This window comes from Lampetra planeri, unplaced genomic scaffold (genome assembly GCF_965212315.1).
Source record: "Lampetra planeri unplaced genomic scaffold, kcLamPlan1.2.h2 scaffold_479, whole genome shotgun sequence".
Lineage (NCBI taxonomy): Eukaryota > Metazoa > Chordata > Hyperoartia > Petromyzontiformes > Petromyzontidae > Lampetra > Lampetra planeri.
The window spans coordinates 1-50,780 of record NW_027615302.1 but is presented as its reverse complement, the minus strand read 5'-3'; the positions used below and the strand labels follow the sequence as shown (position 1 = coordinate 50,780).

The window sequence follows — 50,780 nt, the reverse complement described above, 5'->3', positions numbered from 1 at the left end:
TCTGTATGCTACATGACTCTCACCAGCCTCTGTTTTCAGGGTTTCAGACAGACCACCTCCCTTTATCGCTCCCCACAATCAGCAATTGTTCACGGACTGTCTCTCAGTGATGCATCCATGCTGGGTATCTCTTCAGAGCATGGTTATGTGCTTTGCAAATACAATATACAAGGAGTGACTACGAGACAGAGAGCGAAGTGGAGGGAGCTCGAGGTATTTCAAGTGCCCACCCCCAACAGTACTATTCTACTTATAATATTTCTTAAAGCAGTTTAAAATTACATCCCACCACTATTTGATGTTTGCAGGTAGAGAGAAAATACAATTTCAAATGAAATGGACAGAACACTGAAATTGTGGATGTCAGGGTTACATGGTGAGAGTTTTCTATAAATGTCCCCTCTAACTCTAGTTCACCAAAATAGACTGCTAAGTCTATTACTAAGTGTTCAAATTTATGATTGCCTTGATGGTGAATCACAAGAGGTTTTAAATGCAAAACTCCAGACCCCTGCTTGCGATGAGTGATACATAAGCACAGTACCACATGCTTAATTGGTTGAATAGCACTTTCCACAGACAAGGGATTTTATCCTCAGGTGTAGATAAGAGAATTCTAAACGCTCCTTTTGTGGAGTGCAGAGATGAACAGGAGGACCTTGTCATTCCCACCAGTTTTCATGTGTAGCAGACCAGAAGAACGTCATTAGAGCATTAAGTTCCTGCTTGTAATGAGATGGTTCACACAAGTCATGAGACCTTATTTTTAGCTCAGAACTCACAGCAAACATCCCTTTGTCTGACAGATCGGTTACGATTAGGAGGTAACTGTACAGTGGCTCAAGCTAAAATTCAAGATCCTCAGAGCACAGCTGTAAATATTTATAATACATACAGAATAGGTGCCAGTTTGTCAAAGGAAAAAGAAAATAACATTTAAATAGGGTGTATGGATTTTGCCTTCATCAAGTGCTTTCATCTGATTAGTAATTGCAAAGTAACAGATGATTAGTCACCTGTATAGACACTATGTCACTATGACCTATTATTAAATTAGCAGCATGCACAAAAACAACTATCATATTAATGATTCGGTTATTAATACAACACTGCTACAGATATCCGCTGATACCCATTAAATTGCATTAAGTGCATGCTTTTGATGGTGTTGAGGTGGTTCAAGGAGAGTTAGTGTGTGTATGATCCATAGTCATTGTTGTGGTGAGCCTGTTTGTTAGCTTTAGTGCTGATCTAGAGTGGATTAAAGTACTAATACTGAAATCATAAATCATACAAATCAACATTTCAAATTTAGTGTTGTATTTAATGACGTGTCTGTGAAGGTTATCAGTCATCCAGGTCATGGTATCTTGCTGGGTTAAATCGGAGGCAACTGGACTTCTAGTTTACTTAAAGACGTTTCGCCACTCATCCGAGACGCTTCTTCACTTCTGTATTTAATGACCAATAATCAGTCCTGCATAAAATGTTTTGGTTTTTTTTGTCTGAAAGTTACGTGGCTTTCTGTATTGTGTCATCCAGCGTACTGAATTGTATTTTTTGAGCTCAATGCACAAAGAATACAAACAGAAAACAAAGAAGCTTGTCAAATGATAGATCTGCTTTTCATCAGGTGATGTGTGGCGGAATTGGTTGCTCCACGAATAAGACTGATACAAAGTCTTCTGTCATATTTCATTTGATAATAATCATGGAGTGTTGGTTAAATGACCTTATTACTACTCATTTACATACCAGCAGGAATATTAATAACGTAGCACTAGTGTGCAATTGGCTGTAACTGCTCTGTGAGAAATGAGGTTTGAAGAATACCAATAATTTTCAATGGGACAGAACATCTGCTTCATGCTACATAATTAGCCCTGCCAAAATCCTGAAAAGGCTCAAAGATTGTTTGGAAGGAAATGACAAACAGCAATTCATTAAAATTAATGAAATGCTTGATTCTCGTAACTGAAAGGTTATCCTCAAACTGCATGCAGTGAAAAGGTCTTTTTTGGTGATGAGCCTACATAGTGCAGCAGTCCGCTGCCAGGCTGAGTGTAGCTGAATGTGCGATGCAGGTGAAATTAAGTTTCATCTCCACATTCCACACTCCACATATGCATAAAAAAACATTCTCAGAGTCTTTGTCATTTGTAATTTATTGGTTTTACTCACAGTCTGATTAGCAACCTTAGACACAAGAAAAGAATTGGAGCTCAAATTCAGCGTCTACATTGGAATGATTCCTCAAATTAGGTTTCACCTGCAGAAACATATTAGCAGACGTGTGGTGAGGTTTTACTTCAATGCAGTTTTACTTCAATTTATTCCAGTTGAAATAGGAAAAAAAATAATTTTCATCTAATAAAAAACCCTGTTTAATCAATATGAATCCATTGATAGGGGAAATCTATTACATGCATACATGGATGCATTACGCTGCATTACAGTTTAACATGATAATAAAGGGCTGTGCTTAGAACTAATGATATATTCAAATCAATTATTCAGATTTGATTATTCAGTATTAAGTATTACCATATATGTTATTAATTCTATCTGATCAAATTAGAGCATCTGTTCAGTATTATGAGTGTCTTTTGAAGACACAGGAAAAGGTTTCTAATGTCATGCTCAATGTTTCTCTCAACCTCTGCAGGAACATGCTCTGAACAGGTCGCTGTGGCTCGTCTTCTCACTACCCACCACATTCTCTCTGCTGATAACTGCTGATTGTCTTCGTCCACAATTCAACCCATTGAATTCTTATCCGTATTGTTCAGAGAAACTTCTTAATTACAATAATCTTATTTGATGTAAAGGCTATCACTACAGTGTACATTATAAATATACTTTGACCCAAAAGAAACCTGTTGCTTTTTATTTTCCACAATATCCACAATCTCAGTCAGATGGGATTACAGTGGATCCCTGGTGTATGGTACCTAATGTACATATACATGCCAGTAGAGTAATTCACACACTCAAGTTAGATTAAAAAAAATATTAGAATATTAGGAAGCCATTGTTGACTGGTGCCGGTCCCAAGACGGATAAATGGGGAGGGTTGCGTCAGGAATGGCATCCGGTTGTAAAACTTTTGCCAAATCAAATATGCGAGTGATCAAAATGATTTCCAAACCGGATCGGTCGAGGCCGGGTCAACAACGACCCCGCCAAACAGTGAAGAGTGGCAAGGCAGTTGGTCCAGATGACATACCAGTGGAGGTATGGAAGTGCTTACGGGAAGTGTCGGTAGATTTTCTGACTAGGTTATTTAACAAAATATTACACAGTAACAAGATGTCTGATGAGTGGAGGAAGAGTGTTCTGGTACTAATTCATAAGAAGGGTGATGTACAGAGTTGTGGTAACTACAGAGGGATTAAGTTGATGAGCCATACCATGAAGGTTTGGGAAAGAGTAGTTGAAGCCAGGTTGAGACAGGAAGTGGAGATTGTGAACAGCAGTATGGTTTCATGCCTAGAAAGAGCGCCACAGGTGCAATATTTGCACTGAGGATGCTGATGGAGAAGTACAGAGAAGGTAGAAATGAGCTGCATTGTGTCTTTGTAGATTTAAAAGAAGGGCATATGACAGGTGCCAAGAGAGGAATTGTGGTTTTGTATGAGGAAGTCAGGAGTGGCAGAGAAGTATGTTCGCTTGGTGCAGGACATGTATGAAGGTAGCAGAACAGTGGTGAGGGGTGTGCTGTTGGAAGGACAGAAGACTTAAAGTAGACAGAAGACTTCAAGCTAGAGGTAGGATCGGCCCTGAGCCCCTTCTTGTTTGCTTTGGTTATGGATAGGGTTGACAGATGAGGTCAGACAGGAGTCCCTCCCTGGACTATGATGTTTGCAGATGACATTGTGATCTGTAGTGAGAGTAGGCAGCAGTTGGAAGAGAACCTAGAAAGGTGGAGGGTTTGCTCTAGAGAGACAGAGGAATGAAGGTCAGTCAGAGCAAGACAGAGTATATGTGCATAAATGAAAGGGAGACCAGTGGAAAAGTGAGGTTACAGGGAGCAGAGGTGGTGAAGGTGCAGAGTTTAAGTACCTTAGGGATCAACAGTGCAGAGTAGTGGAGACTGTGTAAGAGAAGTGAAGAATAGGGTGCAGGCAGGGTGGAGCAGCTGGAGAAAAGTGTCAGGAGTGATTGTGATAGAAGAGTTTCAGCTAAGGTGAAGGGAAAGGTTTACAGGACTGTGGTTAGACCAGCTATGATGTATGGTTTAGAGACACTAGCGATAGGCAGAAGACAGGAGGCAGAGCTGGAGGGTGGCAGAGTTGAAGATGCTTAGATTCTCTTTAGGAGTGGACCAGGATGGACAGGATTAGGAATGAGGTCATCAGAGGGACAACACAGACAGGAAGTTAGGAGAAAAAGCTAGAGAGGCTAGATTGAGATGGTTTGGACATGTGCAGAGGAGGGACAGTGGATACATTGGTAGGAGAATGTTAGAGATGGAGTTACCAGTAGGAGACAGAGAGGAAGGCCCAAAGAGGAGGTTTATAGATGCAGTGAGGGGAGGACATGGAGGTAGTTGGGAGTCAGAGTAGAGGATACAGAGAACAGGGAAAGATGGAAATTGATGATTCGCTGTGGCAACCCCTGGAAGAGGGACAAAGCCGAAAGGAGAAGAAGAAGAAGAAGAAGTCACAGCTATCCCCTCAACACATGTCCTGTTGTTGTCACAAGCCCGTAGTAAAGAAACTCTCCCACCCAAAACATAAAAAAAAAATCCAAATGATCAGACTCCATGTGCCACAAAGTTAATCACTCTTAGGAATAGCAAAAACATGCAATGAAGTGAGTCCTTTTGATTTGTGTCTGTTGACACAAACCTGTGTGCCTTCCATTGAATTAAACAGATTTAAATTCCTAATAAACATCTCTGCGTTGTGGGGCAGGGATCGGCGAGAACACGGCCACAGTTGGCAGTCAACTGCTCATCAATCTCAACTCAGCGCACCTGTGGCCACTTACCGAGGAAGTCAACAAGAGGAAGCCGGGATCTTCAGTCGGTACTCCTGACGTTCATTCCCATCGTGGTAACTTTTCTGAAGAGCCCTTCTACTAGAGTTAGACCTGAGTCCCCAATGACTTTATGAACACACTCAATGCATCATTAACGACAGGCTACGTACCACCATTAACGACAGGCTACGTACCACAATCATTAAAATTAGCCGTTATTAAACCCCTCCTTAAGAAATCAACACTTGACCCTAGTATCTTAGCTAATTACAGACCACTATCAAACCTTCCCTTTCTTTCAAAAATTTTAGAAAAAATAGTAGACAAACAGCAGCGTGACTTTTTAAATATGAACAGCTTATTTGAAAATCATCAGTCAGGATTTAGGGCACACCACAGCACAGAGACAGCCCTGGTAAAAGTCACCAATGACCTTCTGACAGCGTCAGATATTGTCTCTGTTCTTGTTCTTTTAGATCTCAGTGCTGCCTTTGACACCATTCTATTACACAGATTGGAACACTTAATTGGAATTAGCGGATAAGCACTTGACTGGTTCAGGTCATATTTATCAGGTCATATTTATCAGACCGTGTCAATTTGTGACAATTAATCATGAAAGCTCCATGCACACCAAAGTTTGCCATGGAGTACCTCAGGGGTCTGTGCTAGGATCATTATTATTTACTCTGTATACACTCCCCTTAGGCGACATGATTAGGAAACACTCAATAAATTTCCACTTTTATGCATATGACACACAAGTATACTTGTCAATCAAACCAAATGAAACTAATCAATTAGCTAAACTTTAGGCCTGTCTCAAAGATATAAAGACCTGGATGACAACTAACTTCCTGCTGTTGAACTCAGACAAAACCGAGGTAATTGTAGTTGGCCCCAAACACCTGAGATCCTCACTCACAGACCATATCATTTCCCTAGATGGTTTTGCCTTCGCCTCCACCACCACAGTAAAAAACCTAGATGTTATATTCGATCAGGACCTGTCCTTTAACTCTTACATTAAACATACCACAAAAACAGCATTCTTCCATCAGCGGAATATCTCTAAAATCAGACACTTCCTGTCGCGTAACGATGCTGACAAGCTGATCCGCGCTTTTGTAACTTCTAGGTTAGACGACTGCAATTCCTTACTGTCAGGTTCCCCTAACAACTCACTGAAGCCCCTGCAGCTGGTACAAAACGCCACTGCTCGTGTCCTGACAGGAACCAGAAAAAGGGACCACATATCTCCTGTACTAGCCTCTTTACATTGGCTCCAGTTAAATACAGAATTGATTTCAAAATTCTTCTCCCTACCTTTAAAGCCCTGAATGGTCAGACCATTACGCTCCCAAAATCTAGACCTGCTTGTTGTACCCAGAATTTCCAAAACCCCAGTGGGTGGCAGAGCATTCAGCTTTCAGGCTCCCATCCTTTGGAACCACCTTCCACTTTGGGTTCGGGGGGCTGACACACTTTCTTTATTTAGGGTCAACTTAAACCAGCCCTTGAACCAGCCCTTAGTTATGCTGCCATAGGTCAAGACTGCTGGGGGAACTCACAGTCCTAACAGTGGCACTGAGCACTCCTTTCTTCCTCTCTCCCCCGTTTCCCCTTCACCACCCCCTCTACCTTTCCTCCCCAGTAGAATAACATCTGTCCTGCTTGTGCATGTGCTAAATAAATAAATAAATATTTCTCAAATATTTGTTCTATAAAAATCTGCAGCATGTACCTAACCCCTTCTCTCTGCCTGAGTTCTGGTGCCATCCAACCTGGAGAACTGCTTGACCTGCTGACGTTACATGACACACCCACCCCCAGTGCCATAATCTACTGAACTGCCTCCTCATCTTCTCCATCTCCAAACTTTCTCCAGCTGCCATCTACCCCCGGGCAGACATGGACTAAAAACACTGTTGGACTCTGAACTGCCTGAAATGCATTCTTTGACCTTTTAGACTTCAGAAGCTGACTCACTGTTTGTTTGTTTATATGTTCATTATCTGTGCATGCAACACCTATTGCAGGTCTGTCCGTCCCAGGGAAGGGGATCCCTCTTTCTGTGGTCCTCCCTGAGGTTTCTGCCTCTTTTTCCCCTGTTGTAAGGGTTTTTGGGCAGTTTTTCCTCACCCTGATTGAGGGTTTAGGGCAAAGGGTGTAGCAATGTGCGGACTGTAAAGTCCATCGAGACAATTGTAAATTGTGATGTTGGGCTATACAAATAAATTGAATTGAATAGATTTGCTATCGCATTTAGTTGATCTTTGCTCCAGTGTTTTTTGCTACCACTCTGCTGATCCTTTCGTGTAATCCTGGGTTTGTCAGCATCCTTCCTCCCAGGTTTTCCTTCTCAACTCTCCCAGCATCCTGCTGCCTCCACCTGCTAACCACCGGGCGTCATGACAACAAAGTCCAGCTTTTCCCCTTGCTGCATTATACATTACACCCGTCACTGATCACGCATTCACCCTCCTGGCTCCACACTGCATAACCACACTCAAACCCCCCACAGGTTCTCTTCGCCCCTCCTGGGTAGTTGCCCCCCAGTGAAATTTCGTGATTTTATGGATTTATTTTTATTTCTCCAATAAACTGCAGTGTGCCAAAGTCATTCATCCACTCTGAAGTTATATGCTACAAGGTTTCAGTTCTGTCAGGATGGAGCACTATCTATCATCTCAGTAATGGTTTTACATTTTTTTCCATTGCTGCTTTGTTTTTTATTGGCACCATGCAGTACACAAATTGGATGACTGGACTACAGTTTGCCCATGAATGTAGACGGATTGGTGCGGAGGAACCATTTATTGCTCATTCTTCAGAACAGTGTCCATCCATCTGAAAAGGAATTAGTTATCACAAGCCTACTGTGAGCCATCATAGAGTATTGTTTCAGTGAATAGCTTACCCCAAGCTTCTTTGTGTAAGCAAGATGAAAAACATCAGAAGCCAACAGAAAAGAGTGAGAAAAGGAATGAGCAGCAATTGGGTTGTAACTAATAAGAAATCAGGTACTTTAAAGACAAAGACAAACACCACGGCAAAATCCAAGAACGGGCAGGACGCTGATTGAACAAAGGACAATGAGACACATCACATTAGACTGGGAAAACAAAGACAAAAGTTAAAAGTTGAAAATGGCATGAGGATAAACACAATTTAATATGACATTTCCATTCCCTCATGTATCATCTATACATGTCTTTGGCAGATGGATGATTTACTGGTCTACTCAAACTGCCTCACCTAGCAGTGGAGTCTCTAGCAGCAAAAACATGTCTTGAAAATGTTCTGATGCCAAGAACATGCCAAAAACGACAGCTAAAGAGTATTCTCAAAATATTCTCATTGCATTGTTATGAAGGTGAGATAAAGCAGCAGTGTTGAATAATGTGGTTTAACTGCCAAATCTACACACATGAACCCATTTTTACTGCATTTTCAGAGCAGAAATATGGTAAATTTGACAGGTTTGGCATGAACTTGTCTAGTCAGCTTTTTATTCCCTACATTCTACCTATCCACTTAGGACATATTTGAAGTTCAGTTATAGGGTTCACTCTAATTCCAGTCCTGAAACAAAACTTGTCAGAAAACTGTTGGGGTTTGTTGCAGTCTGTACTGTGTCCCATAGTGATATAGCAATCTACAATCCCCCCCGATTCACAGAGTCTACATCACAAAATTCATTTGCTTCTTTTGGAAAATCCAGCAGTGAGTTTTGCGTTTTTGAGCGAGAAAAGACCATCTCATTTGCTTTAACACCTCTCGCAACAACCTGAGCACAAACAGAAAAATAAACACACCATATTATAATAAAACATCCCCATCACCAACCATGAGCCTCTTCTGAGGCCCTATGAACCATCACACTCTATTCAGCACCATGGATAGCGCCTCAAGCTGAACCTGACCTGAACATTTATAGAAGACTGTAGTAGTACCTCCACGAGAAATTGAAACAAATATGCATTCCTCTTAAAACTATGGAAAACCTCAAGTTAAATTCTGCACAAGCTAGGAATGAACAGACCATTGTCTGGAGTGTTGTTCATCTTAGTTCATTTCAGTACCTCCACTGCAGATGTTCTGCTCAGCATACAAAGTCCTGCAGAGCCTCCTCTCTTGTGCTCATATTCTGGTACTTGTCATCAGTAATAATGATCAATGACTGTTGATCCCAGCATAATTCTGACAGAGGGCTTTAGTTGAACAGTATGACCAACTTATATCATAAAGTGATTATTCTATAAGGCCTTGAACAGTACAATTCACACTGAGGCACCAAGCTGAGACCAGTTACTGTGTCCTTCTTGACCTCCGTCCAAAAGTTATCCATGTCTGGAAGTATGGTTGTATACGTCACCCAGCCAGACACTCCCAACGTGGAGGTGTGCCCAGGTGTACAGGACCACTGCAAACCACTGCAGCTTTTTTCTAAACCCTTTCAGCAACACCTGGCATCTTGTGTATGGACTGGCCTGTGTGCTCCTGACATGACATCATTATCATTATTTATTATTATTATTATTTATCATTAGACTGAGTTGAACAGTGCTTCTCCTGTGTTGCTTGGGAGGAACTTTACCCAACACTCCTCTATACAGCCCTCTATTGATATACCACAGGATAAAAGTCAGATTTGTGTGTGAGACCTGGTATGGAGTCAAGTTTCACTATGCTGATTATTTCCTCCAGCACCTTCTGAACCATCAGCTGTATGAATTCCTCACACACGTTTGGAGGAGGTAGGGTGGAGTTCGTCTGCCAATATTTCCATATGAGCCTTTTTAAAAAAACATTCATGCTGCCCCAATAATTGCTACTGTTGGTGTCTCCAAACTTGTTGCTATTCCACATATTTTTTCAGTGGTCACTCACACACTCTAAAACTATACACATTCTGAAGGTGAGTCCACGGGCCTTACGCCAGAGCCCCATGTGGGTGACAAATCAAATGATAGGAAACCGGACAGGTTTACAAAACAATGTAACTTTTTCAGCTCATTGTGACCAGTGGGATGTGATAAGCCCCCTGAACTCGGCGGGCCAGTGTATTAAAGCAGCCTTGCCCATGTCTAATTTGAACTCCAGTAATTTAAATGATTGTCTTTAGGACTTTTTCCTGGTGTTTTTTACAGGCTCACTCACTTTCAAGAAACTTTTTCCACAGTCAATACTTGGTCCATTTACATCTGCTCAGACTTCCTCAGCTTCATCACTCACCATGCAAATCATGTAAATATTTGCATATTATATTATATATAATATGCAATATATTATATTATCATGATTATTGTTTATTTTGAGAATAAGTAACAGTAGATTCATACAGGTTACTTGGGCTGTCTTTTATATGAGATAGATATACTTTATTTAATCTCAAAAGACACATTCACAATCTAATTTTTATTTTAGTTTATTTTTATTTGTTCAATTTTCATTTGCAATATTTATTTGACACACACATGCACACACGAGTGTCATTCAAATATTTTCATAATAATAATGATATTTCATAATAATAGTTATAATAGTCAATATAGTTCTGTGCATTGCAAGAGTAACTGTTCTCTTTTTTATGATTTGTATTTCAGGGATTCTGAACATTTATAATTTTGTCAAGTTATTTTACAATAACATGACATGAATTACTCATGTTAAAAACTACTGTTCATACCTTGACTCTCTAATGATGCAGATACAGATGAAACTCAAAGAGGTTAGAAACAATACGATATATATTTATTATGATATAGATTATTTATAACGTAGATAAATTGAACATTTAAAAAAATGTTAAATTCAAATTGAAGTGTGCTATTGTGAATGTGTGTGTTTGGGTAGGTTCTGCCAGCCAGGAAGTGTTCTGTAGGCGCATGCGCAGTGGATATACACCTTAGCGTGCTAAGCTATCGGCTAGACAGCTGAAAGCTAGCACTGATATAAATTAGACAAAGAAAGCCTGTATAGAGAGTGAGTAACAAAGACGTTTAAAGTTACAGCGGGTGGAAGGAGCGACTTTGACACAAAGCTATATGCATTAGTCCGATACAAATGGAAGTATGAAATATAAAGGTACGCCACCAGTCTTATATTTTTTAACTTTTTCCGAGGTAGTCATTGCACAGATTAGCTTTTGCTAACTGATAGTCGACGTTGTTTTGCCAGCAGCATATTGGACGAAACGTGATTGGTTACATTAGCTTGGTTAGTTAGCATCTTCTCAGAGACCTGGAAAGGCCTTTGTTAAGACACTGGCAATGCTGTGTCTAAAGAGCACATTACCAACTTAACATCTGCTAACCTTTGCTAGTTTTACGGTGCATGAAAAGAACCTGAAGTCGCTGATATAAGTCGTCATTTGTATATGTGGACGGATGCGTAGTTAACGTCTTTTGTCTGAAGCTAGCTGGTGAGTGTTAGCTGGATTTGCTATCTAAAGCTATAGAACTTTTATGCTAGCTTGGGTTGGTTACAATCGCTGGCGGATATGCTTGGATAATGTCGTGTAGACATCAACATTAATATCACCGCTTTTGGAAAAGATTATTGTAGTGTGCAAAGCACGGTAGGGTTCAGCCCGATTAATTCAATTCGGTATGTCATTTGGAAATATTGACACTTGATTGTAAGCAGAGCTGTGCTGATGTTAACGTTGGTAACCATATGTTTTTTATACGGGTATCTGTTTTAGTATTCAGTGTGCAGCAAATGTGACAATGTAAATATCTGTATATATGAAGTCCAGCAAACACCGTTTTGCACCCAACCAAGCTAACTAGCTAGCAGGTAGCTGTACCAGTAGCAGCCTTGCTGCTGTTTGAATGGCGTGAGAGCAAGGCATCCGCTTCTTGGTTAGCTAAAGAAAGTTGCAGCTTGATCCTCAGTTTGCCCATGTAATTGGCTGAGTCCTTGGGTGAGCGTAATGTTACAGTCCTGTCTAACATTATAAGAGAACACACTGAAAGGTCTGCCAGTTGATGGGTGCATGGAGCCTACTGTGCCGTCTGACGTGTTAACGGATGGTTTTGACTACTTTGCGAGCTATAATAATAAACAGATGTCTTGACATTTAAACGTTACAGAAGAAGGAAGTTACTGTATTTACTGTCACTTTGTTACAAGTACATCACACACAGATCAGATACATTTCCATATCTGTCTTTTTTATAGTCTGGAACATGACAGTTGGGCCATGAAGTTTCCTCTGACAAATTAAACGTCAGGTAATTTAATTTTAGTACTTGTTGTGGTGACTGTTTTTGATATTGGTTCTATTCTAAATATTAAGTAAAACTGTGTAGAATAGTACTCAAACCTGTTACATTCAGCCGATTCATCTTCCAGCCAGATCTGACTCTGACTCTCTCTCTCTCTCTCACTCTCTCTCTCTCCTTTCACTGTGCAATAGAGTAGTGTGATTTGAATGTCAGAAGTGGGTTAAAATTTGAAACAAATTAGCCTAGTTGGTTTGATGTGGGATGGTCAAAGGATGAATATGTATGATACTCCTTGAGTCCAATTTGTGATACTAGACTGGATAAATAAACTCACAGGCTGTAGGTTAAGATGTTTTGGCCAACTTCAGGTTCCATTCAAGGGACCTGAAGTTTTTTTTTTTTTAGTTTTGTGTGTATGATAACACAGACTGATAATGTTGTTGGACATGGTCAGCTGTCAGCTTGTTAACCATGGGTGTTTGCAACCTCCGTTACCAGTCGGTGATTGAGTGTACATGCTGTTACACTCAAACATACAGACAATTGTGTGAGAGAGAGTTAGCCAGCACCCACCTATATGGTAGCAGGTTGGATTTGTAGTCTATTTGTAGTCTATACAACTGGTGCCTCACAAGGACGCAATGGCCCACAGTCCGGAGCAGAGTTAAGAATGACGGGGAGGGAGAGAGGAGGTCATGGGACCGTTTCTTTACCAAGGGTTTGTAAGAACAGGAAATGAATTGATACGTTTGTTTGGCACCACTGTGAGACTAATAAAGGTTTATCTTATCTTAAAATACATGCTAATACAGAGTAATTAACACACTCCACTTGGAACCTGATGCCAAGGACCTACTGTAACCCCATCAGACTGAGCTGTCTTAAAGAGTAAAGTGTGGAAATAAATGAAGAAAATGTGGTATTAAAGCAAACTGAGCAGCAAGTTTCACCATCTCCTCCATGTCCTGAATTGAATACTGTTTGTGTTTGTGTCACATGTCACACGGTGTTACTACAGTTTCACTCAGTTGTTGCTGTGATGTCAGCACTCACCTCAAGGAGGAACTGAATTGTAATGGAGAAGGACTAGACTGGAACCAAACAAAGTAGAGTCGAGGTGAGCCATGTTGGAATGGTATAGTGGAAAAGCTCCATATGTGTCAGACCACCTTTTGATGCTTATACTCCTCCAGTCATCCAGTCTTGTCCAATTTAACTGGTGCTGAATTACACGTGAATACATGTGAAGGACATTAATAACTAAAATCATTTTACTTTTTTTTAAACCCCTTAGTATTTTAGTAACAGGAGTGCTATGTCACGGGTTCCCACCCCTCCTCCTCCCGGGGAGATGTCAAGTGGTCCTGTGGCAGAGAGCTGGTGTTACACGCAGGTTTGGGCAATGCTGAACAATTCAATTTAATCTTGTTCTGTATGGGAAAATGCTAGAACGCTGTATTTTTGTACTTTGTTCAATTAATTTCAATTATTTTAACATACAAAATTAGAGAACGTGCACTAGTAATTATTAACTTAATGACTGCATCACTACTTTGGTTATGTTAAGACTGCTTTTGTTAAGTCATTTATGTATGTTTGTATTTTGATTTATGTTTCTCTTTATTGGTTCAGGTCAAGGTTGTGAAGTTTTCTTACATGTGGACCATAAACAATTTTAGCTTTTGCAGAGAAGAAATGGGAGAAGTGTTAAAAAGCTCAACCTTCTCATCTGGCCCCAACGACAAGATGAAGTGGTTAGTCATTATTTCCACATTCACTTGTTTTAGACATCTTGAGATAGCTAGATAGACGCTTTATTTTATCTCATGAGAGAAATTCACACAGAATACCAACATATACTGTCTGTCTCCCTAAACACATGCATAATAATTCTACTCAAAGTCCCTCTCATAGGGACCGATGAACCAATGAAGGCTGGACACAGTGTTGTGATGAATCAGATAATGTGACTAGTTAAGTTCCTTACAGTATTTTGCTGACTTGCTCTGTTTGCTTTACAGGTGTTTGCGAGTCAACCCAAAGGGACTTGATGACGAAAGCAAAGATTACCTGTCTTTGTATTTACTTCTTGTTAGTTGTCCAAAAAGTGAAGTCAGAGCAAAATTCAAGTTTTCTTTGCTCAATGCTAAAAGAGAAGAGACAAAAGCGATGGGTGAGTGCAAGCAACACCATAAGTAATAGAAGCATATGTGATGATGTTGCATTGTGTTGCTTTTAAGCACGTATTTATTTACATAATTTTACTTGGACACAAGAAAAGGTAAAGCATTATCTTTTAACTTATTACAGAAAGCCAAAGAGCATACAGATTTGTCCAGGGCAAAGACTGGGGCTTCAAAAAATTTATTCGGAGAGATTTCCTCCTCGATGAAGCCAATGGACTGCTTCCAGATGACAAGCTCACCCTCTTCTGTGAGGTAATCATTGGGTCTTCCCCTCTCTTACAAATAGATATGAATGTTGAATTATAAAATCACACATAACTGCGAAGCAGCACATTTTTCAAATCCTGTGTATTTACAGTATATTGAAATACAGTGAATGGAATAACAAAGTGAATTAAACCATATGCCACTGTCACTTTATTTCCCCACTGATTCAAACTCCTCCACCGTCTATACACCTAAGACCATATATGGATAATCCTGATGATGGGCTGTGGGTTGAAGTAGCATCAGCTGATACACAAAAAAACCTTGGAGAAAAAAGGGCCAGCCATTTAAATACAGCCAGCATGATGCAGTACTTCTGCTGTAGAGAAGGAATTTCTGTGTGTTTCACTTTTGAATACTTCTCAGTTTTTTCACATTAGTTGACATAAGTATTGGAAGTGATCATTATGATTTAATTTCTTGTACATTACATGCTTACAAATGACTGAGCTGCTTTTGTAGGCTTTGCCACGGTTCGCATTAAAAGAAACATTTACATTTACTTTTTGACTAAACTAAGTGTTCATGTGGGAGCATTTTATTTATATATATATATATATATATATATTATCATAATAACTTGGCTGAAAATACCGTTTTTAGGGAGACAAATCTGGTGTCTTTTAATCCATGTCATCACCAATTTGCACTCAACTGTGAATGTACATGCTTTATATTTCTAGCAGGTGGTCCAAATGAAATTAAAGTCTTTTGTGGTGAAATGCTTACTCCATTTTACCTTGTTTTCAATGATGCCTGTTCACAACATAATTAAATTCAACGTGTCAAGAAGAATGAATGTCTCCCTAAAATGTATTTTCAGGGGACAAATTAAATGAGCTGAATTTCAATGTGGATGCATTTGGCCAAATAGTGCCAGAACTAGACTGTGTGCCATACAGCGAGCAGCTCCAGAAAGTACTTGAGGAAATTGCCAATCACATTAACAAATTGCTGTCAAATTACAGAAGAAGTATTTGTCAATCAATTAATTGTTCAAGCAACAGAAATTCATGGTTTCAAGTACTGGTGTTTTTCAAGCAACTGGACAGTCACTCTTGTGAGTCCTCAGCATATACCCTTTAGAAAAACTGCCCCATGGTTGGTCTGGATGTTTTTCTTTTTATGATACTGATACTATTGTTCTTGGTATGTGTGATATGTGCAGGTAAGCGTTGTCCAGGACTCTGTCAACATTTCCGGCCAATCCAATATGAACATGCTGAAGGTACCAGAGTGCCAGCTGTCTGATGACCTAGGGAACTTGTGGGAGTGTTCACGCTTCACAGACTGCAGCCTCTATGTAGGAGGGCAGGAGTTCAAAGCCCACAAATCCATTCTTGCAGGTAAGCACCTCAGTGCCTTGCAGGAACTCAAGCTGCGAACAGGGCTGCATTAAAACAGTGAAGTAGAGTATGATGTGCTGTTATTTCAGCTCAGTTCAATGCTGAGGGAGTTGTCTTTTATCATGTGGTAGTAATCAACCAAAAGAAAAGTGGGCCTGGCAAGACATGTCATGCCTCTTCTTAAAAGACTCTTGTGAAGAGCTATAAGTGCCTTGAAAAGGTTCCCGAGTGTCTGTTTCACGTGGTTGATTTATAGCGGCCTAGTTCTGGAGTGGGTGTTAATCTGCCTGTCTACCACTGCTTGGCCCCGCTTGATCCAGGAGAATGAAAGCCTGTCTCCTTTAGACATGGTGGTGGCAGCTCCACTGGTCAGACAGAAACGCTAACCAAGTGGCAAGCTACAGGTTGTTTCACTAAGGATTTTTCAGCTTCATCTTCTTCCATGGTTTTCTGACTGATGTACGACTTAAACGTATTATGTCGTTTCATTTTAGGTTGTTAATTAATTACCAAATTGGCATGTAGTTTTAGAATATTTGAGTTATGCAGTACATGATGATACAGAAGCTCTGGGATGTTAGCGCTCAAGGTGTTTATCACCGTAGTGCTGCCATGAAATGAGAGTTGAGCTTCAGAGTTTGCATTTACCGTGTTTCAAAGCAGGCTAAAGGCTGATAAGAATTTCCGTAATTCTGGATTTTGTTTTTCTCATTTTGTCTCTCATAGTTGAAGCGTACCTATGATGAAAATTACAGGCCTCTCTCATCTTTTTAAGTGGGAGAACTTGCACAAATTGGTGGCTGACTAAATACTTTTTTGCCCCAACTGTACATGCAATAGATTAAATTGTATATCGACCACTTTTTATCATTTCTTGTGGAGGCACATGTCACAAATTTGATAACAGACATATCAACATATGAACATCTGCAGTACCGCAAATTTTAGACATGGAAAGATTAATTTCCAAACTGACTTAAGAAGGTTTCCTGTCCCTCATATCCCCAAACACTATGTGCCCTCTTCGTGCGGATCCCTCCTGTTTCCCCTTTTTTCTTCGTGTTCCTTTCTACGGTATTTCTGTCTTTGATTTGATTGTGGTGTGTGTGTGCTAACCTCTCACTTGCCCTTATTAAAGAAATGTTGGTTTAATTATGTTTGTTATATTTAAAAATGTTCAAATGATTTCTTTGACAGCACGGTCCCCGGTCTTTAATGCTATGTTTGAACATGAAATGGAAGAGAGTAAAAAGGGTAACTGTTTACATTTACTTCCACACTTTTTTGCGCATGTTCTCAAATCTCAGTCACAAATGAATCTTTCAATTACAGAATCGGGTAGATATAAGTGATGTGGACCCAGATGTCTTTAAGGAAATGATGGGCTTCATCTACACAGGAAAGGCCCCAAACCTGGAAAAGATGGCAGATAACTTGCTTGCAGCTGCAGACAAAGTAAGTGCCAAAAGGAATGCTTCATCGCAAAACTATTTCCTCAAATTGGATTTGGCAAACCTGTTCACTCCCCCGTTCTTAACATTGCTTTGGGTTATTGTTTGTAATATAACCATGTTGGGATTCTGGAAAGAAAAAAACTTGCGTTTTGGATTCACAATAGACTAATTCATCTTGCCCATTCATTTTGAATAACATTGTTTGAAAAACACTCTATATACATGGCCTCCGCACAATACATGCTATATTGTCTCATGCTGCCAATATAACCTGTATATAAGGAGTGAGCGGAATAGAGGGAGAGGGAGAGAAAGAGTACATTTGTATGGTTACCTCTCTTTAGTCATCTGTTATATGGACAAAAATGCTAAATCAGTCATGCATATCACTTGCCTATAGTAATCAAAACCCCACTTATAGTGATCATGTTGAATCCTGTACATAAAACAAGGTTATTTTTTACTTTTTTAAAATTTTCCAGCACCTGAATTTACCATTGGCTGCATCAAGGCAGGCATTGCCGTGGTAACTAGTTTGACCACATGTCCACTTGCTCAATTTGTTGCACACAACTGTAACGCAGCAGTGCACTGCATAAGCAACAAAAAATAGGGGAAAAGAAGCAAGGATGGTGAGGGTGACTAGAAAAAACCCATGGTGGATGTTTTATGGTAGGACCTAGTCTACAGGATTTTGCATATTTGGCCATTGTAATCGGCATACATACGCAGAGCCAATGCGAACAAGACAGAGCTGGGTTTGTATGTATTTAATTAAAGATGTGTATCTTTTGCTTGAGTGGGACAGTAGGTGAATAATATTCACAAAAGGGAGAGGTTGTATAAGTTTGGTCATTTGTCTGCCTCCTTGTGTAAGGGTGCAATGTTATAGGCGGGCGATGTGGTACTATAAGGTCTTTAAGGTATGGTTGGTGGGTCAGGGCTTCAAATGGAAGGAAAGCAATATTAAATTTTATTTGATATTTTACAGGGAGCCATGTTAAGAAGCTACTACTTGAGAAATGTCATGTCTTCCTAGTCCCTGTCACTACTTCTGGCGCAGCATTGTGGACTACTTGAAAGATTTTCCGAGAATTATTGGGATGACCTGATAAGGATTTGCAGTAATCCAGCCTGGAAGTCAAATGTGTGTACTAGTTTGTCAGCGTCCTTGTGGGTGGGAAATGTTTGATTTTTGCAGTTTTCAAAAGTTCCAAAAGCTCTATCCTTGAATTGTCTAATCTGGGAGTTAAAATTGAATAAATAATCTCCTACACTTTGAAGATAAGATCAGCCTTTATTGTCCTATAGACAAGTCTTGATCATTATGACTCTTAGGTTTGTTTATTTGGTGCAGGGGGCCAAGGCAAAACCATCTAAAGACATTATGTCATCAGTTATTGAGGACCTCAGGTGTTTTGAAGCCTGCTACAATTACTTCAGTCTTATCTGAATGTAATAACAGAAAACTAACTGTCATCCAGGTCTTTGTGTCTTTGTGAGGCAGGCATGAAGTTAAGCCAACTGATTGGTCTCATTATGTTTAATTAATAGAGACGCTTGTGTCATCTGCATAGCAGTAGCATTTCTAGTGTGTTTCCTGAATAATAGTGGTCTGAGCATAGACCCTTGCGGTACCTTATGGCTAAAGCTGGTGCTATTTGTCACAAACTGAAACAGACCTATTAAATATACTGTGTTCCCAAATTATTATGCATATACTATTTGTTTATTTTTTGACTGAAGTAGTTCATATTGGCAAGCAATTAATATAATTATATAATAATCTGAATATTATCAATCAAAATCTCAGTGTTGACAATAGAATTTTTTTTTGCAATACAAATTCAAAATGCATCCCAAATCCAAATTATTATGCATGTAAATTTCAATAAATGCCTATCTTAGGAATTAGTTTTTCTCAAATCAAACCTATTTCAATCAAAAACAAAACAACTGAAGTCAGGGGATGATAGTGGCAGCGCCATGTGTATTTTCCACTTTTTTTGGAGTGTGCGTTGTCTTGCATGAAAATGACTTTATTCCTGAAGGAATGATGTTCTTGTTCTACTTGTTATTATCTTGTTATAATATATATATTCCTGAGATCATTCTGACACCTACAGGCAACTTTTTATTTTACTAATTGAGTATTCTATAGATTATTTCAATAATTAATCAATTTATTTTTTGAATGGTAATCATGAAACAGGGAAGTGATGTTATGCAGTCCCTTGTGCCAGTGGATAGCATTCACACATGGTTTACCTTGATGTTTCATAGTTTCATGGGATCTGCAAAACTGACATCGGGAAATGTGCTTCAATTCGCTGAAAGGATTAGATATTGCATTCCCTATCAGTACGTACCTGAAGCGCCAATGTGGATGCTCAGCTGAGTCAACCCACTAGTTGTTGCAGTCCATTTCAGCAGAATTGAACCAACTAGTGAGATGCTTTGTGAGTTGTTTGGCTTCATTTTCATCTGGGCCCACTTGATATTCTCTAGCAGTTTTCCAAGTGGCAGCCTGGTGTATGCTGCAGTAGCGGTCAGAGTGGTCATGTCATCCATGTATGCTCAGTGGAAGGCGGATCCCGTTCTTAGTTCACTCAGCCCTCCCAGCACCTATCATGAGGCCCTGATGATGACCTTATGGCCATTGTGAAAATTTAGGCCCAGTCATCTCTGAACTTCCTTTTAAGGTCATGCCACAGCATCGCCATAGGATTCAGATCAGGACTTAAACTAGGCCTTTTGTTTTTCTTAAGCTATTCAGAGGTGGACTTGTTAGTGTGTGTTGGATCATTTTCCTGCTGCAGAACCCAAATTTGCTTCAGCTTGAAGTCACGCAAGAGGGCTGGACATTCTCCTCCAGTTTTTGTTGGTAGACAGCAGAGTTCATGGTTCCATTTATCACAGCTAAGTCTTCCAGATAATGAAGCAGCAAAACTGCCCTAGACCATCACACTACCAGACCATATGTTACTGTTGACATAATGTTCTTTTTCTGAAACACGGTGCTACTTTTGCATAGTCAATTTACAATTAGGAGCTACGCATGTATTTACCATCACATTTGAGTTTTCTGCGGCGTTCATAAGTCTAGAGGTTTGTAGTGTACTCAGCTTTTTTTTTCCCTGTTGAGAGAGGGTTTCTCTAATTTAACAAAAATTGCCTCTTTTCAACAGGGGAGGGGGGCCTAAGACACAATTTATCTAACACTTACAATGCAGTCTTAGGATCTCTCCCCAAGAGGATCAAAAACCATTCAGATACCTGCAGCTCCAACCACTCAGAGACGCAACGACTTACAGGTGACTGACAATGGAGGGGGACCCGAAACTCATACCCCTTTCTGGTAAGCTAACGACTTAACGATCCCCAGACGACTGACAGCCAGGGAGGGTGACCTGATACCAGCACTCCTTTGTGTGAGGTAACGACCCAACTCAGTATTAGTAGCAGGACTCCCCACTAGTCTGTTCAGAACTGAAGAAGCTTCTCGGATAAGTGGAGAAACGTCTTCAAGTAAACCAGAAGTCCAGTTGCCTACGATTTAATCCAGCAAGTTACCATGACCTGTATGACTGAGAACCTTCAGACACCATTACCAATAGTTTACCATTATACTGGTAATCCTATCATCGCTATATACCATGTACGTCATCCCTAAGCACAATATGCACCGTCTCCCTCTTTCTGTTCCACTGTTGAAACAGATGGTCAAAAGCCTCACAGATCATTGCAGCTGCATGTGAACCGGTGGCCTCCTTCGAGTGCAACACAGCCCTGTATAGTTTGAAGTTTGAGCCACTGTTCCGTCAGACCTAGCATGCTAACAGGGCTAACAGCACAGGACCAAATGTCAGTGATGAAGCTTATATCATGCATGTCGTTGTCTGAGTATGAATAGTTGTGGCGATAATGTCACTCTTGCCTAGTAAACATTGCTTAGTTTGCAGCCTTGTTGGGACACGGTGACTGTCCACCAACCATCCAGAACTACAGCCATCTGGTCCATCCAGTGGAACACGACAATCATCAGAAATCTGTAAAATCTAATTCTCAGACAGTTTTATTTACTGAGTCCATTGCAGTAGTAGTATGGACATGATGCAGCTCCCAGTAGTTTCTGTCTCTACTTTGGTTTCTACACCATTCCTGTGGTTTGTGCTTGTGAGCCGTATACCTTCTCAGGTGTGTTTTAAGCTTGTTGCCTGCCATTGGCCACTGTTAGAACACTGTATTACAGCAGCTTCTATGAACTCCCCAGGTCTGTTGTATTTCTAAAAAATGTCCTGGAGGCTTGACAGACTCTTTTCCCAGTCTTCTATTGTCTTTTTTCCGGTGTGCTTGTGCCGACTGTCATCTCAGTTTCCTGTTGTTTTTTTTTTTTTAGATGACCGGCACCCAGTGTAGCCCATCTTCTTGAAGGTTGTGCGTGTGTTGTGCGTTCAGAGATGGTATTCTGAAATCCATGGTGGTAACAAGTGGTTGAGTTCTTTGAGTCTTTTTATCATCTCAAACCAGTCTGCCCATTCTCCTGACCTCTCCCATCAACAAGTTGATGGTTTTCGTCCACAGAGTGCCGCTCTCTGGATAGTCTCCTCTTTTTTGGACCAACGACAATACCACCTTCAAAGTCACTTACATCCCCTTCTCCATTCTGGTGTTCAGCACGTCTACATACATTCAGCTGCTGCAGTGTGATTGGTTGATTAGTTGTTTTATTTATTCGTTTTGCTTGCTAACACGTGTGTGTGTGTCTCTGTGTGTGTTTGTTCAGTCTGCAAAGTAAATAGAAAAATAATAAATCTTTCCAAACATGCATATATTTTTTTATTAAAATAAAACAAATGTTAAACATTTCTGTCCGTTTTCGGACTGGTATTCTAGGGTTCGCGATATCACACTGATTATTTTATTTGTAAATTAACATGAATGCTGAACCAGAGCAACAATTGCACGTTTGACTTGGAAGTGTGTTTGAAATCACCCATTGTTCAGTTAATTCAGTCAACATCCCAGGGCCCTGCTGCAGATTGAAATGATAGTAGCTCATTAAAGCTGATTTTCAGAGAATGAGAAAGCTGTTGTTGTGAATTGCTGTTACATCACTTTGCATCAAGAGTGTAACTGCTGCTTTTTTTTCTCCACCCAAGTACGCTCTGGAGCGTTTAAAAGTCATGTGTGAAGAGGCTTTATGCAACAGCCTTTCAGTGGAGAACGTGGCCGACACACTCATCCTGGCAGACTTGCACAGTGCCGAGCAGCTCAAAGCACAAGCCATAGATTTTATCAACAGGCAAGTATCACAGAAAAAAAAACAGCGGTGATGAATTCCTGCTGCCATCTCTGTTTACCAGCCCTGAATGTTTACCTTTTTATCTCTTTACCATAGGTGCAGTGTCCTGAGACAGCTGGGCTGTAAAGATGGAAAGAACTGGAATAGCAAGTATGTAATTAGCTGATATATGTGACACAAGATTAATAACTCCTGCTTATCTCAGTCCCCCACCAGATGCATTAGAATTCATTGTTTTACCCATGGAAGATGGAGTGCTATTTGCTTTTTCCTTTTGAAGCTTCCTATCTTTGTATCCAAGTTATTAATAGACTCATACCTGAATAAACCCTTTGGAATGGAATATTGGTAGAATTTTTATACGGAAGTTTCTTTCATGGAATGTGGTGTGTTATAGGACACCTTGAACCTGTTTTTGTCTTTGTTTTATGCATTGTTGTCATCCTTCACTGTGTGCCTATGCTTGAAGCTCTGATCTCCTCTTAAAATGACCCTTATTTGCTTTATCATTACTATCTCATTTCTGTTTATTGTTTTTTTTCATGTGCTCATGCTTTGTCTGTGCTTACAGTCATGCTACAGATATAATGGAGACTGCCGGCTGGAAGTCAATGATCCAGTCCCACCCACACCTCGTAGCCGAGGCCTTTCGAGCCTTGGCTTCAGCACAGTGCCCACCCTTTGGTCCCCCCCAGGAAGCGTCTAAAACAGTCCTGACTGTCTGCCCGTCTCCCAGGACTTAACTGCTGGTAAAGCATGGGTTTACAAAGAAAGGACTAGTGATGCCACTCTTTGTTTTCACCAAAACTGAAGACACTTGAACAAAGAAGAGTGGATTTTGTTGACCAGTGATGTGGGGAGGCTGGCACATGGCATCAGTTGATCGGGAAGAAATGGTTTCAGTCGGTGTTGCCTGTTCACTTTGCTGCCCGAACTGAATTGTGTTCAGGCTGGTTGGTAAGTCAACCTGTCTGCTGTTTTTTTTTTCCCTGTAATTTAAAAAAAATGGCCTTAATATATCTGCCATTGCTCTGGAGCTGCTCTGGAGTACTTAGTCTCTTTTACTCTGTGCCTACCTTGTCACAAAGACCAGGCCTCCTCCAGGTTGCACTAGTTTCCCATGAAGTCATTTTGATATGGAGTTCAATAGGAACGTAAACAAAGGTTTAACTAAATGGGAAATATTATATATTTGTAATGTTTTGTGACTAGACATTCAAAAGCATGAACACTTTCAGTGCAAGGTCATTTCTTTACACTTTTTAAAAGATGTGTATGCCCCATATTGATGGCACCATTTCTATGTAAATCACTGTTGATCCATCTTCAGAAGACCAGTGTACAAGAAAATCTGAAAGACTGTTGCATCATAAACAAGACCCAGTGTCAGTTCTTCACTACATGGAAACCATAAAAACTTTGGCCGAGCATATGAAACCAGTCTTGGGGTTGAATGACAGACTCCGGATCTGTGACCGCAACACATTCAATTTTGACCATCTCTTTTAGTAGTAAATATTCAAAAATTTCAAATATATAGTCTCATTATATTGTGGTTAACAAAAAATGGAAAGACTAATGCATGGTCATCAGAAAGTGTCCAAGAACATTTTTTAAAGTTTCTTTTCTGCAATGATCTGACATTTGTGCAGAAAAATGTTTTGCAGAGTATGTGCAAAGACTTTCTCTAACATGCTTGGATATTTGTAGGATGCTGAGCATCTCTTCTATCGGCGCTGGTGTTCTATGTCTGAATGAGGGAGTTGTCATGTCAGTTCGCCTGTCTCGTATGTAGTGTGCTGTGACACACAGGATTTTGTAAAATAAAAGGTAACATCATTCTACGATATTACTTGTCATTCAGCATCAGGTCAAGATGTTGAAGCTTCTGTTGGGAAATAACAATGGAAGTTGTCTGCAAGAATGTCTGCATAAACACATTAAAACATTCTCCAGCAATAAGTATTTTGTTTTTTTTTCCCACTGGTATTGAATAAAACAAATGTAATGTCAGATTTGACATGAAGACATGGAGGATATATGGTCCTTCACCTACACCATTCCTCTGAATTATTAATGCACTTGGATGGTCTGCTGATCTGCTGCATGTCTATAGACACACAAGTTCTGCAGGGGACGGTGAAGTCAAGGCCCTGCTCCTCCTGCTGGAGCCAATGTCAGATCCCTGTCCACCCCTCAGCAGCCGTCTTGTTCCGTCTACTCTTTGAGACACCTCTAACCTTTTATCCATCTCTCCCTCTTTCTGAGGCACGAAAGAGCAGATTGCTGCTGCGGCATCATTAGAATGAGGGTGTGTTCGGTTCGTTTGCATTGTGGGAAATGAGATTATTAAAGAAGCAATGGGCAGGCTGGCAGACTTCAAACACTTCCATGGAAATGTGGCTTCACTCTGAGATTGTTATTGAAGTAGATAATGTAAAAGGTTTATTTGAAACTACTAAGGCAGCATTCTGAGTTGACTAATGACATGTCACTGTTGGTATCAGACTGCAGAAGTAGTTCTTCAACTCCAGGCTCATTTCCTCTGAGGTGGTCTTTTGTAATTAACTTTTGTTTTGCAACTATGGTGCTTTCTTCAAACTGGCTTGTTGACCATTTGAAGTGATAGCTTATGAACTTTATTATATCAACCAGCCAGAAAGCAGCTTGACACAACATGTATGGTTGCTGTGTTCCAGTCAGATCTGTGGAATCATCCAGCATCTCTCAAGTGACAAAGTGGGATTCTTGTGTGTTGACTAACGAGTTCATCAACGAGCAGCAAAAGCTGACACTCACGGATGTTTTTTTTTTCTCCAGTGACTGGTGCCCTGAAAACAGTCACACACATTTAAACGCAGACATGATTTGTGATTTGTGTGACGTGTGAGATCAGCATGTGACATGGACAATTAGCCTCCTAATTGGAAAGGATTTGAGTGCCTTTAATAATCTAATAAAACCATGGAAAGTGAAATGTTTCTGACATGTGGAGTGGAGGAAACCTGGAAGGACTTAATGCGTCTGAAGTGGGAGCCTCACCCTGATCAGATAAGAGTAATGGAAGCGAATGAAAAGACCCCTGTCCCCTGATGGCTACAGCAAAATGGATGTGCTCCCTGAGGTGTACCTCTGGTATCACCAGCCCTGAGGATACAGATTTATTGGCTATTAAAAAGCCATGCTGAAATGTATCTCTTAAAGCCGTATGTTGATCACAGTTGTGAGGCCGTCGTGAGAACAAGACGGGACAAATGGACTCAGCCTGATGATGTTTAAATCAAGTTTTAATGCCATTTAACAAACGTATTTAACAAACAGAGCCTCCCGCCAAATCAGATATTCCTGTTACACTATACACACAACAGCAGTCTTATTCGGGGGAAGAAGAGAAGAATAACCAGGCAGGAAATCAAAAATATATACAATCTGCAAGGTATAGAAAAATGAAAATTCAAGCAATCTAACGACTATCAGTGGTAACTAGGATTTCTATCGACATCATATACAAACACCCAAAAAAAAGGAACAGTCTACTTGCTGATATATTTCTCTGGTCTAAATCTTTTAGCAAAATTGTAATAAACAGACATGGTTTACTGTGACGCCATAAGTGAACACATTAAGAGTTACACATTATTACACAGAGTTCGGAAAGGAGAAGAAAGAAATCTTTAACTTACGGTAATTCACCTCAGAGGTTCTCACCATAACATCTCTCCTCAAATCACACAAGCTCATTTTCAGCTGACAGGGGAAAGATGTGGACGAAAGAAAATGATAATTGTCTGCCATTGACACATGCCCCAACATAAAAAAAACAAATATACACGATGTCAAGTCCACTTTTAGCATTTACACGGGATGTTTTTAATAGACCATTGTAATTGTTGCTGCTGTTTTAAGTATGGGGACACACGTCTGACTTCTGAAATTTTGTTCTATGTTTCATTAAAATTGCAATCCTCCTTTTTCCCTATTGACTTTGTTTTTTGTTCACTTGCTGTGCAGTAAATGAACTTTCCCAGGCTAATTAAAGACAGGTAATGTCAGAGCTGGTGGCAGGACCATGACAAACCGTAGATAATTGTCTGCCAGACTCACTAAATGCACCTGTCCCTATAATTATCACTTTCCTCCACCCTCTCCTGACACATGACACCCCTGTGCAGTCTGCCTGGGGGGTACCTTCACACTGAGGCGTTAGATTTTAACTTGGTGATGGTCTCAGTTTTCAGTTTTCAGTTTAGCAAACAACAGGTGATGCGTGGATGACTGCTTACTCCATCTGTTTGTCGGTTTAATGATTACCTGTGTATTACTTGCGTTTGACAGTACTTGATTTGTTAGCTCAATTTATTTAGTCATGAGCACTTAATGTCATGTTTAGTCAGTCAGGTCACTTTATTTCAGCAATGAAAAGAGGTTGAAGTAGATTAGTTTTTTAGGGGTTTATCATTCAGAATTTCCTTTCAAATGTTCCCAATGATACTGATCAAACTCTCTCTGGAAATGGTTGTTGGTTTCATAATCTAATGGGGATATATGCTGTGTCTCAAATCACATACTTCCATTAGTATACTTCTTGCAATGCACATTACTTTCGAAGTTTGCAAATTTCAACAGGGTAGTACTGTCTCAAATCAAGACATGACATGAAAATGAAACTTACTGCCTGCTACTACTGATACGCTCAACCTCGGACGTCACATCTAACCTCAATCTACACTGAAGACGACATTTTATCATTTACACACAACGTACGCCCCAACGTTAATGTCTGAAAAAGTCCAGCGGTTTACTAGCTAGTAAGCTAATGTAAGCATTCGCCAGGATTCCATCGGTAGGTGATGTCCCCCGTGGTGACGCTGGTATATGTTGTCCACCACCGTCTCCAAAAGTGAAAGGTCGTAATTTCTGTCATTAAGATGGTGGCCGTTGAGAACTTTTCAGCCATTTGAGAGAACCACTTCAGTGTGCGTAGTACACATACTCATTCAGCGTGAACACGTACTTAATTAAAATGCTAAGTTGAATTGTAGACGTATGCGATTTGAGACACAGCCATAAAGATCCTTTGAGTAACCATTACAGTGTCTTGTGTCTTTAAGTATCAACATGGCTGAAGTTCTGTTATCATGTTCAAATGAGGTGGGGGAATACTACATCTGCACAACTCCCATTGGGAGGCCGCATGCTGACGGTCTAGCCTTAAACAAAACATCTGGACGATGTACTAATTACCAGACATTTGCTGCTGTGTTGGCAAGCAGTGACCGGGTTAGCTCCGAATCCCAACTCAACGCCTGATACCATGTCCTGGGACACCTAACTACTCCAATATCTCTATATTGCTGAATATAGACATGTTGTGCGATAATGTGTCAAATTCCCGCAACATGATTGTGGTGTTTGGGTGTTTTGGGAACAGGAGTCTAGAGGTTGACATCTGTATTAATTCAAGAAAAATGAAAGGATGGAAGCACACTAACGTCAGCTATAAGGTCATCCTGTGGAGGAGTATGGTGTGTCACTGTGGTAGTTATAGTCAGGGCAGACCTTCTGCACCAGTTTGTAGTCGACACTGTAAAAGGCTATATAGATGCAAATGACTTTAAAGGGTTTGGAGCACAGCCAGGACACGTGGCTCTGTGTCTGCTCCTGATAACAAACCTTGGATGGGTCAAAGCTGCACAGGGCAGTCTTCTTGTTGCGGTCCGTCTTCTCATACTCGATTCGACAGTTGAAGGATTTGGTGTCTTTGGTCTCCAGTGTGGACTGCTGAGCAATCTCAAACTCCACCACCTTGGAGGGTGGCACCAGGCTGACTGACACATTCCCCAAACCTGTGGAGTTGTGTCGAAAATAAACACTAAACGTGCCGTTGCCGTGGTCCACAATCTTCCCTGTGATCAATAGGTTGAGTTTAACAGTCTTGATGTTGGAGTGAAAGTCCCCCCACCCGAACATCTTTTTGAACTTGCCAGTCTTGACGATGGGCCGGCGTTTAGTTCTGGCCTGTGCACCCTGAACATCTGTCTGGTTAGATAACCAGTCCCAGAAGTCCTCAATGTTCTGTAAATATGCCATTTCCCTCATGGTGCTCTTGAGCCCTGGGGAGCCCTTGGCAAATAAACGCAGAGGGTTGAGGATCCGTGGACTCACGCCTGTGGGAGAAGTCTTTTCTTCATTAATGCCGTCCCCCCCACTCGATGAGCTCTGTGGCTCCACCGTGCACTTTTCTGCAATCGACCTTCAGAGAAAACAGAGCAAATGTAGACAAAGAATGGATGAGCTTGTAAAGTGCAGTGATGCAATGATATTTTATCGTTACAATTACATGTTTCACTTTACACTTATTTGAGGTGTTTGTAAATATATCAAGATATCACTTCACTTTCTTCACACAGAAAAAATCCATAATTTCTACAGAAAATTTCTACCAAAATTGTCAAATGTGTGATATAAGTGTCAGTTCCTGAGGGGGATCAGTGGGAGAGATGCTTTGCTTATGTAGGAGAGCGGGAGTGTCAACCATCTCATTTTCACTACAAAGTATTTCTGACTGAACAAGCAGATTTTAGCTTTAAACATGTCATTTATGACATTATGACCTCAAAATCTTGATGTACTTGTTCCGTTTCAGTATAAGTAGGTGTGAAATTACATTTACTTCAAGGAAACTGTGACTCACAGCACTGAAAAGCGCAACAAAATCCAGAAACTTGTCATTTAAGTTCAGGCACTAAAACTATTCTATGCTGATTACCAGCACAAAATATGGTAAAAACAAGAAATTTGCCCTCAGATTTGCATGAATCCTCTGATACTTTTGGACAACCTGTCAGATTACGTGACAATTAAAACCTTCTGGACTTCACATATGGTCTGAAATCAGCAGCTAAATATATTCTGGTCATAAAAACTCTGACGTGTAATGGTTCCCAACAATTGAAATGGGCTTATCAAACTGGAAAGTATGTGCGAAGTACTAATCCAGACACAGCAGTGAACTGTGATCCCTGCTTGTGCCTCAAAGCCTTTTAGCCTGAGCAGCGATTCCTGGTCCACTTCAGATAAAGCTTTCATAATTCACGGCAATGAGCTTAGATAGTTTTAGTAGTCATTAGTAGTGCTAGCTTTCCCCAGGCCCGGTTGTAGGGATCACTGAGAGAAGCAGATGTTGGGCGCACTGAGCAGTAGCTGTTTGAATACTCGCTGCACAGTCTAATTATAATTTTGCTGTAAGCCTGGCACACATGTACAACATTAACGGGGTAGGAGTAGCAGATAGGTGTCTTATGTCCCCGAGATTAGTACCATCAGGAAGCAAACAGCACGGAGATGTGACCCTGATGGATGGTCACACCCACACTCATTCACACTCACTCACACACAACCTAACCCTCTGGCTTCACCATGGACATTTTTGTCCATTTGAGCAAAGTTTTACTGTTCATTTGCCTGTCATTTTGGCTGTGTAAGTGCTATTAGCACATTTTTTGTAACATGGTTTCTAGACAAAGTTTGAAATTCAACATTGAATTTTTCAGATTGATCAGTGGAACACTCTTGAGTCAACAGAGCATACACATACACACTCAGGGCAGAAGTTGCTTAAGAGATTTATGCAAACGGAAAAAAAAAGAATCTGTCTTCATAGTGTTTTTGGAACTGGACATTTTTGTCCAAATTTCCTCTTACTATCATGTCAGGAGACGAAGCCTGAGGGTTAATAATGATAATAATAATAATAATGCATACATTTTATGTTTTTACATCGAATCCATTGGAGCTTGTGTCCCAGCAGCCTGAGCTTGCGCAGTTTTATCTGCTGCTCATCGTCTGTCCTCCTGCAATGTCTGAGGTAAAACGTTGTCATTTCATTTCATATTTCAGGTGAGCTTTTGTATAAAATGATTCTAATGCAAATGAGAGGGAGTATCAACTGTACTTAAATGCTCTGAGAGGGAACCTGAAAGCTGGCATTGACACAGTCTTTTTCTCTCGCCATCTCCTTGCACTAATGCAATTTGAGCACACACACCAGCACACACTCAGTTCATTTAGACAGAAGTGGTGGATCTTAAACACAAACATAAAAAGAAGAAAAAAAGAAAATGGAGGCAAGGTCTTGTGAAGGAGAATCTACAAAAGCTTAATTGGGATTTCTTAATCTGAGCTGCTGTGCTGGAGGCATTTCAGGGCAGCTTGAAATAAGACATCATTATGATAATAAGTCTGGTGGAAGTAAAAACACTGGACCTCGTTTTAACAGACATACAGTACAGTAGAAGTGATCTGTGACCATCGCCATTGCCTGGTGCTCCTTCATCAGAACAACCTCACCCCTTCCCCTAACGGCAACAGCATCAACATTTTAGAGTGCTTTTTAGAGTTTTACACGTCAAAGTAATATGTACGTCATGGACACTGTTAATGCCATCATAATTATTACATATTTTATTCCTTTCTTATGGTGCGTTCTATTACATCAGAGACGTGAAGACAAATGCCATTATACAACAAGCTCATAAGATGACTTGTGAGAGTGACAAATGTTGCCCATCAGAGTCATTTTTTGTAAATTGTTAAATTCTCTTAAAGGTTACACAGACAAAAACACAGGACTAAAGAGTTTTCTTTTTTTTTTTTTTTTCAACCTCATGACGTATTTCATTTATCGTTTCAGAAAACACGTTTTCAGATGCTGTAAATGATGAAAGTGGACTTTAACCAACATCAAAAACTCACCTGTGTTATAAAAGTCTCAATTTATGTTGATAAATGTGTATGATGAGGTGTGGATCGACCTTCAGGAAGCATCTTCTTGTAAATGTGATTTGGATATGATTGATGTTGGTGATAATATGGAATTTTACATTTTTCAAACTAGTAATCTGTCAATTTCAAAGTCAAAAAGTGTTATTACTGTTGGGTGTTTGGATCATTAGTTCAAATGCCAACACCCGACTTATCGATCTAGTGACGACTAACTAAGACTAAGGTGTCAAAAACATCTGGGTTTTCAATATGCCTTCAGCTGAATATCTGTTCAAAAACAAACAAAGGTCAAAATACTTATACAATAAACAATACTAAATAATACTAAGTAGCAATATGAAACTCCTTTCAAGTGCAATCCTGCATTTCATGAACATCAACACTGCAAACTGTACGTGTGACTTTCTAACAAGTCAAGTGACTTTTGGTCCAGAAGAATCCGCCGTCACGCCGTCAACACTGGCTGCCGGCTCGCCTCGTGGGTAGATGTATCTTTTAGAGGCCTGACATAAAGGTAATTGCTACAGTGAGCAGAACTAGCCTCCAGAAAATTATTAAGAAGCCAGTGACATCTGGCTTCTGGAACATCTGAAGAGACACCGTTAAAATGCATTTGCAGTGAGCAGCTGGCGATGACGTGCCTGGCTGTGAGGGGGCTACAGAGTCGTTTTCATGTTGTCGGCAATAATGCCTGACACTCCTGAACTTAGATCTACTTATTTCTTCCTTTTAATCACAAGAGCGTCATCTTCATTACCGTGTCCTTTTTGTTGTTGTTTTTTTACAAGTGATGCTGTGATTTGAATCTGTTGTTTTTGAATATGCACCTGGGGAAAACAGGCTTCAGACACTTATCTCCCAATAACAATAATGGGCAATTAACCCGCTCATCAGTGCGAACTGATCCACTCCACTGTTCTTCATGGATTTGTCTGTGCAAATTGACCTCAGTGTGGTGGTGCAATATATTTCTGTGATAATTTTCTGTGTCTGAAGCTTCATTAACTTGATGTGTGTCTGTGGAGTAAAAATCTGGATTCCCTATGACTATTACACTTACTTTACTAGAACAGCCCCAGCACTGCTGAAGCCGAGATGTACCGCCCGGACGGCAGATTGTGATGGAGCTTGATTGACTGCAGCCTCTCACTTCCACCAGTCCAACATGACAAGCAGCCCCCCTCACATTAAAACCTCTGTCAGCCTGGAATCCCTTGCGCCACATCCTTTCCCCAGCCATCTTCCTCCTCATGTCACAGACCATATCATTTGGAATGATTCACACCCTGAGCCTCTTCTAGGGGAGAAGACCCTGGAGGTGCTTTGGCAGCCCAGTGTGTGCGTCTACGTGCGCCTGAAGAATAGGTTGGTGCTCTGGTCGTTTGACCAGACTCACACTCTAAAGCCATCACTTTTAATCAGAGGCTGAAACACATGGCAGGTGGATCACAACAGAAAATCCACAGCAGGAGAATCTGTCCAACCACAGCAGTCTACACTATGTCGTGTGTGTGTGTGTGTGTGTGTGTGTGTGTGTGTGTGTGTGTGTGTGTGTGTGTGTGTGTGTGTGTGTGTGTGTGATAGCTGACCCATTATCGCCTGACTAATGTCACTGACAGCGAACATTGAGACTCATTCTTCTCATCACTAACCTGCTACATTCAGATGCTTGATTATGTGCGGTGGTTTATGTTGAGTGTAAATTGTATTTAGGATCTATTTGCATGTAAAATCACACACGTGATTTAACTTGGAGTGACCAGTCAGGAAACAAAAACAGTCACAACAATCTAGCTCACTTGAAGAAATTATTGCAGAAGCAAAAAGAAGAAAGTTGAGCGTATGCTTAGAAGTGACAAAGACGGAGGTGTGTAATGTCTGCCACATTTAGACAGAGAAAATTTGAATATCATCAATACGTTGACGTGAAGAGATGTGTGGGGTTTCCGGCACTCTCCTATATCTCCTAAATATTACACATACAGTATATCCTGTAAATAAAACAACTTATTCTTGCTTACTTCCAAATGCTATGGAATCTCATCTTGTCTCAGCGCCTGTATGTTCACAACTGACCACTTTCTATCTGAATATTCTGTGAAAGAATAGAGAAGAAAAGAGAGACACTGAAATTAAAAGAAGTTGTCATGTTGCTGTCACGTCACCTTTTTAAATGTGGATAGATGTGCTGTAAAACCCTGCAGAGCATCAAATTATTGCCATGAAACATGTAACAAGGGAACAGCTGCTGTGTAAGTGTTCAGGTGATCTGGAGGAAATAGAAATAGAGACAATAGAGACAGTAATTACAGAGCAGTTATCGTCCTTAACACATTGAATTTTGAGCCTAAAAGGTTCTAAAAGTCCAGCCCTGAAGGTCTGTCCATGTTGTCAACGGCAGCAGAAGGAGGGAGCACATCCACTGTCAAAAATAGCCAGCAGTTCCTGTTTACACCCTCTCTGACAACGCATCAAAGCAGTATGTGTGTCTTTAATCAGCAATGGGGTAAGGATTAATGAGAAGTCCATGCAAAGTCCATTCCATCTTCACCAGAATTGTGTTTTTTAGAGACTGCTATCACCTGTTCACTGCCTCCTATACCAGACAAACCATGCTGGCATGTTTAAGTAATGTTTTGGGAATGCAGCCACAATATTACTTTCAGTTATGTGTATGCCAAAGTGAAGGATACTGAATTATTTTGAGGGTTTTCAAAGACTATGCTTTTATTAAAAATTACAAGGGAGGATTTAGAAAATATTATAAATATTAAATATTAGCTTATTTTGAGTTATTATATATTAAGATATTACGTATACTGTATAATATAAATTGTTTTTTTTACATTTTTTTAAGACATACATGACTGCCTGAAAACATAATCTGCAAATTGTATGTTTGACATAAATGCATAGAAATACAGTACATGTATGTATGTGTGTTTACTTATGGTCAAACTATCTTTTTTCCCGGTACGTGAGAAGGCTAGATGTGAAGAGTCAGATGTTTAGGAAGTGTGATCCCAATGGAGACGAAGACGAGCGATCATGGGCTCTCGGACAGGAAACCCCCTGTAATCTGGATACTTGTTATCTCAGCACCTGCCACATGTGACAGCTGCAAAGCTATGAACACTTCACATTTTAGACTGGCATTACCTTTCAGCGCATCATCAGTTTCATAATCCCTTTACATGGTCAAAGCGCCAACTCCTGTGTGAGCTTCTGACACCTGCAGCACCTTAGTGTCTGATAGGAGGACTCAGGAAGATAACACCATGTAACATAATTAGTTCCTGCCTGACCATCTTTAACACCCGCTACTTTGTGCTTCGACAGTAAACACTTTTTTAAAAGCTCGCATTTAAAACGGCCTTTTATTGTGAAATGAAGAATTCATTTTCTTTTACTGACCTCTTTTTGTTTCTGTGTGACAATCTACATTTGTATTTCCTTCTATTCAAATGATTTCATCATTTTACTCCAAATAATATTGTCCAATTATTCTCGCAGAATTTGATGGAGAGAATGTCTCTGTTCTCAGAGAAGAATGCGCCAGCCACGGCTGATTTCACAGAGGCAGCTCGCTTTGAAGAAGAAACAAGAGTCGGAAAAACATTGCTTCCCTTTTTCTCGGAGCGTCTCTGTAGACAGGTACTTCACAAGAAAATACAAAGACAGAAGAGAGCTGACAGTGCTTTGTTAGGGCTGGAAATGACAGGCTGAATAATAGAAAAGTGTCAAAGCCCAAAGGCAGTAGCTAGGCAAAAGACTGCAAAACACCTGCCTTTTGAACTAAAACACAGTTTTAATTAATTAATCTGCTTTCAACGCTTTTGACATTTTGTGTGACTGCCAGAGGTGTAATTAGTGCCTCTATATGTTTCAAGTTGTGCCAAGCTAAAGTCATGATTTGATGTGATTGTGCCGAGTAACCATGAATGGAGACATCAGGGCAGATACCTGATTTCTACTGCTCGATTGGTGGACAAGCAAGTAAAAAAGAGTGACACTCGTCAGCTCTTTGTGTAGAAAACACCTTGATAATGTTCTGATTTTGGTGGTTTTGTTTTGCAGTAGTAATATGGCTTTCATACATGAAAACAGCTGCTTCACAGTGAAGCTGTGCATCAGAGGGGGCTGGAGCATATCTGACCCTTGCAGAGCGGTAATGACAACACTAAGATAGCGGCCAGATCTAACGCTGCCTCAGGCTGCGCATTCCTAATAAAAATTCATAGCTGTGGACCGAGATCGGGCAACTTGACATCATATTAAACAAAATGTTTCCTGCAGCAGCGCCGGCAGAGTGGGTGTGACTCGTTCTGAGAGACTGAGGCTGAGTACACCAGCTTGAAAACGCTCACACCACAGAAGGAGCTTGGTGAAAGTAATCCCACTGCTCATTTTTTTTTTCATTTTATTGTCCAACCAGCCACCTGAGGAGGGTTATTGCCAATGTAAAGGGCACTTGTCTCGCACATATCTATCACTTTGAACGTCAGTCTCTTCATTTTAGTGTTATGAACCAACCAGTCCACACATAATAATGACTGATGATGGGAAAGGGAATAGATTGCGGGGCTCAATACAAGGTGTAGTGGCTGCGAGATACATTTGAGGGATTTAGCCTGCAGAAATGACAACCGTTCAAGACAACACATGGGCTAAGGACTGCAAATGCCATAGAGAGTATTGTTTATGAGGGATTATGTAGTCAAGCCTTCTGGCGAGAAAGATTGTGACCCCAATATGAGCAAAGATACACATCATGCCCGACGTAAGCTCCAAAATGATTCCTGGAAGGCACCACATGCACGCAAGGTCTCGTCAGTCCGACAATCCCTGTTTAATCACATCCACAGCAATGTTATTTGACATTTCCTCTAATGTCCCGTCCCTCCTCAACACCACCCAATTTCTCTGGTCGATTTTTGAAGAATTACTTTTTCCCTCCCTTTCTTACAAACCAAATCCTTTGAGAGGTTGATGTGAAAACCCAGCAGAGCAGGAATGCAAAGAATATAAACACATTCTTTTTTTATTGTCCAGAGGGAAAAGGGGGGAGCAGGGGTTGGGTGCTTGGGTCTGTAAAAGAGTCGAGGACCTTATCACAGCCCAGCAGCTCTGTAATTCGTCGGCATGATAAAATGGCGGTGCGTAAAACCTTACAAGGCTGCCACACTCCAAAGACGGATTAGGTTTTCTGACATAAGCTTCCTGAAAAACTAATCAATCAGTCCATGCAGTATTATCACAAGCGTGAGATTAAAGAGCTGCACTAATTCCCTCACTGTACATTTTACTGCACTTCCCAGTATTTAAATATACAATAAATAGAAAATCAGACCTAATTGTGGAATGAAGGGTTAAAGAGCCCTTAGAGAGAGACTTCATGTAGAATCTGATTTTGTTATGAAGACACTGTCCTTGTGACAGAAATGTCTGACTTTGGATGGAGCCTCACTGTCTCATTTCAGGAGAAGGGAAAAAACAAAGAATGATGTAGACAAATAAATTATCAGCAGTCTCAAAAAAAAATCCTGTTCTCACTGTTCAAATAAGGTCCCACATCAAAGATCAAGGGAAGTAAACCAAGAAATTAAAAAAAAATAACAATTATCTGAACATAGACGTTTTTTAAAAAAGTTCACATAAAAGTCTGTGCATGAAATCAAAAGGGGCCCTGTTCAGATTGTAAATTAAAGACTGAGTCTCTTTAATGCGTCACAGTCGTTGAGCCTGGTTCAGTCCAACACGAAGCAGGGTTCCACTAACAGAAGACGGGGCTAAACCTTTTAACACTGATCTTCTAGATATAGGTTTTGTCATGACCAAAAATGAAAAAAAAAAAAACATAGCAATACAAGGGGCTTAATGGCCAAGGTCTTTCACCATATTACCTGCTGCACTGAAAACCACATTTCCTTGCATGCAATCTGCAAAATAAATGCAGAGCAGGCAGAGAGCAGAGCGACTAAGTTTGAATTTCATCTTCTTCTACATTGTTCTGCTGTGGTTGAACAGAGGATAAACTGTGGCAGATGTCATGAGGAAGGCTGGATTCTCCCAGGATGGTTCTGACCCTCTTATTCCTCCCTGGGGTATGGCACAGATGCTGGGGTGCTGTTTCAGTCATGTTCTGAGTATCTCTGGAAATGTCTCTGACTAAATTAGTGGCTTTGGATGAAGTTATGCCACAGGAATTGAACTTCCTCTGAAGCATTTGTGATGTGTTTCATATTACAGGAAACCTTGTGTCCAACAACATCCTGTGTGCAATCTGACTTAATCACATGGCACAATTCCACAATCTCTCAATAACAAAGAAATACAAAGAACAATAAATGGCTGTTCAGAGCCACAGTCCAGGCTTTCAATTAGAAATGAACCGAATCGTTTCATAGCCGTTTTAACCATCGGAAGGTTGGTCTCATTGACAAGGGCCAGTCAGGGAATCCACTGAGGCATACACAAAACACCCTCTCTGGGTAAGCAGCCTGCCTCTTTTCCAGATGCTGCGCTGATTTTAATGACACTGAGCACATCACTTTATAGCACATTATATCTGGACAGTTCAAAACTAAGTTTTAAATGTGTGACACCACAAAGGAACACCTTCAATTGCATGGTATTTTCTGTTCAGCGCTTATGACTGTTGCCGCCCTTAATGATAGGATAATCATAATAAAATCCACATTGTTCAACTACCTATGCATGGCAGCTTCAGCCAAAAAAGGCCTTTATTTCTCCCTTTGGCTTTGTATATCTCTTTGGAGAGCTTATTCCCGCAATCAAAATGGACTTAAACAAGATTGTGTCCAGGTTTGAGAAAATAAATCTCTGGTGTGTATGTGTGTGTGTGTGTATTAGGTGGACAATTTGTGACTGTTTGCTCTCAGATGGTTTCCTCTTAAACTAGAAGCTAAAGACAAGGTCCAATTTTCGAAATATGGGCATGGTTACCGAACGCAAATCAAATTCAAATCAAAAATCAAGTTTCACAAAGCCACCACTGAGGAAATATATCCTGGTGAAAATCAATTAAATATAAACTGATTAATTACAGTAATGTTTAACTCAAAATTATCAATTTGGTTTATCTATCTAACTATCTATAAATTGTATGTATGCATTTTGCTTATAACTGTAATTTTTTTTTATTTTTAATGTTCAAGTAAATGGCAAACGGTCATTTCAAGTGAATATTGTGTGAAACATTTTGTTTTGTTCGATCCAATCAGCTTGAAATGTATGAGAAAAATGTCATTTTTCAAAATGTTCGAGCTACATAGAAAGAAAGAAAATTTTAGAGATGTACGTTTTGTGAACATTTCTGAATGTACGTGAAACAAATCGACTTCTGTCTCAATTTTTCTGCAGACATATAATAATAATAATGCTTTGGCTGCAACCACTGACACATGTAACGTATGTCCTGTCTCACCTGGTGCAGGAGAAACAGGAACAGGAGCGTTTGCAGAGCAGCTCTCATCTTCGACTTTGTTCTTTATTTATTCAGATGGGCAACGCTTGAAACCTCCGACAGGTTCGCAGAGGAGCAGTCTCGCTGGCAATTGAACCATCGCTGGGATCACCTGCAAGAAAAGCGCAAGTCTATGAGGAGCCCACATATGAATCCTGCAGAGAGCAAAAATAAGTTTTACTCACCGCTATGGAAATGCAAACTCTCACTTCGGAATCTCACCGAGCGGTCGCATTCCTCCTTCAATCACATTCAATCCACTTCTCAGCAACGTGTCCTAAAATCCTTGCAGTCGTCTGATTTCTCAACAGATTCATGAAACACAACCTCAAGAGTGAACTGATCCCAAGCTACTGTCTGAATCAAAGTGGCGGCAGATCCCACACAGATGAGCTGCAGGGAGCCGAACACTGCTGCGCTCCTGACTGACACAAATCCTCCGCTGCGCGTCTGAAGCCTCAGCGGCTGGCGCGTCCGTCGGAGCAAAGTGCTTCCTCAAAGTCTCCTCTGTAAAGTAAGAGGATTGCTGTCACTCTTGATGCTTTGTTCAGCGCCCTGTCCACGTTTTAACCCTTTAAACGTACAAGCTTATTATTTGAGTAAGACGCTTGCACAGTAGACACCGTAGCTCTGCTAAACAAAACTAAATATTTTGTGTCATAATGTGAGAACAGTCAGTCCCCCACCCCAAACACACGTACACTCACACGCGTGCGCGCACACGCGTATACCTGAGTACAAAAGGTCAAATGTGCTGACAATTTGCAATTTTATGGCCAGTATTTGAAAAACAGTGTGACTTTGGCACACCATGTGGTGAGTTACAGCCCTCACCCTCCACATTCCGCAGAAAGCTGCTGTCGTCATTAAATATATCACCTAAAATACTGGCGAAACTGGCACTCATAGTACAAAATATGATTTGATTGAATAGGTACCCTTTAGAAACATAATACAGATTTATTTCTTCATTTTTGTTTATATTTCTTTATTTATTTTTTAGTCATGGATTATTGTTTTTGTTTTGTTTTGTTTTTCATTTTAGGTGCATAGTTAGCTAAAAAGCTATAAAAAATGGAAAAAAAATAATAACTCAAAATAAGCTTCAGACATCACTGACTCAGAAGTGCTACTCGCCAGAAATGAGGAGAATGAAATGAGTCTTGTCTGTACATGCTCTCAGTCATCCAGATCATGGTGGGGTTACTTCTTGGCATTTGGGCATTTGTCTTCTTCTCCAATCTGGACATTCAGTGTGGCAGCCCATGGTGTCAGTCAGTCAGTGACTTTATGGAGAAGGAGCTGTCCTGACACTTGTCCTGTGCAGGCTCATCCAAGTTATGAATCTTTACTGTATTTTATTGCAGTAAACTAGGGTTTCGGGACACAAACAGGAAACAGAATAGGAAAAAAAGGAGGGGGGGGGCAAGTAAAGACAGGAGAACAGCAGCAAAGGGGGGGGGGGGGGGGGCGCATGGAGAGAAAAACAATACCATAAAGCATGTACAACAACAATAATAGTAATATTAATGTCAATAAGTGGTGGACTTAAGACAGGAACGGTTACCGAGAGGGGGAGACAGAGAAAGAAACAAAAGCAACAGCAATGACAAGTAAGTCTGGTTGTTGTGTCACTTCCTGTTGCCGTTACTGTTCTGCTGACATTGTCTCAGCCTGATCTCCCGGAATTTCTGAACATAACAAACGAGCAGCCACCATTTTAATTGTTTGCTCAAACACTTACACTGTCCTTCATCTTCGGCGATTGTTAGCTAAACTCTTTCTTTGCTCACCCGCTAGCTCACAGGTCAATAGTGGCTTCTCTCTTTATTTCTCCTGCTTGTTCCTACTCAGTCTGCGTCATGTTTAGATAATCCTCTGCCTCCTTAATGATATTGATACTTGTAATAAATGTCGCCTATTTGTCATGTTGGAGGCAGGGGCTCAGTGAATTAGAGTTCCAGTTTCTAGCTTAGCGGTGAGCATCTAGCGTCCCTTGGCGTCTCCAAATCAGCAGGCTGGGAAGACTGGGTGATTGTCTATAAGAACCATCGTCCCAAACCAAAGCTCACACTTAACCACCCGCCTGTCAACCAGATTCTCCCCACTCAATGTGCATTTACAAATTGCTTGCTGTGTGTGTGGAAACTGTCTCTCTCTCTCTCTCTCTCTCTCTCTCTCTCTCTCTCGACTCAAACAAAGGAAAACACATCAGAAAGGCCAAGATTCATAATAGTGTGACAATGTTCCCTTTCACTGTCAGCAGATATATAGCAGATATTTTGTTTGGATTATCAGGGTTTGTGCAATACTGCAAGATTGCAGAATGTTATCTTGCAGTTACAACAAACATTATTTTACAAAAATAAATGTTTTTCTGAACATTTATATGTGTTTAATTTCTTCACTTCAATACAATTTTGTTCAAAGTATTTATGACAATATAATATAGTATAATTTCATTTGAAGAAACCATTATTTATATTAACAAATGAATTTAGGTAGGCATACAATGTTTAAGTATATTTAGCTTAAGATAGTTATTTCAAATAATTTGGGGCTGAAAAGAAAATGAGTTAAGTGAACTAATGACTTTAAGTAAAGACTAATGGGTCAAAACAACTTAAACTGTTTGGCATGTGTAAAAACTAAAGTGGTTTAAGGGGTTTCCTCACCATTTTCTAGTAAACTCAACTAATCTGGGTTTACAGTGTATAGAGAAAGAGGTACAAAAGGTGACGGAACAACTTGAGCCTCAACATAAAAAAAAAACACAAAGAACTGATAATTGACTTCAAGAAGAAGCAGGACAAACACTCCACTACATCTCAAAGGGAGTGGAGAGAGTGTCCAGCATCAAATTCCTGGGAACACATATTGCAGAGAAATGAAACATATCATGGACAACATACACCACTGTAATACTTTCTCCGCACATTGTGTGAGAGAGTTGTTAGAGTCAATCTCTCGCATTCTTTTACTGTGGTTCCATTGAATGTGCTCATCCACGGCATCCTGATGTGGTATCTGCTGCAGACGTTACTGGTCCATCAGAACACACACAATATTCATGAACAGTTTTTATCCCATTTTATCTTTATTATATTAAATGGTTATCTGACAACAGGATGCATTCCGACACGGCTTGGCAGAGCGCATCCTCTGTATTTCTCTTGACGAACACCATCGGGAGCGGAAGCATGAGAGGGCACATCATTGTGAATTTCTCTCATGAAATATAGTATCTATTAATCTGCACGCTGCTGCTTAACCACCTCATAATCTTTGAGAACGGGCAGACCTCTCCAGAGTCCGCTCCAAGTATGTTTGGGGTCTTTACAAGCAAGGGTGCTTTTCAATACTTTTGGGGGAATATGATCTATATGATCTATAGCTCAGCAACCAGCTGGACAGGGAAACAGAGCTCCACAAGGGGAAGAAGAAGAAAAATAGGGAAATGTTAAAAACACTGACGGACTGCGTCATAAAGAAAGACTTCTTGATGGACCTAAAACGCACGGATAATCTGAACGAACATGTATTTTATGTACAAATAATCAGGATAATGAGGTATAAAATGCTGTTATTTTCCTAAATGTTGTAATTTTACGAGGTTATTGTTGATGCTTTTGAGGGGAACTTGTGAACACCGAGTTTGTTTCTTCATGTAGTCAGGCTGGCCTTGCGGCCTGAAAGGCAGGACGCTGACACGGTGCTGAGAGGTACCTCCAGTTTATTTCCCTTTTCAAGTCTGGATGAAAATAAAAAATACTCCAGATAGAGGAAAACCAGAAAGAAAAAAAAAGAAAACTCCAACAAATCAATTAACTGTTGAACCGCCAATTTCAATCAATTCCACAAATATTTTCAATCTTCGGTGAAGGTGCTCTCTGTAGCTCTCCTTAACCCCAACTGCGCTGCCATAATTTTTTTTCCTCTGGCTTTTTAAGCTACAGGACTGAACCAAATCCCCCTCAATCAATTACTTATTCCTCTGCATCAACAATAATAATACATACACCCTTCATCATAAATACAATAAATGCTCCAATTACCGACTGCACCACTAAACTAACCCATAAAACACCCAAAATTGCAAACCATATCATACGCCCCAAACACCCTTCTTCCCACACCAGTACACCCGTCCGTCTTTTTGCCGTTCGCATATTGACCCACGGTGGCTCCCTGCAGCGACTCCGGGTCTTGGTAGAGACATGTTCTGGCCCGTGTGGTACAAAAATAAAGGCTGAGTCTAAATCCTGGCATGGTGTCCGTGTGTCTCTTGGCAGTCCACGTCTGGTCCGCAGTAACAGGCTACCGCACTGTTACACTTCAGTAAAGGCATTTTCTTCATTTACTTTACATTCTGGCTACACGAGTTATCTATATGTGATGCAACAGCCCTTCATACTGCATTCTGCATAATGAGGATGGTTTTTATAGCCATAAAGTCATTATGAGAGGTGGCTTAAGCACTACTAGCATGACTGAAGGCCAGGTGTGAAATGCACTGTTAGAAATACCTATACTACTGAGTATAAGTTTTTATAAAGTTATACAGTTAAAGTTATAAAGTTTAATACATTTATGTGACAGATATCACAGATTCTGGCATCTGTGATATCAGGCATTTTAGAGTTGCTGAGCAGGACAAACTGTAGCCTAGAAAAAGAGTGGCGGAGCAGTGAGAAGGTGTATTCTTCAAACATAGGATGACAAGGGGCGCCATCCATCGCAAAGACAAAGTCATTCATGTACTGCTTCAGTGTTTCTGACAATGGATTACTGTGGTTGGAGCATGCTGTGCTAAGTCTGTCAAGGTCTGGGTCACATACAATACTGAAGTCCCCTCTTATCACCAGTGAAGCATTTGAGTAAGTGGGGAGATTGGTCAACATTTGGGCCATATAAGTTGGCAATGCAGAAATCTATATTATGTATTATGTACGGAATTTAATAAGATAATAAGAAAGATGAGAAATATTGGGGAATTTCATGGTTTGGTTTGTAGTTTGTTTCTGTTTTGTTTCTTGTCAATCTCTATCACTCCTCTACTAAGGGCAGCTCGGAGGGGTGGGGCCAGTTCATAGCCTTATTTGGGGGGTGTTTGACTATTTTAGAGTGCCTGGAATAGTGATGAATTTGGTTAAAATAAATTCCAAGATATAATTAGACTTAAGCTTTTGTAGCAGGATGGCCTTCTGACTGTCTGGGTTGCCGGTTGTCCTGCCTGCTACTCGCTCAGTGCCGGCTCTCAACAGCCAATCACGGCCAGAGGTCGGCTATAAGGGCGGGTGACAGGCAGACAATCGGCCTCTGACAGGGGATTGCGATCCACCCACTTCCCGGGTCTGTTGTGCGCACCGGCTGCAGGCAGTGTTGCCAATATAGCGACTTTGTCGCTATTTTTAGCGACTTTCTGGACCCCCCTAGCGAGAAAATTAGACAAAAGCGACTAGCGAAAAAATCTAGTGACTTTTTTTGGTGATCAGAGGCTCCAAGATCGTGGGAGGGGGAAAAAATAATTGCGCTGTTTTCTCTCTTCCCTGTTCAGGTAAGAGACAGAGAGGGGCAGTGGAAGAGAGACACAGGTAGAGAGGGGCGGGGGCGGAGTTGAGAACAGCGTGGACTGTTGCTTCCTTGCCCCCCGCCCCCACCCCGCTCTCACGTTTGGATTGGACCGCTCGCTCGTCTCGCGACTTTTAGCGACTTCTGGGCGGGGCCAATAGCGACTTCCGATGCTGGGGAGTTGGCAACACTGGCTGCAGGTAGGGTGGCCACATGAGTTTCACAAGACTTATTAGTTGCCTCGACTTCAGATCATTGTCACTTTTTAGACTGGTCCGGTGCGGGTCCCGTCACGGATTCCGCCACCTGTACTCTCCTCCCGTGCAACATACACCTCAAGGACGTTTGGTGGGTATGTGGACACTGTGGCGCAGCCCTGATAGTGTCCATTTATTCGGTTGGTTATAGCTCTGTTTCTTGCAGGAGCCGCTGTAGGAGGCTCGCTCGTGGCTACAGCGGTTGGCCGAGCCCATCAGAAACACTGCTGCTTTGCCTCCAGTGCTCTGCCGTGATTTGTTGTGTTTGTGTGCCGCCTCGCCGCCGTTGTGTCCACCCGTTTTTTTTACGTAAGCCAGCTACCGGGGGACGGTAGCACCGGATGAACTAACAAGGACAGTTCTCTTTTCTTCCAGGCGGTGTAGCTGAGGGGGGGTTTTCATTCTTTGCTGTTGGTTATCCTTGGTTACAGTTCCTATCATTAGATTTGGATGGTTTATTTATTTGTGGGTTGGTTAACTTTTGTCTTGCTTGTTTTTCCCATTTTGTGTTTGATTATTCGATTATGTTGTCATTTCATCTCAGTTCTTTTTAGTGTTGCCTTCAATTCAATTCAATTCAATTATTTGTATAGCCCAACATCACAATTTACAATTGTCTCGATGGACTTTACAGCCCGCACATTGCTTCACCCTGTGTCCTAAACCCTCAGTCAGGGTGAGGAAAAACTGCCCAAAAAACCCTTATAACAGGGGAAAAAGAGGCAGAAACCTCAGGGGAGGACCACAGAAAGAGGGATCCCCCTCCCTGGGACGGACAGACCTGCAATAGGTGTTGCATGCACAGACAATGAACATATAAACAATCACTGAGTCAGCTTGTGAAGTCTAGAAGGTCCAAGAATGCATGTGAGGCAGTTCAGAGTCCAACAGTGTTTTTAGTCCATGTTTTTAGTCCATGTCTGCCCGGGGGGAGATGTCAGCTGGAGAAACTTTGGAGATGGGGAAGATGAGGAGGCAGTTCAGTAGATTATGGCGCTGGGGGTGGGTGTGTCGTGTAGCATCAGCGAGTCAAGCAGTTCTTCAGGTTGGGTGGCGGGCAGTGCGGGTTGGATGGCACCAGAACTCAGACAGAGAGAAGGGGTTAGGTACATGCTGCAGATGTTTATAGAACAAATATTGAGGGGTGGGGGTGATGGTACCTACCCCTTCTCTCTGTCTGAGTTCTGGTGCCATCCAACCCGCATTGCCCGCCACCCAACCTGAAGAACTGCTTGACCCGCTGATGCTACACGACACATCCATCCCCAGCGCCATAATCTACTGAACTGCCTCCTCATCTTCCCCATTTCCAAAGTTTCCCCAGCTGACATCTACCCCCCGGGCAGACATGGACTAATGGACTAAAAACACTGTTGGACTCTGAACTGCCTCACTGCATTCTTGGACCTTCTAGACTTCACAAGCTGACTCACTGTTTGTTTATATATTCATTGTCTGTGCAAGGCAACACCTATTGCAGGTCTGTCCGTCCCAGGGAGGGGGATCCCTCTTTCTGTGGTCCTCCCTGAGGTTTCTGCCTCTTTTTCCCCTGTTATAAGGGTTTTTTTGGGCAGTTTTTCCTCACCCTGACTGAGGGTTTAGGACAGAGGGTGTAGCAATGTGCAGACTGTAAAGTCCATCGAGACAATTGTAAATTGTGATGTTGGGCTATAACAAATAAATTGAATTGAATTGAATTGAAACGGGGGAGAGAGAAAGAAAGGAGGTGGGAACCAGAAGAGACTTAGTGCCAATGCTCAGTGCCACTGTTACGACTATGAGTTCCCCCGGCAGTCTTGAGCTAAGGCAGCATAACTAAGGGCTGGTTCAAGGGCTGGTTTAAGTTGACCCTGAGCCCTGAGCCAGCCCTAACTATAAGCTTTGTCAAACAGGAAAGTCTTAAGTCTATTCTTAAGTAAAGAAAGTGTGTCAGCCCCCCGGACCCAAAGTGGAAGGTGGTTCCAAGGATGGGAGCCTGATAGCTGAATGCTCTGCCACCCACTGTGGTTTTGGGTACAACAAGCAGTTCTAGATTTTGGGAGCGTAATGGTCTATTTGGATGATAAGGTAATATGAGATTTTTGAGGTATGAGGGACCCCTCACCCATTCAGGGCTTTAAAGGTAAGGAGAAGAATTTTGAAATCTATTCTGTATTTAACTGGGAGCCAATGTAAAGAGGCTAGTACAGGGTATATGTGGTCCCTTTTCGGGTTCCTGTCAGGACACGAGCAGCGGCGTTTTGTACCAGCTGCAGGGGCTTCAGGGAGTTGTTAGGGGAACCTGACAGTAAGGAATTGCAGTAGTCTAACCTAGAAGTTACAAAAGCATGGATCAGCTTTTCAGCATCGTTACGGGACAGGAAGTGTCTGATTTTAGAGATATTCCGCAGATGGAAGAATGCTGTTTTTGTGGTATGTTTAATGTAAGAGTTAAAGGACAGGTCCTGATACAGGTCGGAATATAACACCTAGGTTTTTTACTGTGGTGGTGGAGGCCAAGGCAAAACCATCTAGGGAAATGATATGATCTGTAAGTGTGGGACCTCAGGTGTTTGGGGCCAACTACAATTACCTCGGTTTTGTCTGAGTTCAACAGCAGGAAGTTAGTTGTCATCCAGGTCTTTATGTCTTTGAAACAGGCCTGGAGTTTAGCTAATTGATTCGTTTCATTTGGTTTGATGGACAAGTAGACTTGTGTGTCATCTGCATAAAAGTGGAAATCTGTTGAGTGTTTCCTAATCACATCGCCTAAGGGGAGTGTATACAGAGTGAATAATAATGGTCCTAGCACAGACCCCTGAGGGTACTCCATGACAGACGTTGGTGTGCATGGAGCTTCGTGATTAATTGTCACAAATTGAAACCGGTCTGATAAATATGACCTGAACCCAGTCAAGTGCTGGTCCTCTAATTCCAATTAAGTGTTCCAATCTGTGTAGTAAAATGTGATGGTCAATGGTGTCAAAGGCAGCACTGAGATCTGAAAGAACAAGGACAGAGACAAAGCCTCTATCTGAAGCTGTCAGAAGGTCGTTGGTGACTTTTACCAGGGCTGTCTCTGTGCTGTGGTGTGCCCTGAATCCTGACTGATGATTTTCAAATAAGCTGTTCATATTTAAAAAGTCACGTAGCTGCTTGTCTACTATTTTTTTCTAAAATTTTTGAAAGAAAGGGAAGGTTTGATATTGGTCTGTAATTAGCTAAGATACTAGGGTCAAGTGTTGATTTCTTAAGGAGGGGTTTAATAACGGCTAATTTGAATGATTGTGGTACGTAGCCTGTTGTTAATGATGCATTGAGTATACCTAGTAGGAGGTTGCCAATTAATGGAAGACTGTCTTTGAGGAGCTTGGTGGGGATGGGATCTAGTATGTAGGTAGTTGGTTTTGAGGAGTAGATAATTGAAGATAGCTCAGGGAGATTTATAGGGGAGAAAGTATTTAAGAACACGTCGGGATTATCTGTAGTGGTTGTATTTGTTGTACTTAGGGATGGGCCACAGTTGAAGGGGGGAGGGAGTTGGCTGATTGTGTTTCTAATTGTAAGTATTTTATCATTAAAAAAGTCATTGGGGACTCAGGTCTAACGGGATACTGGGTTCTGTCGAGGAATGGCTTTTTGTCAGCTTGGCTACAGTGCTAAAGAGAAACCTGTGATTGTGTTTATTTTCTTCAATTAGTGCTGAGTAGTATGCTGCTCGGGCGTTGCGAAGAGCCTTTTTGTATACCCTGAGACTGTCCTTCCCATGTGACACGGTGCTCCTCTAACTGTGTGGAGCGCCATTTACGCTCTAGTCTGTGCGATATTTGTTTTAACTTGTGTGTCTCTGAGTTGTATCATGGCGCCGATCTCTGTGGTTTTAGTAATTTTTCTTTTATTGGGGCAATATGGTCTAGGATAGCATGCATTGAGCATGCAGTATCATTGACAAGACTATCGATTGACGAGGGTTGGTGTTTGGATCGGAACCCACGACTGTGTGTTGCAGCTGAATTGAATTAATCACAGGGTAAATAGTTTCCTTAAATTTAGTCACTTGACTGTCTGAGAGGCATCTTGTGAATATTGTTTTTCTAACTCGCTGGAAATCTGGCAACTCAAATTCAAATGATATTAGATGATGGTCAGATAGTAGAGGGTTCTGAGGGAATACAGTTAGATTTCGGATAGTAATGCCATATGTTACAACAAGGTCAAGAGTGTGATTATGGCAGTGAGTCGGCTTATCAACCATCTGACAGAAGCCAAATGAGTCTAATATTGAAATAAATGCTGTGCTTAGACTGTCATTGTCAATGTCGACATGAATATTAAAGTCACCGACTACAAGTATTTTGTCAGTGCTGAGGATTATATTTGTTAGGAATTCTGGAAAGTCATTTAGAAATTCTGAATATGGGCCCTGGTGGACGGTACACTATAACAATTACTAGTGGGTTGTTGTGTTTTTCCACATTGGATGTAAAAGATTAAGAACCAGGCTTTCAAAGGAGCTGTATCTGGGTTTACCATGGGGGTTCATTTGCAGAGCAGAGTCATAGATGGCTGCGACACCTCCTCCGCGGCCAGTGTTTCGAGGAATGTGTGTGTTAGTGTGGCTGGGCGGAGTGGATCATTTAGACTGATATATTCATCAGGGCGTAACCAGGTTTCTGTGAGAAAGCACATGCTGAGTTCCAGATCGGATATGAGTTCATTAATTAATAGTGCTTTGGATGACAGTGATAGAATATTGAGGAGACCACATTTAATTGTTTTCTGTTTAAGTGGATCTGTGTTGGTGTTTTTTATTTGTATTAGGTTATTGTGGGAGATCCCACGCCTGTTTGATTTATATTTATTATATGTGGGTGGTCGGGGGGACAGACACAGTCTCTATAGGATTCTGGGTGGGTGACTGTCCTAGAGGCGCAGAGAAGTGTGTAAGACTACAGCTCTGCATTCTGATCTCACCTCTGGGAAGTCAGGTTGGGGGCGATCTAAGAAAACTCTCTAAACTTCTACATAAAAGAGACGCTCCTTCCAAAGTAGGATGGATGCCATCTCTTCTCATGAGACTAGGTTTTCCCCAGAATGGCTGCCAGTTGTCTAAGAAGCCCACATTATTATCGGGACACCCACCTCGAAAGCCAGCGACGGAATGAAGATGTGCGGCTAAACGTATCATCACTCCTTCTCAGGGGGACCAGAGAAAATTACGGTGTCCGACATTGTTTTGGCGAGATCACACACCGATTTAACACTTACTTTGGTGACCTCCGACTGGCGTAACCGGATGTCATTACTGCCGACGTGAATAACAATTTTACTATATTTTCGTTTAGCCTTAGCCAGCAGTTCAAATTTGACTTGATGTCACCCGCTCTGGCCCCTGGAACACATTTGACTATGGTCGCTGGGGTCACTAACTTAACGTGCCGCAAAATAGAGGCTCCAATAACCAGAGTTGGCTCCTTGGCTGGTGTGTCGCTGAGTGGGGAAAACTTATTCGACACGCAGACTGGTTGGTGGCGTGCCGCGGGCTTCTTTTTGCCACTATGCTTCTTGCGAGCAGTCACCCAGCCCGCCCTGGTTTCCCAGCTGCTCGGGAACCGCCGGGGGGACTGGCAGCTAGGCTAGATTGGCTCGCACCGGCTAAACAGGGAGAGGGGGTAGCTATCGCAGCTACGCTATCCCAAAAAGGTGTCGAGCCGAGCCTCCACTTCTCTAATCCTCGCCTCCAACGCAGAGAATAAACTGCACCTCTACACGTATCAGTATTGCTAAAGGAGGCGGGGGAGTAGCTAAACATGTGGCAGGTTGAGCAAGACAGAGCCAGAGGAGGAGGAGAGCGAGGGGAAGCCATGCTAGCTGCTAGCGTGTAGCTTAAGCTTGCGGACAACGAGAGGGTCTAAATAACTGTGGGG

General features: G+C 41.2%; 2 protein-coding genes across 2 annotated transcripts; one reads left to right on the top strand and one right to left on the bottom strand.

The window, feature by feature from the left end:
* Positions 1 to 13,533: 13,533 nt before the first annotated feature.
* On the top strand, positions 13,534 to 23,493 carry LOC144741226 (speckle-type POZ protein-like A). The gene is given in 11 exon segments (XM_078623825.1): positions 13,534 to 13,611; positions 13,851 to 13,972; positions 14,240 to 14,391; positions 14,529 to 14,656; positions 15,840 to 16,017; positions 17,215 to 17,268; positions 17,348 to 17,472; positions 22,634 to 22,776; positions 22,873 to 22,926; positions 23,348 to 23,462; positions 23,464 to 23,493. Coding segments are annotated over 11 exon segments (1,179 nt in total).
* Positions 23,494 to 28,281: 4,788 nt separating this feature from the next.
* Positions 28,282 to 39,055, bottom strand: LOC144741227 (neurexophilin-2-like). Its single transcript, XM_078623826.1, is given in 3 exon segments — positions 28,282 to 28,980; positions 28,982 to 29,029; positions 39,008 to 39,055. Coding segments are annotated over 3 exon segments (795 nt in total).
* Between the last annotated feature and the right edge of the window lie 11,725 nt (positions 39,056 to 50,780).